The following is a 72089-nucleotide window of genomic DNA, read 5'->3' on the forward strand; positions in this document are numbered from 1 at the left end:
TCAGAGAAAGAATCTGATTACATTTAAATCGGTTCATTATTAAGAATAAAGAAACTCACTTTAAATGTATGAGAATAGATATTGCAATGAAATTGAATTGATCGAAATCAAATCCAATAATATCACAAGGTATCTCTCAGGACAGCAGAAGCCAACCTCACTGCTCAGAGATCAGTCAGCTTCTGTGATGCCTTCTGTCCCAGCCGCTGAATATATAGGGGGGCAGTGACTTTGGCTCAGCCAATGAAATCACAGTGACTTTGGCTCAGCCAATCACAGTGACTTTGGCTCAGCCAATCACAGTGACTTTGGCTCAGCCAATGAAATCATGTGCTTTTTTTTTTTTTTTTTAATTAACTGACAATTCGGGCCGGCAGTTGACGCATGCGCAGTTTGATCGGGATTTTTGCGGCATCTTCCGCGCATGCGTCAACTTCCGGGCCGATCGGGATTTTTTGCGGCATCTTCCGCGCATGCGTCAACTTCCGGGCCGATCGGGATTTTTTTTTGCGGCATCTTCCGCGCATGCGTCAACTTCCGTCCCGGAAGTTGACGCATGCGCAGTGTGATCGGAATTTTTGTGGCATTCTCGCACATTCGTCAACTTCCGGGTTGAAGGGTGTAGTGTCATATTTTGCTGCCTATCACAGGATGCTGCGGAAGTAACGTTGCCGCCAGAAATTGCGTACTGCGCATGCGCGATGCGTTCCAAACACTCGCGCCGTGCGTTCCAACATAGTTTCGGCAATACAGTTCAGCGAAACCATCACATAATGTTACGGAAGTGATGTTAAACACAACACAAACACTGGGCCGTGCGTTACAACACTAATACTTCCCTTGTTACCTAGTTTCATTATTTACCAACCATGCTGAGCTACGTGCGGTCAATGTTCAGTGTCCTCATCCCTATCCGCGAGCTTCAATGTTCAGTGTCCTCATCCCTATCCCCCTGCTTCAATGTTCAGTGTCCTCATCCTTATCCCCGTGCTTCAATGTTCAGTGTCCTCATCCCTATCCCCCTGCTTCAATGTTCAGTGTCCTCATCCTTATCCCTGTGCTTTAATGTTCAGTGTCCTCATCCCTATCCCTGTGCTTCAATGTTCAGTGTCCTCATCCTTATCCCTGTGCTTCAATGTTCAGTGCCTCATCCTTATCCCCGAGCTTCAATGTTCAGTGTCCTCATCCTTATCCCCGAGCTTCAATGTTCAGTGTCCTCATCCCTATCCCCCTGCTTCAATGTTCAGTGTCCTCATCCCTATCCCCCTGCTTCAATGTTCAGTGTCCTCATCCTTATCCCCGTGCTTCAATGTTCAGTGTCCTCATCCATATCCCCCTGCTTCAATGTTCAGTGTCCTCATCCTTATCCCCGTGCTTCACTGTTCAGTGCCTCATCCTTATCCCCGAGCTTCAATGTTCAGTGTCCTCATCCTTATCCCCGAGCTTCAATGTTCAGTGTCCTCATCCCTATCCCCAGGCTTCAATGTTCACTGTCCTCATCCTTATCCCCATGCTTCAATGTTCAGTGTCCTCATCCCTATCCCCAGGCTTCAATGTTCACTGTCCTCATCCTTATCCCCATGCTTCAATGTTCAGTGTCCTCATCCCTATCCCCAGGCTTCAATGTTCACTGTCCTCATTCTTATCCCCATGCTTCAATGTTCAGTGTCCTCATCCCTATCCGTGAGCTTCAATGTTCAGTGTCCTCATCCTTATCCCCATGCTTCAATGTTCAGTGTCCTCATCGAAGCAGGGGGATAAGGATGAGGACACTGAACATTGAAGCACAGGGATAAGGATGAGGCACTGAACATTGAAGCACGGGGATAAGGATGAGGACACTGAACATTGAAGCACGGGGATAAGGATGAGGACACTGAACATTGAAGCAGGGGGATAGGGATGAGGACACTGAACATTGAAGCTCGCGGATAGGGATGAGGACACTGAACATTGAAGCTCGGGGATAAGGATGAGGACACTGAACATTGAAGCTCGCGGATAGGGATGAGGCACTGAACATTGAAGCACGGGGATAAGGATGAGGACACTGAACATTGAAGCAGGGGGATATGGATGAGGACACTGAACATTGAAGCACGGGGATAAGGATGAGGACACTGAACATTGAAGCAGGGGGATAGGGATGAGGACACTGAACATTGAAGCTCGCGGATAGGGATGAGTACACTGAACATTGAAGCTCGGGGATAAGGATGAGGACACTGAACATTGAAGCTCGGGGATAAGGATGAGGACACTGAACATTGAAGCTCGGGGATAAGGATGAGGCACTGAACAGTGAAGCATGGGGATAAGGATGAGGACACTGAACATTGAAGCAGGGGGATATGGATGAGGACACTGAACATTGAAGCTCGGGGATAAGGATGAGGCACTGAACATTGAAGCACAGGGATAAGGATGAGGACACTGAACATTGAAGCACAGGGATAGGGATGAGGACACTGAACATTGAAGCACAGGGATAAGTATGAGGACACTGAACATTGAAGCACAGGGATAAGGATGAGGACACTGAACATTGAAGCACGGGGATAAGGATGAGGACACTGAACATTGAAGCAGGGGGATAGGGATGAGGACACTGAACATTGAAGCTCGCGGATAGGGATGAGGACACTGAACATTGAAGCTCGGGGATAAGGATGAGGACACTGAACATTGAAGCTCGGGGATAAGGATGAGGACACTGAACATTGAAGCTCGGGGATAAGGATGAGGCACTGAACAGTGAAGCACGGGGATAAGGATGAGGACACTGAACATTGAAGCAGGGGGATATGGGTGAGGACACTGAACATTGAAGCTCGGGGATAAGGATGAGGCACTGAACATTGAAGCACAGGGATAAGGATGAGGACACTGAACATTGAAGCACAGGGATAGGGATGAGGACACTGAACATTAAAGCACAGGGATAAGGATGAGGACACTGAACATTGAAGCACAGGGATAAGGATGAGGACACTGAACATTGAAGCACGGGGATAAGGATGAGGACACTGAACATTGAAGCACAGGGATAAGGATGAGGACACTGAACATTGAAGCACGGGGATAAGGATGAGGACACTGAACATTGAAGCAGGGGGATAGGGATGAGGACACTGAACATTGAAGCTCGCGGATAGGGATGAGGACACTGAACATTGTCCGCACGTAGCTCAGCATGGTTGGTAAATAATGATACTAGGTAACAAGGGAAGTATTAGTGTTGTGACGCACGGCCCAGTGTTTGTGTTGTGTTTAACATCACTTCCGTAACATTATGTGATGGTTTCGCTGAACTGTATTGCCGAAACTATGTTGGAACGCACGGCGCGAGTGTTTGGAACGCATCGCACATGCGCAGTACGCAATTTCTGGTGGCAACGTCACTTCCGCAGCATCCTGTGATAGGCAGCAAAATATGACACTACATTGGAAAGTAGAGAAGAATGCATTGGTCTTCAACAAGATGGCGGCCGCAAACATCCCAGAATAATAGCTTCTGCGAACAGCAAGTTCTTCTCATATTGCTTGTAAACTCAGCAGATCCTCAACAACATTATTTTTGCTGTGGACGTGACACATTGTGCTCCTTCCTGGCCCGGATTGTATTGGGGAAATATAATATTCTATGCGGGACCTTCAGAGGGAGTCATACCAAGTACAGCCACAAGATGGCAGCATTTTACTGTCATATAGCGTGATACCACATTTATCCACAAGGCGGCGAAAGAGTACCAGTTATATTCCGTGTATGTGTATAAAAAACAGTGTGAGCGTTACCAGGATCAGCCAACACATAGCAGCATAGTGTTTGCATGAGATACAGCGCATGCCCAGTCCGCCGCCATTATATGGGAGACAAATGTTTTGATCTTCAGGAAAATGGCGACGAGGAGGCTTTTTATGTTTAGTGTTCTTCAATGATCAGAGCAGCTGTCATTATAACGAGCTGTGTAGAGTCATATTTTGCTCCCCATCATAGAATGCTCCGGAAGTGACGTTCGGTCAGAAATTAGCACTGCGCATGCGTTCCAAACGATTTGCGACAATGCAGAACAGTGAAACCGTCAGATAATGTCAGAGAAGTGAGGGGAGGTAATCCCCTCCCTGAGCCACAGTTACCCGTTCTCTGCTCTGTCTAAAGTTAATGTCACGATTACCTCCCCTCACTCCCATGAGATTATCTGACGGTTTCACTGAACTACATTGTCGGAAATCCTCTGGAACGCATGGTGTAAGCATTTGGAACGCATCGCGCATGCGCAGTGCAAATGACACTACAGCGGAATAATATTCTGGTCTTCGGTAATATGGCCGCCGTCCCGGACATTTTCCTCTCACAGTTAGTTTTCCCTGTCAGGCTCTGCTGTTCCTTTGTAGAAGTTAGATGGAGCACCAATCACTGTGCGGTGGGCGTGGCCATGCCCGAGCGGGCGTGACCAAGTTCCGCCTAACATTCTAATTTGACAGTTATAATGTTACTTTGACTTGGAGCCGGAAATTATTTTGCTATAGAGAAAATGACCAGCATGGAGTTTACTTTCACATAATGACCCCGAAGCTACGAGAAGTGGGCTCTATAGAACGGCTAGTCCGCCATTTTATTGAGGTCCACCGCGTTCTATGTTTTCTGAAATATGAGTGAGTTTGTGTCCTTTGTTGACGCCATCTTATTGAGGATCAACGCCAGGGTATAATGAAAAATGGTGGCTCATGCATGCGCAGTACAATATACCAAGATAACATTCGTTATGCTGCCCCCTTGTGGATGGATTTGGTATGACTCTCCCTGTGTTACTATACACATAATATTACCGTCACTCTGCCCCCTTGTGGTTGGATCTGGTATGACTCCCCTGTGTTACTATACATATAATATTACCGTCACTCTGCTCCCTTGTGGTTGGATCTGGTATGACTCCCCCTGTGTTACTATACATATATTACCTTCACTCCGCCTCCTTGTGGTTGGATCTGGTATGACTCCCCGTGTTACTATACATATATTACCGTCACTCTGCCCCCTTGTGGTTGGATCTGGTATGACTCCCCTTTGTTACCAAACATATATTACCGTCACTCTGCCCCCTTGTGGTTGTATCTGGTATGACTCCCCCTGTGTTACTATACATATAATATTACCGTCACTCTGCCCCCTTGTGGTTGGATCTGGTATGACTCCCCTGTGTTACTATACATATATTACCGTCACTCTGCCCCCTTGTGGTTGGATCTGGTATGACTCCCCTGTGTTACTATACATATAGTATTACCGTCACTCTGCCCCCTTGTGGTTAGATCTGGTATGACTCCCCCTGTGTTACTATACATATATTACCATCATTCTGCCTCCTTGTGGTTGGATCTGGTATGACTCCCCTGTGTTACTATACATATAATATTACCGTCACTCTGCCCCCTTGTGGTTGGATCTGGTATGACTCCTGTGTTACTATACCTATAATATTACCGTCACTCTGCCCCCTTGTGGTTGGATCTGGTATGACTCCTGTGTTACTATACATATAATATTACCGTCACTCTGCCCCCTTGTGGTTGGATCTGGTATGACTCCCCTGTGTTACTATACATATAATATTACCGTCACTCTGCCCCCTTGTGGTTGGATCTGGTATGAATCCTCTGTTACTATACATATATTACCGTCACTCTGCCTCCTTGTGGTTGGATCTGGTATGACCCCCGTGTTACTATAGACATAATATTACCGTCACTCTGCCTCCTTGTGGTTGGATCTGGTATGACTCCCCCTGTGTTACTATACATATAATATTACCGTCACTCTGCCCCCTTGTGGTTGGATCTGGCATGACCCACCCCCCCCCGTGTTACTATACATATAATATTAACGTCACTCTGCCCCCTTGTGGTTGATCCTGGTATACTTCTCCTGTCTGTGTTACTATACATATAATATTACCGTCACTCGGCCCCCTTTTGTGGTTGTATCTGGTACGGCTACTCCTGTGTTACTATACATATATTACCGTCACTCTGCCTCCTTGTGGTTGATCCTGCTTTTATTCTCCTGTGTTCCTAAACACATATTACAGACACTGCCAGCTTGTGGTGGTATCTGGTACGACTCCTCCTTTGTTACTATACATATATTATAGACACTGCCACCTTGTGGTTGGATCTGGTATTACCCCTCCTTTGTTACTATACATATAATACCGACACTCTGTCGCCTTGTGGCTGATACTGGTTTTACTCCCCGTGTTACTATACATATATTATTGTTACTCTGCTGCCGCCTTGTGGTTGGATCTGGTATGACTCCCCCTGTGTTTCTATACACATTTTACCAATATTCTGCTTTCTACTTGTGATTAGATCTGGTATGACTCTCCCTATATTACTATACATATATTATTACCGTCAATCTGCTGCTGCCTTGTGTTTGGACCTGCTATGACTCTCCCTATGTTACTATACCTGATATTAATGACACTCTGCTGATAGCTTCTGGTTGAACCTGTATTGTGGGCAAATGTTTGAAAGGTATCACCGTTCCTTGAGACATTATAAAACAACCAATAAGAATGGGAGGGAATGGAGTCATGTAAATTTCCCACCATTGTTATTGTACATAGCAGAATTCCCCATCGAGTCTGCAGGGAGATGACTTTCCTATAATGATTGTTACTCTGTCCTTAAAGCTTTTATCTTAAAAAAAAAAAAAAAAATGGCTCCTGTTCCTTTAAAGCATGTTATATGTCATTTGGCCCCCTTTATCACCTGAAACACCTGACTGATCCTGCCTGGTTCTGCCCTCCCCCTGTAAACTGACCACAGTTTATCATGGCTGCTGAGCCCGGACACTGTGGTCAGTTTAGGTACTTCTGTTATCCGCAGCCCTGCTCTGTCCTCCTCTACCCCCTATCAGCTTGTGACAGTGCACGCCCCTCCCGATGTTGAAATTACATTTACATTTTCACACAATCCTCTGTTTAATAATGCAAGGAGCCCCCGTGTCTGTGCTTTACAAAAAAACACAGTTCTATACCTGATTTCAGAGCCCTGCTTTGCGCTCAGGTGACCAGCCACCTCTCTCCTCCCAAATTACATCAGTGGGGGATTCTCGAGCCCTTCCGGCTGTAGCTGTCAGATTGAGAGGGGGGAGGCTGGTCACGTGAGCGCTGAGGGGAAACCTGGTATAGAACATCGTTGTTGTAAAGCACACATACTGGGGCTCCTTACATTATTAACCACTCCACGCCCAGGCCAATCCTGACATTTATCTCCTACATGTAAAATTCCTATTTTTTTTTGCTAGACAATTACATAGAACCCCCAAACATTATATACATGTTTTTTAGCAAAGACCCTAGAGAATACAATGGCGCTTGTTGCAACTTTTTATCTTGCACGGTATTTGCGCAGCAATTTTTCGAACACGTTTTTTTCAGAAAAAAAAAAAACTCTCATGCTTAAAAAAAAAAAAAAAAAAAAAAAAACAGTAACGTTAGCCCAATTTTTTTTGCATAATGTGAAAGAGGAGGATACGCCGAGTAAATAGATACCCTATATGTCACACTTCAAAATTGCACACGCTCGTGGAATGGCGCCAAACTTTGGTATTTAAAAATCCCCATAGGCGACGCTTTCAATTTTTTTACTGGTTACATATTTTGGGTTACAGAGGAGGTCTAGGGCTAGAATTATTGCTCTTGCTCCAACGTTCGCGGGGATACCTCACAAGTGTGGTTTGAACACCGTTTTCATATGTGGGCGAGACTTACGTATGCGTTCGCTTCTGTGTGCGAGCTCACGGGGACAGGGGGGCTTTACATTTTTTTTTTTATTGTTAATTTAATTTTTTTAGTTTTACACTTAAAAAAAAAATTGATGACTTTTATTCCTATTACAAGGAATGTAAACATCCCTTGTAATAGGAATATGGCATGATCGGACATATTTACAGTGAGATATGGGGTCAATAAGACCCCATATCTCACCTCTAGGCTGGGAAGAATAAAAAAAAACCCAAAAAACGATCCTGGCTTCCTAGCTAGATCGGCGCCGTTAATTTGAATACCGAGGCCGGGCGTGACGTCATAACATCGTGCCCAGCCTCCGAACGATCATAGAGACTCCGGGGACGATCTAGTCCGCCGGAAATCTCTATGGTAACTTGCTGGGGCCGGCGGATCCTGTGACCGACTCACCGATGGAAACGGTGAGTGGGTAGAAACACCGGCGGGAGGCGTCCCCTCACGCCGCCCGTAAGAACGATCAAGCGGCGGAACAGCCAATATGATCATTCTTATGGTGCAGGGAATCGCCTGCTGAAAACGGCAATATCTGAATGATGTCTGTGGCCTCAAGCATCATTTAGATATAACCACTGAAAGTCCATGACGTCAATAGACGTAGTATAGGCGCCAAGTGGTTAAACACAGAGAATGCAAGGGAGCAACAAAGTGGCTTAACAACCACTTTAACTCAAATTGCCAATTCTTCTCCATTGATCCATCACACATGGTGTGTGTGTCAGAGGTTGGAGTGTCCATAGTGGAAGTTCATATCCCCCCCCCCCCCCCCCCCCACCAGACATTTGGTGTTCAGATTGATTCTGCACCACATCCCTAATAATCAATAAAATAGATGGAATGATGATCCTTGCCCTCACTTCAGCTTTGAAGTAAACTGATCGTGAAAGAAAGTATTCAAGCAGAAGATTCTGCTAGATTGTGAAGGATAAGGATGACAGCCTCCAGCACCAGTGATGGTTCCCTGATTTCTGTTCTGATGAGTTTATTGAAAACAGCATATCATTGGCTTATACATAACAATATGGATCACTGTGATCTGCCAATAGAGAAGTCCGATCATTGCACACAGGTCACCAGGACTCGTCTAGTGCCTGTAGGCTCCATGTTGTTATTAACCATTATCAGACATTACAGCAGATATGAGCCATCATTATATAGAATATTTATTGTTTACAGCACACAGATATAGTCTGTTTCCAGAACAGCTCCAGGTCCCAGGATCGGAGGGCAGCAGCAGTCATTCGAAAAATAAAATTTATTCCAAAACATTTTTTTGGCCTCAGAAGCGTTTCATTTGTCGTCTTTCTTGGCGCCTCTGGCGTTTCTCATTTTGTTCTTGTGGAGCAGTGGAGGATTCGTCTGTCGTAAACCAGGGGCCAAGAACATTGACCCAGAGCAGATACAGAGCCCGTCCAGGAGCCTGCAAGACAGAGGAGACAACATTCACATATCAGACGGAGGAATTTCTCCTCTGAGGAGATGAAATTAGATTTTTCATTTACCTGTGAAATTCTTTTCTTGGATTACAAAGCATCCTTATATTCATTACTATAGGGTTATGCTGCCACCATCTGGTAAATGGACACCGGCAAAGAACCCCCTCCCCCCACTGCACAGTTTTTGTAGAAAGCAATGAACCCCAAAAAGAAGGGCAGGATCTCTGGAGGGGTGGGATCTCTGGAGGGGCGGGATCTCTGGAGGGGCGGGATCTCTGGAGGGGCGGGATCTCTGTGTCCGGTTATGTACTTTGATAAAAGGAGTACCTTAAAGCCTATTTTATTTATCGCACATCGCAGGATATCCTTATATTAAAGTGGATGTAAACCCCATTCGTGAAATCTGAACGCATATTCTGTAGTGTTTACTTTCTCCAAAGCCCTAAGGCTCCGTTCACATCTAGGCACCCCGGATCACGGGACACCCTTGCGATTCCTGTCACGTCCAATGGCATCCCAATAGCTGTGCGATCTGGCCATGATTGTTGCCTGAGGACATTACCCCTAACCCCTAAGGGCGTCCCACATATTTGCAGTGATTTATGATTGTGGGCAAAATCGTGGCGATTCCACCCACAATCTGGGATGCCAAGATGTGCACGGAGCCCAAGTCCTGTGTCTTTCTGCTGCCCAGTTCCTTGGTTATCAGCAGGATAAATTCTGACAAGCTCTCCGACACAGGAGATAAAAGCAGCTGGAAATTTGTTTCAGGGAGGGAACAAATAAGCAGAAAGCTTGTCTATTCACAGCACAGCTCTGCATGTTTCTTCGTTCCTATGCCTCATGGGGGGGGGGGGGGGTGCCTTTCCTCCAATCAGCTCACACACAGTGTATGTCCAGACTCCCCTCCCACTGCTGAAACAGTAAGAAAGATTTGTAACATGATGTGCACCTTATAAAAAGTATAAAAAAAAAAGGGAAGACCGCAGATATACATGTAATACTTATATAGGGAGCTTTGTTTCATCTCTGTGTATTATCTGAGGCGGTGCACTTCACTGGGGATATACGGAGGGTTTCAATCCACTTTAATTACAAACAAGGATGTCCCAAAGCATTGGATATGAGGGGAGGGCAACAACCAACTAAACCAAACCGGTCAGAAATCACCCTAAGCAGACAGCAAATAAACGCAGACTAAAGGTGACGTCCTCAGCGGCTCTACAATCAGCTTAGCAAAGCATGAACAAAGCGTTTAACAAAACCCAAGTTACTGAAGCCAGATGTCAAACAGCCAGAGAAATACCCACACTAGACCATGAGCCAGAGAATAAGCTGACAGATTCAATGAGAAACGAAAGATATGGAAGATGCATCACCCTTTCCTGGGGCTTCCAAAAGCACAACCTAACACAAACCACATCCAGATTGTGGAAAGCCTTGTCCCCCATCACCTGCGGCTAAGGCGAGAAGACCGTACACAATGTCACAAAGAAACCACCTTAGATAAACCGGACAACCAAGGTCACAGAGCCACCTTGTCACCAGGAACAGATCTGTACAGGAAGAGCAGACAATTCCAGGACTCTGCAAGCCAAAGAAATGGTAACCAGAAAAAGTCAGAAGGACTAAAAATATCCTGCATGGGATCAAAAAAGTAAGACCTGCAATATAGAAAGTACCAGATTAAGGTCCCATGAAGTGCATTTGGCACATGGAGCCTCCGAAACCACCACTAAGCAATGCTATGTAGTGCGTAGGGCAGCCCAGTAGTACATGACCTTACAAAATACAAAAAAAAAAAAAAAACACAACCGTGAGAAAAACAAATCAAATACAACTACACTAAGATACAAAAAAATATATGACCATACAGAAAACACCCAGGGTGGGAAGGGAGATGGGGGGAGGTTATCAGCAGGAACTACTTCATGGCACTCCCCAGTAAGGATGGGCTTGGGCGTGTTCACAACCCCACATGCCTTGAGCCCGCCAGGAAGCTAACACGGCGTAGTGCTAATCACAGGCAGTGAGACATTTCCTAATCTGTGCAGCTGCAAAATTGGGAAAACGTCTCACTGCCTGTGATTAGCACTGCGCAGTGTCAGCTTCCTGGCAGGCTCAGGGCATGTGGGGTTACAAACACGCCCGAGCCTATCTTTAATCACCAGTAAACTTGCAAAATCACCAGGGAGGTCCAATCTTCACCCATCAGTAAGCTTTGCTATAAGCCTTCACAGACTCGACTCCAGAGTCAGGGATCACTGCCCTGGACTCATGTAGATCTCTACCGGTCAATCGAGCACAGGGTCTGGTTCCACAGGATCCAAAGCCAACTGGAAACTTTCCAGGAAATTCTTGTGTCACCTGCTGCAAGGTCTAGGTGCGATTTGAGAGGTGAAACTTACACAAAGAAATAAAGGGTCGATAATTTTTATCATGGGTGTATTTTATATGATAGAGACAGAATATCAACCAAAATCCAGAAAAAAACACAAATGTTATAAATGGAGTTGCAGCTCAGTGAGTAAAATAAGTATTTGATCCCCTACCAACCAACAATAATTCTGCCTCCACAGACTGGCTCCAGTAGGTGCTCATGTGGTACACAGATTAGTCCTTTCAAATGTAAGAAGGTGCTCCTAACGACAACTTGTTATGTGTATAAAAGACACCTGTCCACAGAATATTTTCCATTCAATCCTCACCATCATGGAGAAGACCAAAGAGCTGTGAGAGGACATCGGGGACAAGGCTGGAATGGGCTACAAGACCAATCAGCAAGAAGCTTGGTGAGAAGGAGACAACTGTTGAAGCGATCCTAGAGTGTAAGCTCTAATGAGCAGGGCCCTCTGATTCCCGATTTGTATTGAATTGTATTGTACCTCATGTTGTAAAGCACTGCTCAAACTGTTGGCGCTATATAAATCCTGTATAATAATAATTGTAGTCAGAGTCTTCAAGCAGGAAATGCGATACTGCTAAGAACCAAGGCCTGAGGTGTGCCTTGGCCTAACTGGTCAGTATGCCTGAAAAGAGGGCATACCCTGAATGTAAGAATAAGAACAAAATACTATGAGAATGTAAGAAAAACTGGGGAACGGGTGGGTGGGCACCCAGAAATCCCGACAACACTGGTCCTGACAGAGGAGGAGGTTTAAATAGCCCTCAGGCTCCTCCTACAAATACAGGCTGGCCTACGGCCAGCCTTTCAACTTGTGGTCAGAGTCTTCAAGCGGGAAATGCGATACTCCTAAGAACCAAGGCCTGAGGTGTGCCTTGGCCTAACTGGTCAGTATGCCTGAAAAGAAGGCAAAAAGACACAAAATTTAGGTGAAGAAGGGAAGGTAATGAACCATCACGGATAAAGGCGTGCTCCCGGACGGCAACAGTAGGTATCCAGCAAGTAACCGGAAAGTATTCGCTGTGGCAAAAGAACACACCGACTCCTGACTTGGTGATGAGAAGGAACCCCCTATCGAACCTGCGACACTACCCCGAACCCAACTGAACATCCCCTGAAAGATTGAATTGAGCCTGATGCCTGCAACACCCAGATCGAGAATGAACTGCTTGTGAAATGAGAGGATACGTGAGGGGAAAGGAACCAGGCCTGGCCCGAGGAACCCCTGCAAATGATGGCGAAATACCTCAATGAACACCAGTGAAATAGCGCAGAGACATACCCCCACCCCCCAAGAGGGTAAGTGGCAAAAAAAAAACAAACACTAGCAGGAGTGCAAAAGCTGGATACCTGATGGATGTGATGGAGTAAGCAGATAAGGCCCATGTACCATGGCAATAATATTGTCAAACATGGAAAAACCATGCCGGACACAGGACCCCGGTCCCACCGAATACGATCGAACAGCTGAGTCAGAATCCTGAACCAAGGAGGGCCAGACTACCTCCCGGGGGAATAGTCCCGTGGCATGATACAGACATACCCAAGCCCCCCTACTTGGAACAAGCTGGGGATCGGAAAAGACGACTGGACTGATGTCCCTAAGTAGAACTCCAGGCAATAAGTTAGACAAGATCAGAGCCAAGAGTTGAATCCAGAATCATTATGACATCTGCCCAACCTACCACCCAAGGACCGTCACGGGCACGTGGCTTAGCACACACCCTGAGAGAGACTATACATCCCTGGGCGGTAACCAGGGCCTCAACACAACAGGACGTCAACTGAAGAAAAATTGCGACTGCTTCTGACCCAAGGGTGATCCCAGTGGTGAAATGACATCAGCACCAATCAACTAGCCCCCAACAACAGCCGGGCTGAAAGAAGTGAGCGCAAGCATGGTTGATATCGGTATGGATGCCAAGACGGCCCAACCTGAAACAAACTAGAGAAATGACAGACAACCAGACATGAGAACAACAATACCCCCCTGCCTAACTAAGAATGAAACATGAGCAGAAAAGTCAAGACCACTGCTCGTAAAATGAACCTGACGACGGACCCCCCCCCCCCCCCCCCCCCCACATGTAAGCGGTAAGTGAGCCTGAGTAACCTGCAGCGCAGAGACAGGTAATTAACTGAAAAACTCAGGGCTAGTGTACCCACAGGCCGTGGTGGGTAGTCGTATAGATGTGGTGAATGAACATGCAACGTATGACGTATGGTATACGGGCGAAAAGATTGTGGACAACAATCAATTAACAAACGAAAACCTCAGCCCGTATGGATCTATAGACGTGACAGATCCTGACGTGTGAGCCCTAGCTACCTGACCCAGGCACAAAACATGACACAGACACGATGGGACATGACAATCAACAAAGATGAAAGACTACCAGAGTATGCCATGAGTTAACGCCCCTCTGAGAAACTCTGAGACTGAAATACTATGACAGACATGCTGGCAGCAACAAAAAGACAAACACAACACGCCATGATGAAAAACACCATGACAGAAAACGTTGAAACTTAATGCTGATGCAGAAATAAAGAGACAGAACCAGGGGCAGAAACGCAATGACAGCAACAACCAAGAGTGAAACGCTGAGGCATAAATGCAATGCCAGAAATCCTGGGGCAGAAATGCTATAACAGAAAAACTGAGACAGCGACGCAACAGCAGAATCCTGGCCAGAAATGCAATGCCCAAAAACACGCTGAGACTGAACGCTGAGACAGAAATGCAAAGACAGAAATCCTGAGGCAGAAACGCTATGACCAAAATGCTAAGACTGAATGCCGAGCCAGAACACTGAGACTGAACGCTGAGCCAGAAAAAGCTTGTGCAGAACACTATGACACTGGGGGTAGAGACGCAAAGACAGAAAAGCTTGGGCATAATGCTAGGACAGAAAAGCTGGGAAGCATGCTGGGGCGGCCCCCTGTGACAGAAATGCTGGGGCGGACTACTGTGACAGAAATGCTGGGGCGGACTACTGTGACAGAAATGCTGGGGCAGAACGCTATGACAGAAATCCAGGGGCAGAACGCTATGACAGAAATCCAGGGGCAGAGCGCTATGACAGAAATCCAGGGGCAGAGCGCTATGACAGAAATCCAGGGGCAGAGCGCTATGATAGGCATCCAGGGGCAGAAACGCTATGACAGACATGCTGGACAGAATGCTATGACAGACATGCTGGACAGAAAAACTGGACAGAACGCCGTGACGGAAATGCTGGACGGAACGCCGTGACGGAAATGCTGGACGGAACGCCGTGACGGAAATGCTGGACGGAACGCCGTGACGGAAATGCTGGACGGAACGCTATGACAGAAATGCTGAACAGAACGCCATGACGGAAAATGCTGACTGAAAACAAGTATAGATTTAATCTCTAAACACTTATACTCTGTGCGTCTAGTGTGATTATGGCGTTTATATTTCCTCTCCATACCCCTTTGGAAGGTTCCTCTCTTATGCCATGTAGTGCATGGAAACCATACCATCCAATACAGTAACATATGTAAGTATAGTAAAACCAAATATACTTAATAATAAGCTTAGATAGAACCCTCCATGGTTATCTTGCCATCCTGTTTTATTTTCTTTCTTTTGGGGGGGGGGGGGGGGCAGAGAGAGACTGAGCCCAGGAAGTAGGTGCAAGGAGGAGGATGAACACCCCGCCCCATGAGCGCCGGGCGGCTGCACACTGGCCACCCGGAGCTGAGGGGAGATCGTAAGGTGGAGGATGACCGCTCACCCCCCTCCCCCTGGTGGGAATACCGGGGGAGGGCTGCCTGCAGGAGAGCTGAGGGGAGAGTGTGGGTGGATGATGGAAGGACAGCCGTTCACCCCCCCCCTCTCACCCCCGGCGGGAATACAGAGAGATGCGGGCGGGCTGCCTGCAGGAGAGCCCAGGGGAGAGTGTGGGTGAAGGGCGGCCGATCACCCCCCTCCCCCCTCCCCCCGGCGGGAATACCGTGAGAAGCGGGCGGGCTGCCAGCATGAGAGCCGAGGGGAAGTGTGGATGAAGGACGGCCGATCCATCCCCCCTCCCCCCGGCGGGAAACCGAGAGAAGTGGGCGGGCTACAAGCAGGAGAGCTGAGGTGAAAGCGCAGGTGGAGGACGAAAAGACGGCCGATCACCCCCCTCCCCCGGCGGAAACACCGGGAGAAGCAGGGGGGCGGCCCCCCCAGATCTGCTGGCGGCGAAAGGCAGCTGACACCCCCCCCCACCGGGAACACCGGGAGAAAGCAGGCGGGCGCCCCTACGGCCAGCCATTCAACTTATTGGCAAATGGAAGAAATACAAAATAACCATCAATCATCCTTGGTCTGGAGCTCCATGCAAGAGTTCTCCACATGGGGGGAGGCTGATCATGAGAAAAGTGAGGGATCCGCCCAGAACTACACGGGAGGAGCTTGTGAAGGATCTCAAGGCAGTTGGGACCAGTCACCACACAAACCATTGGTGACACAATACTCCGTCATGGATTGAAATCCTACAGCACCCGCAAGGTCCTCCTCCTCAGCAAGACACATGTACAGGCCCATCTGAAGTCTGCCAACGAACATCTAAAATGATTCACAGAGAGATTGGGAGAAAGTTCTGTGGTCGGATGAAACCAAAATTCAGCTCTTTGGCATTAACTCGACTCGTCGTGTCTGGAGGAAGAAAAATGCTGACTATGACCCTAAGAACACCATCCCTACAGTCACACATGGAGGTGGAAACATGATGCTTTGGGGCTGTTTCTCTGATAAAGGTACAGGCCGACTTTGCTGCATTGTGGAGCCAATGAACAGGGCTATGTATTGTAAGATCTTGGATGAGAACCTTCTTCTTTTAGCCAGAACACTGAAGATGGGTCATGGATGGGTCCTCCAGCATGACAATGACCCAAAACTTACCGCCAAGGCAACAAAGGAGTGGTTCAAGAAGAACATTAAGGTCATGGAGTGGTCTAGCCAGTCTCCAGACCTTAATCCTATAGAAAATTTATGGAGGGAGCTGAAATTTCCAGTTGCCAAGTGACAGCCAAGAAACCAGGATTTAAGCAGGGTTCACATATGAGCTGAATGCGGCTCACAGCAGGTGTCCTGTGCTTCCTGATTCACCATTTCAGGTCTGAGTTCAGCCAGAATTTTGGGCTGAATTCGGACCTGAAACGGACCAAAAGACGCACCCACTGCATAGATATGTTAACCTCCAAAGAGAGCCGGTCAAAATCTCCTGCTATTGCGAATTGGATGTGGGGAACCCAGCCTGAGAGATCTGTACAGAAGATCAGGGGACACAGGAGCTCATTACATAGTGGGTTATATAGGCACCTCTGGTGATTGGACACTGGTTAACCCCAATTAAGGAGAATTCCTCCACTATATAACCCCTCCCATATGGGAGGCACCTCAGTTTTTTCGCCAGTGTCTATGGTGGTTGGTCACGTAAAACATGTGCTATGAAGAAAGCTCTGTGCGGGTCCCTGCGGGGGCCTAAGGACTACAACAAACCGAATCCATATCTCGGGCCGATATTTTGACTCCCAAGATGATATGGTACCCGGGCCTCGTCATCCGAAGAAACGAGGTTTGGCCTGTAAGTCCTCTCCTATTGGAAGACCAGACTTGGTGTACCATTTACATAGTGGCACGAAAGTTTCTGTCAGAGTCTTTTACAAGGTCCAGGTAGGAGGTTCTTCTGAGAAAGAACCCAAAAAAAACCTGAAGGTTGGCACAACTCTGCCCGCCGTGATGGGTGAAGGCTGGCATCTGTCTGTTTTCAGCAATTCCTGCGGCGAGGACAGGTAAGGGAAGTTAATCCTATATAAATTATATTATGGATTTCTTCATTGAGTAGTAGTATGTCTTACCTGGTTTCCACCACTAGAGGGAGTAAGAGCAGCCTGATGCATACTTACATGCCTTTCAGTACACACGCCCAGTGAAGCCTGGTTCTCCAGAGGTCTCACGTCTCCACTGCAATCCCTGCCACAATAAAGGTAATACAGGGGTCCCAAGCAGTCTGGGGGTCCCACGCAGCTCCAATGGGCGATTTCCTTCCCCCCCTGGATACCGGCGATCCTCGCGCACGCGCGCCGAGCACGCTCCCGGGCTAGAGGAGGAGGGGGGAGTGTGGTTGCGAGCTGTACTGCGCAAGCGCCAGGCGGCAGTTTTAAAAAGCCCAGAGCGTCAGGGGGCTGTAAGTGGAGACACTGGAGCTGTGGGCAGTAAGCATCCCAAGGGATTGGATCCAGGCAAACCTTAGACGCCTACTCAGCATAAGGTTGTGCAGTTTAAGCATATATATTTATTGTGAAACTTTAAGCACAGAATTGCACTTTGTACTAGTACCTCTGCTTGTAGCTTAGGACTATGTCTCCTCATAAGAGGGTCTCAGGGGGAGGTAACAAGGGCACTGGTAAGTCACCGCCTAGGTCTAGGGGTTCTAAAAATACCTGTAAGTTACCATCCCCCCCTGCAAGACTGGAGCCAGCCTCACAGGATGAGTCAGTGCCCCTGTCAGGTTTTGCAGCCTCTCCTAATGTCTCAGCCCCAGTATACGTCACGGAGGACTCCCTTAGGGCTACATTGGAGGGTTTTGAAGGGAGAATCATTAATTTTATTTCAGCTTCCCTGAAAGATAGCAGGAAAAGGGGTAGATCCCCTCCCTCTGCTGAGATTCCTCTTTCAGATGACACTTCTGACAATGAGGAGAGTTCCCTATCTTGGGACAGGGATCTTGAGCAGTCGGATGGATCAGAGGAAGAGGAGAGAGTCCCCTCCTCCCAGGCGCTCAGAAAACAGGTGCAGTATTATACTGAATTGATGCGTACCACATTCAGAATGCCTGCTGCTGAAGTCGCTATATCCTCTGTTTCCTCCCTGGGAGTCAGGAAAGTCCCACAGACTGCCTATTCCTTTCCAATTCATCCCTTAATGGATGAATTATTGTATAAGGATTGGGGACATCCCGATAAACTGTTTGCTCCTCCTAAAAGGTTTTCTATGCATTATCCTGTGGAGGAAAGTTTCACCAAGAAATGGGGGGTCCCATCTGTTGATGCGGCTGTTTCTTGCGTGAATAAAAACCTGACCTGTCCTTTGGATAATGCTCAGGTATTTAAAGATCCAACTGAAAAGAAGCTGGAAACATTATTAAAAGCCTCCTTTTCCATGACTGGCACTGTAGTGCAACCTACAGTCGCAGCCGTGGGGTTGTGTCAGTTCCTCAAGGAACAGGTTAAGCAGATGCTTGGCCTCCTTCCTAGGAAGTGGAGAATTATGTAGAAATACCTCAAATTCTGTGTTTCATGATTGATGCGATTTTGGATTCTGTCCAACAAGCATCTCGTTTGTCTCTCCTGTTGGTACACATGCGAAGGGCCTTATGGCTAAAGAATTGGGCGGCTGAGCTATCATGCAAGAAACATTTGATTGGGTTCCCGTTTAAAGGGGAACGTTTGTTTGGAGAAGAATTAGATAAATTCGTCCAAAAAATTTCAGTGGTTAAAATCTACTCTCCTTCCAGTCAAAAGGAGCAAACGTCCATCATTTAGGCGTTCTCTCTCTCCCGGAGCATCAAGCTCTAAGCAGTGGCGATGGCCTTCTCAACCCTCCTCTACAGGAAAGGCTCAAGGCCGGGCCCAGGGGCAGAAGAAATCCTGGGGGCGAAAGCCTGCCAAGCAAAGCCCAAAAGCTTCCTTGTGAAGGGGTGCCCCCGCTCTGCCGAGTGGGGGGAAGGCTCCTGCAGTTTGCGGAAGCCTGGCGGGAAGAGATCCAGGACAAGTGGGTGATCGCTTTGGTATCTCTGGGCTACAAGTTAGAGTTTCAGGAGATTCCACCTTCTCGCTTTCTAAGGTCAAGGATCCCCAGGGACCCAGTAAAGCAAAAACCGCTATTTCTGGCCTTAGATCACTTACTATCCCAGGGGGTGGATAGTAGAAGTGGACCCAAAAGAACAGGGTTCAGGGCTTTACTCGAATCTCTTCACCATTCCGAAGCCAAACGGAAGTGTCAGACCTATCCTGGATCTGAACCGTTTTTTACGCATCCGGTCCTTCTGAATGCAGTCAATTCGCACTGTGGTCTCCTCCCTGCAAGGGGGAGAGTTTATGGCATCAATAGACATCAAGGATGCATATCTCCATGTGCCAATTTTTCCCACACATCAAAAGTATCTAAGGTTCGCGGTAGAGCGGCGCCATTTTCAATTTTTGGCCTTGCCGTTCGGTCTCGCTACGGCCCCTCGAGTCTTCACAAAGATTCTGGACCCTCTCTTGGCAAACCTAAGAGCTCAGGGTATAGCCGTCATGGCTTATCTAGACGATTTGCTTCTCATGGAGAAGACAGTAGCGCTCCTGAACCACAGTGTTACCACAACGCTAGAACACCTGGAATGCCTAGGTTGGATTATAAACCTAGAAAAGTTGTCCCTACAGCCTGCTACCAGGTTGGAATACCTGGGTATGCTTATCGACACCGCTCAGTGCAAGGTGTTTCTTCCAAGGCCAAAAGCCTTGGCCATTGGGGATCTGGTGCGCCTAATTCTGGGCAAGAGATCTTCCCCCATTCAGTTGTGCATGAGACTGTTAGGGAAAATGGTCGCCTCCTTCGAGGCCGTTCCATTCGCCCAGTTCCACTCAAGGCCTCTGCAAAGATGCATCCTTGCGGCTTGGAACAGGAAGCCCCAGTCCTTGGATCTTCCTATGCGTCTATCCCCAGGGACACGCAAGAGTCTCGTCTGGTGGTTACAAACCGAGAATTTGCTGAAAGGCAAAACTTTTCTTCCTCTTCCATGGAAGAAGATTATCACAACAGATGCCAGCCTGACAGGCTGGAGAGCAGTGTTGGAGGAGACGTGCTCGCAGGGGAAATGGTCTGTGATCGAGAAGCTATTGCCCATAAATGTCTTGGAGATCCGGGCAGTTTATATGGCTCTCATAAACTGGTCTTACAGACTACGAGGTCTCCCTGTTCGGGTTCAGTCCGACAATGCCACAGCAGTGGCCTATATCAATCACCAGGGTGGTACCAGGAGTCTGGTTGCACAAAAAGAGGTGAATCGCATACTTGTCTGGGCAGAAAAGCATGTTCCATGCCTTTCTGCAGTCTTCATTCCAGGAGTGGAAAATTGGCAGGCGGATTTTCTGAGCCGCCAGCAGTTGTGCCCAGGAGAATGGGCTCTGCACCCCGACGTGTTTCGGAACATATGTCGCAGGTGGGGTACGCCAGACGTAGATCTGTTTGCGTCCAGGTTCAACAGAAAACTGGACAAATTCGTGTCAAGAACAACAGATGCACCTGCTCAGGGGTCAGATGCTCTGACAGTTCCCTGGGATCAGTACAATCTGATTTATGCCTTCCCCCCATGCCCACTTCTTTCGCGGTTCCTGGAAAGAGTCAAGAGGGAGACAAAGTCGGTTCTTTTGGTAGCCCCGGCTGGCCCAGGCGACTGTGGTACGCAGAGATCATGAAGTTGGCAGTAGGCAGGCCGTGGATCCTCCCTCTCCGGCCAGATCTGCTCTCACAGGGTCCAATCTACCTATACTGCTTTACACAGTCTGAATTTGACGGTTTGGCTGCTGAGACCCACATTCTGAGAGACCGTGGGCTTTCAGGGCCAGTCCTTTCTACTCTGGTCAATGCCAAAAAGCCGGCCTTCAGGCTTATTTACTACAAAATCTGGAGGGCATATGTTTCCTGGTGTGAACTCAGGGAATGGCATCCTAGAAAGTATGTCATTAGCAGGATCTTGGCCTTCCTCCAGTCAGGCCTAGAAATGAATTTGGCCATAAGCCCTATCAAGGTGCAGATTTCGACCTTGTCAGTGTTTTTTCAGAAGCCACTTGCATCGCATTCCCTGGTACGGGCTTTCATCCAGGGGGCTATGCGGATAAGGCCACCAGTCAAACCGCCGGTATGCCCATGGGATCTGAATTTGGTTCTCTCGGCTTTGCAGGGGCAACCTTTTGAACCTTTGCATCTGGCTTCGTTAGTTCTTTTGACTAAAAAATTGGTTTTCTTGGTAGCCATATCCACGGCTAGAAGAGTGTCAGAACTAGCAGCTCTCTCCAGCAAAGAGCCGTATCTAATTATTCATAAGGACCGGGTGGTCATGCGTCCCAACAGGTCCTTTTTGCCTAAGGTGGTTTCAGGATTCCATTTGAATCAAGATGTAATCCTACCATCCTTTTTTCCGGACCCACAGTCCGCAGAAGAAGAATCTTTGCACACTTTGGATGTGGTTAGGGCAATCAGTATCTATCTTCAAGCAACTGCTCAGATAAGGAAAACTGATTGCTTATTTATTTTGCCGGAAGGCCCTAGGAAGGGCCAGGCGGCATCAAAATCCACTCTCTCAAGGTGGATCAGACAGATTATTTCTCAGGCCTATAGTGTTAAAGGGAAAATCGCTTCTTTTCAGGTGAAAGCGCACTCTACTAGGGCTGTAAGTGCTTCTTGGGCAGTGGATCACCAGGCTTCCCTGGCTCAGATCTGTAAGGCTGCAACTTGGTCATCAGTCCACACATTCACCAGATTCTATCAGGTGGATGTCAGAGGGCAAGAGGATATCACCTTTGGGCGCAGTGTACTGCAGGCTGCAGTTTAGGTCCTCCGGTCCATGGCGGTCTATAATTATGATCCATGTCTCCCTCCCCTCAATCTGAGCATTGCTTTGGGACATCCCACTATGTAATGAAGCTCCTGTGTCCCGTGATGTATGATCAAGAAAATAGGATTTTTATATACAGCTTACCTGTAAAATCATTTTCTTGAGAGTACATCACGGGATACAGGGCTCCCGCCCCTCTTGGGTTTTACGTGGTTTCCTATTGCTTTGCTACAAAACTGAGGTGCCTCCCATATTGGAGGGGTTATATAGGGGAGGAATTCACCTTAATTGTGGTTAACCAGTGTCCAATCACCAGAGGTGCCTATATAACCCACTATGTAATGAGCTCCGTGTCCCGTGATGTACTCTCAAGAAAAGGATTTTACAGGTAAGCTGTATATAAAAATCATATTTTTACTCCTACAACTCTATTTATAACATTTGTATCATGTGTATTTTCTGGATTTTTGGTTGATTCTGGTCTCTATCATATAAAATACACCTATGATAATTATTGGTGGGAACTGGAGCCTCCTGTCCTTACTGCTGTTGAGGACAGAGGAGCAGCAGCGTATGGAGCCACTGAGAGCGCGACAAGCTCAGGAGCTGGGTAAGATGCGGGTCAGTCCTGCAGAGGTCTGCCAAGAACAGCCGCTCAGATCCCCATCTTATGCCACCCCCTCATGATAAAAATTATAGACCCTTCATTTGTTTTAAGTGGGCAAACTTACACAATCTGCAGGAGAACAACCCATTAGCTTCCCCTCTGTGAGGATGCTCTGTGTCCTGTGATGTACAATAAAGAAAACACTACATGAGAAACTGATGAAATACAAAGTCCTGTCCATCACATTCCACCTCTTCGAAAATACAGCCACTGATAAGTAGTCTCCATTTTACAAAGGACTACTCTACACAGCTAATGTCCCCTTGTCCTTACGATACAGTTATGGTTGTTGCAGGGTTAAGGTTTAGAATTGCCCTGATAACCCTCGGCTGGGAGACGAAAGGCCTCCCAGCCACAGAGGGAGCACTACAGCAGCTAAGCCTGTGCTATGTGCTTGGAGAATAATAGTCATGGTCACTAGAGATTCAAACTAACTTTTGAGACAAGCCTCACCCCTGGACATAAGTCACACCCACTAAGGTCCAACCATCTAATTGAAGCACCACCATTGGCTGCTGATGTGCTTTTATTAGAAATGGGTGTAGGGTAGGGAATGCAAGTGTTAAATGATTGTGACCCCCAGCAGCTTTGTAGTAATCAACAGACAGAGCCCATTCATTGAGCTACAGAGTGATGTTTAAAGGATAATTCCCCCTCTCGTTAAATAAAATTATAAAAGCACAACTTTATGCAGGTAAAAAAAAAAAAAAATGTGAATGTATTTTAATTGTATTTTAATTTTACTAGGTGCCTGTAAAGAATTGCAACCGTGATCATCAGAAAGTGGGTGCAGTCCCAGGCTCCTGCAGACTGTGTGTAGCTGTCTGCCCGTACCTTGTATGGGCAGCCAGTTACTGAATAGCAAGAATATTAAAATGAACTACCAAGCGCTCATCAGCACCTTGGCAATTCATTGAGAACTACAAGCCGTCAGCCACAATGACTGGGGGGGGGGGTTGGCTGCTACTTTAGTAATGTGTTACACCCTAAATATGGGTGTAACATCCAACATGTTTCTAAAAGTGAATTTATCCTCTACATCCCGGAAACAGAACCTAACAATAGCTCATCTATATTGGCTCAAAAAATGTTTTGTTTTTTTATTGTCCACTGAGGGACAAAAGACTTTTGAGAATTCATAGACTCTGAGGTTATACTGCCCCCTACAAGAGAACACACACGGACAACAAACAAAGCTGTTGGCCTGCACAGAAGAAGCCCACCTACAACCAGCTATCCTCAGTTTGTAGCTAAATAGTACCAAACACAAAAATATATCTAGAGAGACTGGTCTTGTTACCCTCAATGGACGCCATAGAGTACAAAAATCCTATTTTCTTTATCATGTATTGCGGGACACCAAAATTCTGAAAAATTTTAGACCGTCAGGATGGCCAGAAGCAGGTCACCACAAGGGTAGACAACATGGAGACAATAGGTTAACAAGCCCAAAAAAGGCAACAGGAACCGGGGATTGCCTTCAGCCCAAACAGTCACCTCAAGGATCTTACATCCAAACCTGACATCATATGAGGCCTGAACATCCACCTGAATAAACATACAGAAGACCATTGTGTCTCAGCAGAGTGATCTTCAGCTTTGCTCTTCTCTTCCCTTGAGAGACTTTTCTGCTATCTACAGCTTTTAGTAGATTAATTGCAGATAAATTAAATCCTGGAAGTTTCCCCAGACGGAAAATAGTGCTTGTAATTTCATGCCAGATAGAACAGATTGTAGACACCCCACACTGCTGGTAGACTCAAGTCTCCCCACTCAAAGAGCACAGTTTTTTTCCCCCAATGATCCCTCTGTGAATGACCTAGAGTCAATGACATCCCATCTGTGTTCCAGTTACAGGACTATTTAGGTAAGGCCAGTACTGTCGGGACTCCTTGCAGAGTATCGGAACCAGAGCAGGGACAGTTCATAGGATGCCATCTTTGCAGTCTCCACGTTATACATTCTTCTCAGTTTGTATGCCAGCTCAAGGAAGATTTCCTCTTACTTTTATCAAGTTTTTCTTGTAGAAGCTGCTTTGCCCACTGGGTATTGTGCACAGGAAATATATTTTCATATTTTTTTTTTCCTCATCTGCACCTGCTTTTTAAAGTTTACAGAGGCTGGGTATCATGTTTTATCTCCATGTTACTGATGGCAAGTTAAACTGTGTTCCTTTGATTTTTATTGTTAATCTAGGAAAATACTTTGCTATTCTTCTATGAGAGTATTAGCGCCATTTCTGTTCTTTTATGCCCAAAATAGCCAGACAATGTAATGCCTACAACTGCCATTTTGTAACGGTCACCATTTGCATGTGGGCTGGGCCTGGATCATGTACTGTGATATTCCAGAGCAATCATGCACCAGTTTGCTCCCGACTGTCACTTAATTACATTGTGCTGGTATGCCAATAGCTTCTCTGTATGCTTTGTCCTCATGTCAGTTGTCATGCGTGGGCACCCTGGTTAAGGTAACAGGCTGAAGAATTCTTGTATCAGAAGTGTCTGTTCTGCATTATCTTCAAGGGACAATGCTCACTGTGGAACTCCTGTTGAGGAAGCGGTAAGTGCCAGCTTCTGTTGGGCAACCTGGCCTTGACTCTTCAGAAGTTGCAGCAATTCAGGTGGATCCTGAACCTTTAGAATTGGTCGCTGGAAAACAACTCATTGTTTGGTGTATCACAGATTAATCCTGCACAAGGTTCCACAGGAGAAACCTCAGACTTTCTGGTCTGAGATTTGAACTTAGGATTTTAGGAGTGGCCCCTTTTGAACAAGAGGCCTTGGCCTGATGGTAGCCTCCTATAGACAGTTGCATTTGCCCAGTTCCTGTAAATTTAAATACTAAAACAGCTCTCAAAATAACATATAGTCCAAAGTAAAAACCATATAATATGTAATGTATATACAAGTCTTTTTTGTGCAGTATAGGAGGTGATCGTGGTTCGATCAGTTTTGAAGGGTGATAATGGTGATTATTCCAAGTGTTGTTACAATACCATCCACCAGAGTTCACAGGATTTCACCACGTGTAACACATCCCCTTAGGGGGGTTAAACTCACCAGACAAAGCTGATAAAAACGCCTTTAAGGAGGCATTCCCTCAATAGGTTAGCGTATTTCCATCATCATCCACTAGGGTCCAGCTGTCATATGTGCTCCATAAACATCCTTCAAGCCATAAGATTCAGTACTAAAGAAGCATCACCATGCTAGATCCCACACCACTTTCTGGGGTCTCTATTCTAGGGAGTTTTCATAATCAGTACCATCAAGCCCACGCAAGAAAACATGCACGTCTCTCTTAGGCCCCTTTCACACTGGGGCGGTTTTCAGGCGTTACAGCGCTAAAAATAGCGCCTGTGTAGCGCCTGAAAAAACCGGCCCCTTTCACTCCAGTGTGAAAGCCAGAGGGCTTTCACACTGGAGCGGTGCGCTGGCAGGACAGTGAAAAAAGTCCTGCTAGCCGCATATTTGGAGCGGTGAATTCACCGCTCCTACCCATTGAAATCAATGGGACAGCGCGGCAATACCGCCGGCAAAGCGCCGCTGCAGCGGCGCTTTGCGGGCGGTTTTAACCCTTTTTCGGCCGCTAGCGGGGGTTAAAACCACCCCGCTAGTGCCCGCAGACCGCCGCTAAAACGACGCTAAAAATAGCGGCGCTTTACCGCCGACACCCGCACCGCCCCAGTGTGAAAGGGGCCTTACAGCTACAGCTACTGCACCCCCTCGTTCTGCCTCCACCTTGTTTCAGCAGTAAGCATCAGATAAGAGGACAGAACTCCTCTGCGAAACCTGTGCTTCTCCTTGCAGCCCCATGAGTTTTGTCTCCTCCCTCTCGTCTCAGCAGTCAGTCTCCAGGATCTTCTATCTGAAGGACACAGTCACTGCATGTAACCGCATAGCTGTTGAAGCCCAGGTTTTAAGAGGCAGGGGAATCTCTGAATTTGTGTTTGCTATAATGTTAGTAAGGTCTATAATTGGACAAAGAAAGCATACCCCACTCAATGGAGTCTCAGGGATTTCACCCTAGGAGTTTCCTTGTGGGACAAATCCTTTTTGCTGCAGAGGAGGCTTCTGTTCAACCTTTTTTGTGCCAAATATCATTCGTCTTCTACTTTTGGGATTTAGACCTTTGTACAGGTATTCTCCCATGTAGCTTCCCCTGTTAAATACGCTAAGATTCAGTGAGATCTGAAACTGGTTACCCATTAGACTTTCCTCTCTCTACTCAAAGTAACGCTCAAAGTTGCATTTTTTGTAGTCTTGGAGTCGAGTGTCTGAACTAGCAGCCCAATTATGCAAGTTTCCCTATCTTAAGCACCGGGCAGTGTTGAGGCCTAAGGCTTCCCTCTTGGCAAAGGTATTTTGTATCTTTCACTTCAACCAGGATGTGGTTCTTTCATTAATCTGTGCGGTTCCAGTTCACTAAAGGTAACATTCCCCTCACCGTCTGCATGTGGTTCAGGCTGTGTGAGTCTGTCCGAGTCTTCCTCAGCCAAAGCTTCTTCTGTATGGGTGCTCCAGCTTCTCTATCCACCACCTTTAGGGGGACTCAAGTTGGCCTTCCTTCAAACATGTGTTTCTTTCCCTAATAGACTCACTCCTCTAGATTTGCACTAGTGCTTCTTGCTTTTTTCCACATCATGCATCTTTTACTGTTTGCAAGGTTGCCTTCTGGTCTTTTTACGTTACTAAAGTGGATGTAAAACCGATTCATCAAATATGAGCTGGGCACATATATCTGTAGTGTTTTCTTATCTCTCTTCAAAGCACTACGTCTCCTGGCTTTCTCCTGCTCTGTTCTTCTGTCATGAGCATGATAACTTCTGACAGGAGATAAAATCTGGCTGAAATTTGTGTCTTGCAGAGGTTGCTATAAATAGATTAGCAGACAGCTAAACTATTCACAGAACAGCTCAGAGTCTCCGCCTATGTGGAGAGGGAGTGTGTGCCTTTCCTCCAATCAGCTGTCTTGGCTGTGTGCTCAGACTTCACACTCAGTGCTGAACAGGAAGAGAAAATCTCCTAACAAAGATGAAGACAGCAGATATACATGTAAAACTTATGTAGGAGGATTTGTTTCATCCCCATGTATCATCTCAAGACTGTTCACTTCACTGGGTATAGGAGAGGGTTTACATTTTATCAGGTGGATATTCAGGCCTCATCTGATGTCAGCCTTGGGTGGTAGAACCCTTAGGCAGCTCTTCAAGCATTTCTATTTTTTGTTGTATTTGTTGGACTGTTTTTGGATGTCTTGGCAGGCTAAGATTTCTTAGAACTCCGGTGTCCCTCAATGAACAAGAAAATAGGATTCTTGTACTTACTGTAAAATCTTTCTCTTGAGGTTCAATGAGGAACACGGATCCCTCCCCTCTGTTCATTCCATGTTCTTGGTACTTCTTTCCTCCAAAACTGAGGCATGCTGTTTGTGGGTGGGATTATCCTGTGCTTGCCAACATTTGCCATTTCTCCTGTAAGGGGCAGTATAACCTGACAGTTTAACAATTTTAAGAATTCCTACGTCCCTCAACTCCAAGAAAAACATTTTGCAGAAAGTACAAGAATCCTATTTTTTAGTAGGGGAAGGCTAGAATCCCTGTCAGATTTGTATTTCTCTCTCTCAGATTTTTTTCTAGTTCCCTGTTTTGCTGACAACAAATTTACTCAAAAGAAAGAGAGGAAAAATATGAAACATGGACACAGATTTCTCTAATAGAGCTCCAGATATCAGCAATTACCCGGAACGGGAACCCTATCCAGGTAAAATACCCCATTCAAAACGTTGAAAACAGGGCGATAGATTCCATCTGACCATTAATATTAGGGGGAGCTATAGCGCCACCTGCAGACATGACCCATAGGCTCCCATTGCCATAGCTGTTGTCTGTACTCCCTCCTCTCTCCTGCAGAAGCCACACACTGACAAAGGGGACCCTGAGTTATGGGATCGCGTGACTAGATCAGAGCGGATTACAAATAGGTAAGTAAACAAATCTATTTTATCAAAGTTACAGACAAGGTGCAAACAATACTCACCAGTAGCCAGAAGTACCAGACGTAGAGAGAGAAACAGCTCAGAACCTGCACAATGGCCGTCAGCAGCACCACATCCTTCAGGTGTCTGAAATAAGTATATAAGTAATAAGTATATTGAACCAATAAAGCACCATTTTGCTTTAAAAGTCCCTGACCCTTTCAGATGTGAACGTGTCCCATAGGAAATCATGTAAATGAACTGTAGTGCATTTCTGCAAAAAGCACCAATAAACACATAGATGTAAACCAGGTCTAAGACATTTAGTAACATAATGAGGTTAATAAAACTAAAATTAGCCCTTTATAGTACAAAAAAAGCAGATAATCACTACTGCAAGGAGTTCACTTTTTTACTGTAGAACAGTGAAAGTAATATTCACAGCAGCGATTATTTGCTCTTCTTGTACTATAAAGGGCTCATTTTTTTTTTTTTAACCCCATTATGTTACTGGTCGATTAATCGATTATGAAAATAATAATCGATTAATTTCATAATCGATTAGTTGTCGATTCATCGATTACTTGTTTCTGCCCTACAATTTTGCGTATTTTCTTCTAATGGCAGGTTATGCAACCCATGTAGTTACAGAGAGGAGCTGTGTCAGTCGGTGAATATAATGCCGCGTACACACGATCAAACAATCCGGTGGAAAAGTCCTGCAAACTCAAGTCCGCCAAACAATCCCCCCCGTGTGTAGCCTCCGGCATACTTTTTTGACCCGAAAGTACGGCGGACTTAGAATGCCGTGTTGCACACCAATCTATCCGTCGGACTCGCATTTCGGCGAACAATCCGGCCGTGTGTGTGCCAGTCCGCCATAATTTTGAAATGAGCAGACTTTTCCCGCCCGGAGAAAAGTCCGCTAATTTCGAGCGGGTCTCCAGGTAGGCGGGGCCTGCGAAGGAGACGTCGCTGGCCCCGCCGCCTGGTATGGACTTAAAGGGGAACCCCAACGCCGAAAAAAATCGGCGTGGGGGTCCCACCCAAGTCCACAACAGACCCTTGTCCGAGCACGCTACCCGACCGGCCAGGAAAGGGGGGCGAGCGAGCGCCCCCCCTCCTGAGCCGTACCAGGCCGCGTGCCCTCAACATGGGGGGTGCCTTGGGGAAGGGGGGGCCGCGCGGCCCCCCCCCACCCCAAAGCACCTTGTCCCCATGTTGATGAGGACAAGGGCCTCTTCCCGACAACCCTGGCCGTTGGTTGTCGGGGTCTGCGGTCGGGGGGGCTTATCAGAATCCGGGAGCCCCCTTTAATAAGGGGGCCCCCGGATACCGGCCCCCCACCCTATGTGAATGAGTATGGGGTACAATGTACCCCTACCCATTCACCTGTAAAATAAAAGTACAAAAAAAAACACAACACGAGATAAAATACTTTATTGCACAGCTCCGGGGGTCTTCCGTCTTCGGGGGTCTTCTCGCCGGACTCCTCCGCTATCTTCTTGTAGCTCTTTTGCTAGCGGAGGAGTCCGGCTTTCTTCCTCGCCGCCGGCCTCTTCTTCCGACTTCGGGGGTCTTGTCCCCCTCTTCGGTTCTTCTGCCGGGCCACCGCGCCTTCTTATAGCTCTTTTACAGGCGGTGGCCCGGTCTTCTGTCGCCGCCGTCATCGCCACCGCCTTCCGTTCTTCTTCTTCTTCTTCTCCAGGAGATGTTGCCTCGACGATCCGCAATGCCAGGGAAGCGCTGCGCTGCCACTTATATAGGGACAAGGGGCGGTGTCACATGGCTTTATGTCACATGGGGACTGTGACATCGTAAGGGGGTGGGGTCACCATGTGACACCAACCTATGTGACATAAAGCCATGTGACACCGCCCCTTGTCCCTATATAACTGGCCGCGCAGCGTGTCGCTGGCATTGCGGCCGGAGAGATCGTCGAGTCAACATCTCCTGGAGGAGGGAGGAGGAGGAGGAGGAGGAGGAGGAGAAGGAGAAGGAGAAGGAGAAGGAGAAGGAGAAGGAGGAGGAGGAGAAGGAGAAGGAGGAGGAGAAGGAGAAGGAGAAGTAGGAGAAGAAGAACAACAACAACAACAACAACGGAAGGCGGCGGCGACAGAAAACCGGGCCACCGCCTGTAAAAGAGCTATAAGAAGGGGCGGTGGCCCGGCAGAAGAACCGAAGAGGGGGACAAGACCCCCGAAGTCGGAAGAAGAGGCCGGCGGCGAGGAAGAAAGCCGGACTCCTCCGCTAGCAAAAGAGCTACAAGAAGATAGCGGAGGAGTCCGCCGAGAAGACCCCCGAAGACGGAAGACCCCCGGAGCTGTGCAATAAAGTATTTTATCTCGTGTGTTGCGTTTTTTTTTTGTACTTTTATTTTACAGGTGAATGGGTAGGGGTACATTGTACCCCATACTCATTCACATAGGGTGGGAGGCCGGTATCCGGGGGCCCCCTTATTAAAGGGGGCTCCCGGATTCCGATAAGCCCCCCGCCCGCAGACCCCGACAACCAACGGCCAGGGAAGAGGCCCTTTTCCTCATCAACATGGGGACAAGGTGCTTTGGGGTGGGGGGGCCGCGCGGTCCCCCCTTCCCCAAGGCACCCCCCATGTTGAGGGCACGCGGCCTGGTACGGCTCAGGAGGGGGGGGGCGCTCGCTCACCCCCCTTTCCTGGCCGGCCGGGTAGCGTGCTCGGACAAGGGTCTGTTGTGGACTTGGGGGGGACCCCCACGCCGATTTTTTTCGGCGTTGGTGTTCCCCTTTAAGTCCATACCAGGTGGCGGGGCCGGCGACGTCTCCTTCGCGGGCCCCGCCTACCTGGAGACGCGCTCGAAATGAGCGGACTTTCCTCCGCGTGTGTGGGCGAGTCCGTTCATTTCGAAAGTACGGCGGACTTAGTACGCCGTATTAGTCCACTGAAAAAGTGCCGTGTGTGGGCAAGTAGCCCGTTCGGAAATTCCGAAGGACAGTCTGGCGGAAGTCCGCCAGACTAAGTACGTCGGACAGACGGCTACGTGTGTACGCGGCTTAAGAGAAACAGCCTTTTGAAGCTTTACGTGAAATTCCCTTGCTTCTGGTTGCCATTTCCTCTGCTAGAAGAGTATCAGAACTAGGGGCTCTGTCTTGTAAAAAGCCATATTTGATCATACATAAGGATAAGGTGGTGTTACGTCCTCATCCTGAATTCCTACCAAAGTTGGCGACAGGTTTTCACTTAAACCAAGATATTGTTCTTCCTTCTTTCTTCCCAAAGCCCCAATCTAGGGAAGAAAAGGCACTACATGCCCTTGATGCAGCGAGAGCGGTCAGAGTGTATTGAAAAGGTGACCGCTCAGGTTCGTAAAACAGATGTTTTATTCGTACTGCCAGATGGTCCAAAGAGGACAGGCAGCGTCAAGATCTACTATTTCCAAATGGATTTGTCAGGTCATCATTCAGGCTTATGGTTTAAAGAAGAAAATTCCTTATTTTCATGTTAAAGCACTCTCAACCAGGGCGATGAGTGCCTCTTGGGCGGTGCATCATCAGGCCTCTATGGCTCAGATTTGTAAGGCTGCCACTTGGTCTTCAGTTCATACATTTACCAAATTTTTTAAAGAGGGATTTCACTGAAAAAAAAATTATTAAAAGCCAGCAGCTATAAATACTACAGCTGCTGACTTTTAATAAATGGACACTCACTTGTCCCAGGGTCCAGCGATGTCGACAGCTGAGGCCGATCGATCGATCGGCTCTTGGCTGCTGCCGCCGCCATTGCGAGTCGCGCAGCGCACTAGGAATGGTCTCTGGGACCCGTGTGTGTCCCAGCAGACAGCGCGGCGGGACAGGAAGAGGCATAGACTCCCGTGGGAGTCTATGCCTGGAAGTGGGTGCAAATACCTGTCAGACAGGTATCTGCACCCCCCTCCCCCCTGAAAGGTGCCAAATGTGACACCGCAGGGGGGAGGGTTCCGATGAGCAGAAGTTCCACTTTAGGGTGGAATCCCGCTTTAAAGGTCATGAGGCTATTGCTTTTGGGCGCAGTGTGCTGCAAGCTGAAGTAGGAGTCCTCTGGCTTCCTTTCTTTTTGTTGTGTCTCCCCCCCCCCCTTCAATTGCCATTGCTATGGGACATCCCACAAAGTAATTACTACGGCTCTGTGTCCCCTGATGTATGAAAAGAAAAATAGGATTTTTAAAACAGCTTACCTGTAAAATCCTTTTCCTTCGTGTACATCAGGGGACACAGAGGTCCCTCCCTTCTTCTTATACACTTGTATTGCTTGGCTACAAAACTGAGGACTCCCAGTAGTGGGAGGGGTTATATGGAGAGTACACGCCTTGTGATGCCAGTGTCCATCACCTGTCGGTCCGATATAACCCACATAGTAATTACTATGGCTCTGTGTCCCCTGATGTACATAAAAGAAAAGGATTTTACAGGTAAGCGGTTATAAAAATCATATTTTTTCTTCCAGGGCTTCGGAAAGCACCAAAGAAACCTAGAAGAGTGTCTGCAGAGATCTCAGGGGCCACACGGTGACGAGCTCGGGGCCACAGGAGCCCAATCGGGGTCTATGCTGTTCATTTTTAGAGTGAATATCTAATTGATAATTATCATTTCAAGCAAGAGGAAATTTACTCACTCAGCCATTCCTTGCTCCATGTTCAGGTCGATTCCCCCATCCAGCAAACTTCCATCCTCTGAGAAGGATGCGTGCGCCATCCCCCGCATGGAGCGATATGCTGCACCGTACACCGCGCAACTGAACACCAGAGAGGTCTGCATGGGGAGAGGGAGGGGGATATCCTGATCTACCAGAGAAATAACATCCAACCCTGTGTGACACCACCCCCCCCCCCCAATATACCAGAGAGATAACATGCGACCCCCTCACAATATACCAGAGAGATCACATCTGACCCTGTGTGACCCCCCCAAATATACCAGACAGATAAAATCCAACCCTGTGTGAACTCCCCAATATACCAGAGAGATCACATCCGACCCTGTGTGACACCCCCCCCCTCCAATATACCAGAGAGATAACATCCGACCCTGTGCGATTATCACTCACCCAGCTCCAGAAGGTGGATGAAGTGTAGAAGATCCCCAGACTGACGGCTCCATACAAAACCTGTGTGTGATAACAGAGCATCTTACAATCCAGTCACTATAAAATCCACCCCCTCCCCCAATCACCATTGTCTACATCCCCATCATAACTATGAATGAAGATTTATCACGGGGTACAGCAAATATACATGAAATCAGTTACTACACCACACGCACACATCACAGGAACACAAGTGACAGGGCAAACCATACACGTCACAGGAACACAGGGCACACCATACACGTCACAGGAACACAGGTCACATGGCACATAATATAGGTCACAAAGCACACTATACACCTCACAGGGCACATCATACACCATACACGTCACAGGGCACATCATATAGGTCACAGAGCACACCATACACCTCACAAGGCACATCATTAGGGCTGCAACTAACGATTATTTTCATAATCGATTAGTTGGCCGATTATTGTTTCGATTAATCTGTTAATAACCGTAAAAAAAAGGTGTGGTGTATAATTTAGTTAATATGTAAAGTTTAAAAAAAAGGCAATTTATTCTTAAATATCTCTATATGCAGTGGTAAATATAAATAACCAACTATATGGTTAGGGAGCAAAATATCTAATCCACTCTGAAAATAACAGACAGAAGAAATATACTGTATATATTAGAGGGGAGATATACTGTATATACTATTAGAGGAGAGATATACTGTATATACTATTAGAAAAGATATACTGTATATACTATTAGGGGGATATATACTGCATATACTATTAGAGGAGATATACTGTATATAACATTAGAGGAGAGAAATACTGTATATACCATTAGAGGAGAGATATACTATTAGAGTAGATATACTGTATATACTATTAGAGGAGAGATACTGTATATTCCATTAGAAGAGATATACTGTATATTCCATTAGAGGCTATATACACTATTAGAGGAGAGATATACTGTATATACTATTAGAGGGGATATACTGCATATAATATTAGAGAAGATATACTATATATACACCATTAGAGGAGAGATCTACTATTAAATGGTCAATCTGGTAAATATCATCAGACTTATTAACTTTAACCCCATTTTGTTACTGGCCGATTAATCGATTATGAAAATAGTAATCGATTAGTTGTTTCAGCCCTAAACATCATACAGGTCACAGAGCACACCATACACATCACAAGAATACAGGTCACAGAGCACACTATACACGTCACAGGGCACACAGTTCACACCATACACGTCACAGGGCACACCCGATACACGTCACAGGGTACACACGATACACGTCACAGGGTACACACGATACACGTCACAGGGTACACACGATACACGTCACAGGGTACACATCACAAGGCACATCATGCACGTCACAAGGCACATCATGAATGTCACAGGGCACACCATACATGTCAAAGAACACACAGGTCACAGAGAATACCATACACGTCACAGGGCACACATTACACATCACAGGCCACATCATACCTTCTCAAATACTACGGTCACCCTCTGACTCTATCCTATAGTCTTTAACTCCCCCCTCTCTACTGGCATCTTCCCCAACCTTCTGAAACATGCGCTAGTCACTCCCATAGCAAAAAAGGCCTCACTGGACCCGACCAATCTTAACCTAAGATCCATCTCCTTACTCCCTTTTCCCTCCAAACTCCTTGAACGTTTAGTCTACAACCGACTGAGCGACCATCCCATTGAGAATGACCTTCCTGATGCCCTTCAGTCTGGATTTCATCCTCAACACTCCACAGAAACTGCTGTCATAAAACTCACAAACGACTTACTAACAGCTAAATCCAACGGTCGTTATTCCGTACTCTAAAGCCCTACACACACTACCAGATTTTCTGCTGATTTTTTTCCTTCAGATTTACTAAAAAAACATAATATATGAGGTCAAACCTTTAGGAATTTCAATTTGTATGCAATCAGGCAGGCCCTTCACTACATGGTTTTGGTAAATCTGAATAAAAAAATCTGCAGAAAATCTGATAGTGTGTGGAGGCTTTACTCTTGGACCTCTCCGCTGCCTTTGATACAGTTGATCATCCACTCCTCAAAAAACTCAATTTGCTTGGTCTCCCTGGCTGCCCTCTCTGTTGGTTTGAATCTTACCTATCTCACCGCACCTTCAGTGTCACAATTCTACTTCCTCCTCTCCAACTCCTCTTTCCGTTCGGGTCCCCCAAGGTTCTGTCCTTGGACCTCTACTATTCTCGATCTACACCTCCTCCCTGGGTCAGCTGATTGCCTAGCATGGCTTCCACAACCATTTATATGCCCATGACACCCAAATCTATCTCTCTGCCCTCAGCTCACCCCATCAGTCTCCTCGCATATCACTGATCTAACAGACACATCAGCCTGGATGTTATTTCACTTCCTCAAACTGAATCTATCTAAAACTGAGCTCTTAATATTTCCTCCCCCACGTGCCCCTTCCATCAACTTCTCTGTCAAGATCAATGGCACATCTATCACTCCGTCCCCACATGTCAGGGTGCCAGGGGTAACCTTAGACTCTGAACTGCCCTTTCAGGCCTACATACAATCCCTGTCCAAACCATGCCGCCTCAACCTCCGCAACATCTCCAGAATACACCCCTTCTTTAACCAATGACACCATCAAGCTTCTAATTCACTCCCTGGTCATCTCTCTCCTCGACTACTGCAACTCCCTTCTCATTGGATTACATTTACATAGGCTCCTCCCCCCTTCAATCCATCATGAATGCCGCTGCCAGACTCATCCACCTTACCAACCATTCAGTGTCCTCCACCCCTCTCTGCCAATCCCTCCACTGGTCTCCATTCAGTGTCCTCCCCCCCTCTCTGCCAATCCCTCCACTGGTCTCCATTCAGTGTCCTCCACCCCTCTCTACCAATCCCTCCACTGGCCTCCATCCGGTGTCCTCCACCCCTCTCTGCCAATCCCTCCACTGGCCTCCATCCGGTGTCCTCCACCCCTCTCTGCCAATCCCTCCACTGGTCTCCATTCAGTGTCCTCCACCCCTCTCTGCCAATCCCTCCACTGGCCTCCATCCGGTGTCCTCCACCCCTCTCTGCCAATCCCTCCACTGGTCTCCATTCCGTGTCCTCCAACCCTCTCTGCCAATCCCTCCACTGGTCTCCATTCAGTGTCCTCCACCCCTCTCTGCCAATCCCTCCACTGGCCTCCATCCGGTGTCCTCCACCCCTCTCTGCCAATCCCTCCACTGGTCTCCATTCAGTGTCCTCCACCCCTCTCTGACAATCCCTCCACTGGTCTCCATTCAGTGTCCTCCACTGCCTTCCACTCACCCAACGCATAAAATTGTAAGTACTAACAATAATGTACAAAACCATCTGTACAGCTACATCACTAACTTAGTCTCAAAATACCAACCAAGCCGCTCTCTTTGGTCCTCCCAAGACCTCCTGCTCTCTAGCTCCCTTGTCACCTCCTCCCATGATCGCCTCCAGGATTTCTCCAGAGCTTACCCCATCCTTTGGAACTCCCTACCCCAATCTGTCCGACTGTCCCCTAATCTATCCATCTTTAGACGATCCATGAAAACCCTTCTCTTCAAAGAAGCCTATCCTGCTTCTAACTAACACCATTTTACTTCCTCCATCAGCTCATCCCCCACAGCTATTACCTTTTGTATCAATTGACCCTCCCTCCTAGATTGTAAGCTCTCAGGATCAGGGTCCTCTGATTCCTCTTCTGTCAAATTTTAATGTAACTAATGTCTGCCCTTATTTTGTAAAGCGCTGCGCAAACCGTTGGCACTATATAAATTCTGTATAATGATAATAATAATCATACATGTCACAGGGCACATCATACACGACCCAGGGCACATCATACATATCACAGCACACGTCGCATCATACATGGCCCAGGGCACATCATACATATCACAGCACACGTCGCATCATACATGGCCCAGGTCACATCAAATCAAACAAAGAAAGGTTTCTGGCTCCATCTGATCTCATCCTATCAGAGACCAAACAGAAAATGCTGAGAGCGGATTGGAGGTGTGGGGCCCCAGAACACTCACAGTGGCCCCCAGAATGATTCGCAGATAAAAGCTCAGCGTCTCCTTGTTCTCCTCATAGATCTGCTTCTTTCCCTTCGTGCCAACTTTTCCTTTAGGCTGGAAAGAGAAATGACAGCGACATATTTCAGGTTCTGGAATCTGCCATGTGACGGGTCAGGGAAAACAGCAAAACCGCCCGCCAACCAATCTGCAGCAAATTCCACCCAATCCACACCTCCCCATACCACCCGACCCCTCCCAATCCACACCTCCCCATACCACCCGACCCCTCCCAATCCACACCTCCCCATACCACCAGACCCCTCCCAATCCACACCTCCCCATACCACCTGACCCCTCTACATACCACCCCTCCCGATACCACCTGAGCCCTCCCCATACCACCTGACCCCTCCCAATCCTCACCTTCCCATACCACCTGACCCCTCCCAATCCACACCTCCTGATACCACCTGACGCCTCTACATACCACCCCTCCCGATACCACCTGAGCCCTCCCCATACCACCTGACCCCTCCCAATCCTCACCTTCCCATACCACCTGACCCCTCTCCATACCACCTGACCCCTCCCAATCCACACCTCCTGATACCACCTGACCCCTCCCCATACAACCCAACCCCTCCAAATCCACACCTCCCGATACTACCTGACCCCTCCCCATACCACCCGACCCCTCCCAATCCACACCTCCCGATACTACCTGACCCCTCCCAATCCTCACCTCCCCATACCACCTGACCCCTCCCATGCCACACCTCCCGATACCACCCAACCCCTCCCAATCCACACCTCCCCATACCACCCAACCCCTCCCAATCCACACCTCCCCATACCACCCGACCCCTCCCAATCCACACCACCCCATACCACCTGACCCCTCCCAATCCACACCACCCCATACCACCTGACCCCTCCCAATCCACCTCTCCCGATACCACCCAACCCCTCCCAATCCACACCTCCCCATACCACCTGACCCCTCTCCATAACACCCGACCCCTCCCAATCCACAACTCCGGATACCATCTGACCCCTCCCCATGCCACCCGACCCCTCCCAATCTACACCCCCCCATACCACCCAATCCACACCTCCCAATACCACCTGACTCCTCCCCATCCCCAATCCACACCTCCCCATACCGCCTGACCCCTCCCCATACCACCCGACCTCTCCCCACCCCCCAATCCAAATCTCCACATGCCACCTGACCCCCTCCCCATACCGCCTGACCTTTCGCCACCCCCCCAATCCACACCTCCTCATACCCCCCAACCTCTCCCCTCCCACCAATCCACACCTCCCTATTACGCCTGATCCCTCCCAATCTACACCTCCACATACCACCTGACCCCTCCCCACACCCCCTGACCTCTCCCCATACCACCTGACCCCTCCCAATCCACAACTCCCCATACCCCCCTGACCTCTTCCCACCTCCCCTTACCGCCTGATCAGTGAGGTGTACAGTAGTTTTTAAATAGGAGGGGTTAGTAGGGAGGAGAAGACGGTGGTTAGTAAGGAGGAGGAGGAGTCAGTGGTGAGTAAGGAGGAGGAGACGGTGGTAAGGAGGAGGAGTCGGGGGGGTTAGTAAGGAGGAGGAGTCGGTGGTTAGTGAGGAGGAGGAGTCGGTGGTGAGTGAGGAGGAGGAGTTAGTGGTTAGTGAGGAGACAGTGGTTAGTAAGGAGGAGACAGTGGTTAGTAAGCATGAGGAGGAGTCGGTGGTGAGTGAGGAGGAGGAGAAGGTGGTGAGTGAGGAGGAGGAGAAGGTGGTGAGTGAGGAGGAGGAGTCGGTGGTGAGTGAGGAGGAGGAGGAGTCGGTGGTGAGTGAGGAGGAGGAGGAGGAGTCGGTGGTGAGTGAGGAGGAGGAGGAGTCGGTGGTTAGTGAGGAGACAGTGGTTAGTAAGGAGGAGGAGTCGGTGGTTAGTAAGAAGGAGGAGTCAGTGGTTAGTAAGGAGGAGGAGTCAGTGGTTAGTAAGGAGGAGGAGTCAGTGGTTAGTAAGGAGGAGGAGTCAGTGGTTAGTAAGGAGGAGGAGTCAGTGGTTAGTAAGGAGGAGGAGTCAGTGCAGTAAAGAGCATCAGTTAATAAGGTTAGTGCTCAGCTCAGGCTGCCCGTAGTAAAGATGGCGCTATGGCTTTCCCCTTTACTATCTTCTCAGTGTCAATCCTCATTCATCTCACCGCCATTGCCGCAGCTCATCTCCAGCTCAGCACATGTGGTATATCCGGCGCGCAATCAGGACGTCATCGTATGGCACGGTAGGATCACTTCCGCTGTAGTGTCATATTTTGCTGCCTATCACAGAATGCTGCGGAAGTGACGTTGCCGCCAGAAGTTGCGTACTGCGCATGCGCAAAGAGTTCCAAACAAACACTCGCGCCGTGCGTTCCAACATAGTTTCGGCAATACAGTTCAGCGAAACCATCACATAATGTTACGGAAGCTCGGGGATAAGGATGAGGACACTGAACATTGAAGCTCAGGAATAGGGATGAGGACACTGAACATTGAAGCCCAGGGATAGGTATGAGGACACTGAACATTGAAGCACAGGGATAAGGATGAGGACACTGAACATTGAAGCACGGGGATAAGGATGAGGACACTGAACATTGAAGCACAGGGATAAGGATGAGGACACTGAACATTGAAGCACAGGGATAAGGATGAGGACACTGAACATTGAAGCCCAGGGATAGGGATGAGGACACTGAACATTGAAGCACAGGGATAAGGATGAGGACACTGAACATTGAAGCATGGGGATAAGGATGAGGACACTGAACATTGAAGCACGGGGATAAGGATGAGGACACTGAACATTGAAGCACAGGGATAAGGATGAGGACACTGAACATTGAAGCTCGGGGATAAGGATGAGGACACTGAAGTATGTAGCTCAGGATAGGCACTACAAGTCCCAGCAATGCAAAACCTAACACGGCACGTAGCTCAGCATGGTTGGTAAAAAATGATACTAGGTAACAAGGGAAGTATTAGTGTTGTGACGCACGGCCCAGTGTTTTTGTTGTCTGTAACATCACTTCCGTAACGCTGAACTGTATTGCCGAAACTATGTTGGAACGCACGGCGCGAGTGTTTGGAACGCTTTGCGCATGTGCAGTACGCAATTTCTGGCGGCAACGTCACTTCCGCAGCATTCTGTGATAGGCAGCAAAATATATGACACTACACCGCCCTTGTTTCGATGACGCACTTCCGGCTGACCGCTTATTCGGAATATGTAACGGAAGTGACTTAACGTCGCCGCCATATTTCTACACCCTGCACCCTTCCACAGTAAAAAATAGATTGAGAAGGGGGGGCAAGCGGACACATTGTTACACCCACCGGAGTTTTGCATTTTACATTTATTTATAACAGTAAAGTGAGTTTATATAGTGAAATTCAGTATGTAGAACTCCATCTGACTGTTTAGCTGTTGAATTTTAAAAGCAGCGGCAAGTAAGGTTGCCACCTTTTCTTCAAGCCAAACTCAAACACTTTAGCGGCCTGAGACACCCCAAGGAGAGCAGTAATGTGGTGCGCATAGCGTACCGCAGCGAACAGTGGGTGTGGCCAAATTGTTCTTGCTGACATCATCGCCCTCCCCCCAGGGTGACGAACCTGCCCCCAGACAACTGGCTGCAGCTCCCAGATGGAAACAAATTTGTGTGTGACTATCGTATATTTGCCAACTGTCCCGAATTTCCCAGTACATTCCCCGGATTAGGACCCTTTTCTCGATTTAATAGTTTCCCGGGACATTTGGTTATTCACGATTTTCACCACCGGCCACTAGAGATCCACGGCAATGTCTCTGCCGGCTGCCATTTTCAAGAAGACCAAAAGTAGAATGGCGGATGGCACCCCCGCAGCCAGTCTGTGTGACCAGTAATGGAAAGGGGCGGGGGGTGGGCAGCGCCGCAGCTCAGTCTGGATGTCAGGGGGGTGTCACCAGATGTAAGGAGGAATAATGGGGACACCAGATGTTAGAAGGACTGATGGTGACACCAGATGTTAGAAGGACCGATGGGGACACCAGATGTAAGGAGCACAGATGGGGACACCAGATGTTAGGAGGACTGATGGGGACACCAGATGTAAGGAGGACCGATGGGGACAACAGATGTAAGGAGCACAGATGGGGACACCAGATGTAAGGAGGACTGATGGGGACACCAGATGTTAGAAGGACCGATGGGGACACCAGATGTATGGAGCACAGATGGGGACACCAGATGTAAGGAGGACTGATGGGGACACCAGATGTTAGAAGGACCGATGGGGACACCAGATGTTAGAAGGACCGATGGGGACACCAGATGTAAGGAGCACAGATGGGGACACCAGATGTAAGGAGGACTGATGGGGACACCAGATGTAAGGAGGACCGATGGGGACAACAGATGTAAGGAGCACAGATGGGGACACCAGATGTAAGGAGGACTGATGGGGACACCAGATGTTAGGAGGACTGATGGGGACACCAGATGTTAGGAGGACCGATGGGGACACCAGATGTAAGGAGGATTGAGGGGGACACCAGATGTTAGGAGGACTGATGGGGACACCAGATGTTAGGAGGACCGATGGGGACACCAGATGTTAGGAGGACTGATGGGGACACAAGATGTTAGGAGAACTGATGGGGACACCAGAACTAAGGAGGACTGATGGGGACACCAGATGTTAGGAGGACTGATGGGGACACCAGATGTTAGGAGGACTGATGGGGACACAAGATGTTAGGAGGACCGATGGGGACACCAGATGTTAGGAGGACTGACGGGGACACCAGATGTTAGGAGATGTTTTTTACAATGTTGGCAACTATGCTATCTTAGTCACTTGGGGAGCCACAGCCCTGTCTGTACATTGTGTCCAAAACCTGAACTGCCCGGGTGAATCCTGGACACATGGCAAGTCTGCTCATCTCACAGCTTTGCTCATCTGACAGAAGAGCGCTACTTTTAAAACCGCCACCACAGAAGAGGAGAATTGATCTGTGATGTCACCGGACTGGCCAGAACACTGCAAAGGTTTTTTTTTTTTTAAATAGGTGGGGGGGGGGAGGGTAAAAAATGTTGGAGAGGGGCTTTAACTACAAGCAAAGCTCCAAACACCATATACCTTACGGTTTTATCTGCCAAAGGATTTTTAATTCTGTGCAGCCATCCTTGTAATTTGCTCACAAGGTATGGGCAGTAGGTTGACCACGTTTCAAAACTGCCCTTCAGGGACACACCCCTTCTCAAAAAAAGATGAGAGGGGGCAATATAGTCTCGGGGTTGACGGGGAATTCAGCGGCAGAATGATTTGTCGGGCTAATGGCTGGCATCCAGACATCATGCTAGATATGATGTCAGGACAGTCAAATCACATTATTTCTATTACTACCTTGTAATATATCATGAAATAGTTCTCACCAGAACCACCCGTAGACTGCCACCAGATGCAATGTGCCACTTGCCACCCGTAGCCTGCTACCAGATTCAGTGTGCCACTTGCCACCCGTAGCCTGCTACCAGATGCAGTGTGCCACTTGCCACCCGTAGCCTGCTACCAGATGCAGTGTGCCACTTGCCACCCATAGCCTGCCATCAGATGCAGTGTGCCACTTGCCACCCGTAGCCTGCTACCAGATTCAGTGTGCCACTTGCCACCCGTAGCCTGCTACCAGATGCAGTGTGCCACTTGCCACCCATAGCCTGCCACCAGATGCAGTGTGCCACTTGCCACCCATAGCCTGCCACCAGATGCAGTGTGCCACTTGCCACCCATAGCCTGCCACCAGATGCAGTGTGCCACTTGCCATTTGTAGCCTGCCACCAGATGCAGTGTGCCACTTGCCACCCGTAGCCTGCCACCAGATGCAGTGTGCCACTTGCCACCCGTAGCCTGCTACCAGATGCAGTGTGCCACTTTCCACCCGTAGCCTGCCACCAGATGCAGTGTGCCACTTTGCCACCCGTAGCCTGCCACCAGATGCAGTGTGCCACTTGCCACCTGTAGCCTGCCACCAGATGCAGTGTGCCAAATGCTACCCATAGCTTGCCACCAGATGCAGGAGAAGTCGAGCACTCGGGCAGCCATCGATCTGATCCAGCAGCAGCATACAGAACAGACATCAGATGACCAGTCTCTGCTGCTGTCACTCCCTCTGCAAGCCGCCGGCCGCTGGGTACCGAGGATGTAGGTGGGTGGAGAGGAGACACTGCCTGAAAAGTGAATATAATGCCAGTCCCTGCTGGGTGCCGGAGAAGGAGGAGGTGCCGATGTGGGTGGAGACAGCAGTGCAGCACTAAGACCCCTTTCACACTGAGCCACCACCGGCATCAGCGGTAAAGCGGCACTATTTTTAGCCCAGTTTTAGCGGCGCTGGAGGGTTGGTTTTAACCCCCCCGCGCTAACAGCCGAAAGTTAAGGTTAAATCTGCCCACAAAACGCCACTGGAGCGGCGTTTTGCTGACAGTATCGCAGCGCTGCCCCATTGATTTCAGTGGGGAGCAGCAGTGGAGGAGTGGTGAGTTCACTGCTCCAAAGAAGCTGCTGGCGGGACTTTTTGTGACACCCTGCCAGCGCACCGCTCCAGTGTGAAAGGGGTCTTAGCGTGGGCCTCGCCCCTGGTCTCATTGAGATTGTGATGTCACTGGTTGCTAGACATCAGGCAGGCCGGTCCTAGCAATCAGTTCCGGAAGTGTAGGGTAATTGAATTACTAGTTCGTAGGTGGTGGCAGTGACCTCAATTTCATTCTGGGACACTGTATTGTCCCAGAATGAAGGTGCCCGGGACCAGGGACAGAGATGGCAATTGCAGGACAGTCCCGGGCAATCCGGGACACGTGGGCACCCTAATGGCCAGGCAGGAGACATTCATCTTCCTGATTCAGCAAAGAAAGCTTCCTGTTTTTCCTCTCTGCATTCCTTATTGGATAATGAATCAACATCATCACCTCTGTCCAATGAGCAAAGAGGTGATCCATGATGCAGTTATACTGAACAGAGAAGTAGCAGAATGGTCTTCCTGGCTGTACTCTGTGGCAGAAGTTCGTAAATTAAAGGCTTGGCCAAAACAGATTTGCCACAGTCTTTTGGCAGGCAGAACAGTGACCATATTCCACCTGTATGTAGTCGTTTCCCACTGATTCCGCACAGTCAGAGCAAGGCTCCGGCCGATCCCGCACGGTCAAAGCGAGGCTCCCGCTGATCCCGCACGGTGAGAGAGAGGCTCCCGGCCTCCCGCTGATCCCGCGCGATCAGAGCAAGGCTCCCGGCCTCCCGCTGATCCCGCGCGATCAGAGCGATGCTCCCGCTGATCCCGCACGGTCAAAGCGAGGCTCCCCCTGATCCCGCACGGTCAAAGCGAGGCTCCCGCTGATCCCGCACGGTCAAAGCGAGGCTCCCGCTGATCCCGCACGGTCAAAGCGAGGCTCCCGCTGATCCCGCACGGTCAAAGCGAGGCTCCCGCTGATTCCGCACGGTCAGAGCGAGGCTCCCGCTGATCCCGCAAGGTCAGAGCGAGGCTCCTGCTGATCCTGCAAGGTCAGAGCGAGGCTCCCGCTGATCCCGCAAGGTCAGAGCGAGGCTCCCGCTGATCCCGCAAGGTCAGAGCGAGGCTCCCGCTGATCCCGCAAGGTCAGAGCGAGGCTCCCGCTGATCCCGCACGATCAGAGCGAGGCTCCTGCTGATCCCGCACGGTCAAAACGAGGCTCCCGCTGATCCCGCACGGTCAGAGCGAGGCTCCCGCTGATCCCGCGCGGTCAGAGCGAGGCTCCCGCTGATCCCGCGCGGTCAGAGCGAGGCTCCCGCTGATCCCGCACGGTCAGAGCGAGGCTCCCGCTGATCCCGCACGGTCAGAGCGAGGCTCCCGCTGATCCCACATTGCAGCACCTACCTATGCAATGCACCACCACATATGCATTGCAGCACCTCCTATGCCTTGTAGCACCTACCTACGCAATGCACCACCTCCTACACATTGCAGCACCTCCTACATATTGCAGCACCTCCTACGCCTTGCAGCACCTTCCTACACAATGCACCCCCACCTACGCACCTCCTACGCGTTGCAGCACCCTCCTACGCGTTGCAGCACCCTCCTACGCCTTGCAGCACCTACCTACACATTGCAGCACCCTCCTATGCCTTGCAGCACTCTCCTATGCCTTGCAGCACCCTCCTACGCCTTGCAGCACCTACCTACACATTGCAGCACCCTCCTATGCCTTGCAGCACTCTCCTCTGCCTTGCAGCACCCTCCTATACCTTGCAGCATCTACCTACACATTGCAGCACCCTCCTATGCATTGCAGATTATTGTAGGATGAGCTATTCTCCCTGTGTTGATGTATGTTGCAAAAAAACAAACTGGGCTGCGTGACCCAGCGTCCCGGAATACACGGTAATGTGCGTGCTGCAAGACATTGTGCTCCGGTCTGAATGAGTCCTGAGGCTCAAGTTTTGGAAAAGTTAAGCCCCGTACACACGGTTGGACATTCCGGCAACCAAATCCGTCGGATTTTGTCCGAAACTGTTGCATACACACGGTCGGACAAAGTTGTCAGAAAATCAGATCGTTCATAACATGATGACGTAATTTCGTTAGGACGGGACTACGTTCAGGCTAGTAGCCAATAGCTTTGGTGTAGGAATTTGATCTGAGCATGCGTGGCACTTTGTCCGATCGGAATTCTCTACACATGATCGGACAAGGTCCGATCGGATCATGTTGTCGGAAAATTTTATAGCCAAGCTGGAAAACTTGGTCCGTCAGATATTACGACAGAAACAGTCCGATGGAGCCCACACACGGTCGGATTATCCGACAACATGGTCCGATTGGACATTTTCCGTCGGAATGTCCGTCCGTGTGTACAAGGGATAAGTGTTTGTACAGAGGATTAATTCCCACATATGGGAGCGGATCCTCCCCGCGTGCAGAGCAGATTGTACGAGAGCCAAACACGCCGAATATCACCGCTCTCTGCATGAGGAAGGAAGGAAGGCTGGGCTCATATCCTTGTCTTCTTATCCCAGATAAGCAGCTGACATTTCCCCACAGATATGAGTTGTATATTGGCACCATATTCCCAATAGTATTGGGACGCCTGCCTTTACGCACACTATATTCCCAAAAGTATTGGGACGCCTGCCTTTACGCACACTATATTCCCAAAAGTATTGGGACGCCTGCCTTTACGCATACTATATTCCTCAAAGTATTGGGACGCCTGCCTTTACTCACACTATATTCCCAATAGTATTGGGACGCCTGCCTTTACGCACACTATATTCCCAATAGTATTGGGACGCCTGCCTTTACGCACACTATATTCCCAATAGTATTGGGACGCCTGCCTTTACGCACACTATATTCCCAAAAGTATTGGGACACCTGCCTTTACGCACACTATATTCCCAAAAGTATTGGGACGCCTGCCTTTACGCACACTATATTCCCAAAAGTATTGGGACGCCTGCCTTACGAACACTATATTCCCAAAAGTATTGGGACACCTTCCTTTACGCACACTATATTCCCAAAAGTATTGGGACGCCTGCCTTTACACACACTATATTCCCAATAGTATTGGGACGCCTGCCTTTACGCACACTATATTCCCAAAAGTATTGGGACGCCTGCCTTTACGCACACTATATTCCCAAAAGTATTGGGACGCCTGCCTTTACGCATACTATATTCCTCAAAGTATTGGGACGCCTGCCTTTACACACACTATATTCCTCAAAGTATTGGGACGCCTGCCTTTACTCACACTATATTCCCAATAGTATTGGGACGCCTGCCTTTACGCACACTATATTCCCAATAGTATTGGGACGCCTGCCTTTACGCACACTATATTCCCAATAGTATTGGGACGCCTGCCTTTACGCACACTATATTCCCAATAGTATTGGGACGCCTGCCTTTACGCACACTATATTCCCAAAAGTATTGGGACGCCTGCCTTTACGCACACTATATTCCCAAAAGTATTGGGACACCTGCCTTTACGCACACTATATTCCCAAAAGTATTGGGACACCTGCTTTTACACACACTATCTTCCCAAAAGTATTGGGACACCTGCTTTTACACGCACATGAACTTTAATGACACTCCAGTCTTAATTCGGAGGGTTGAATATTGAGTTGGCCCACCCTTTGCAGCAATAACAGCTTCACCTCTTCTGGGAAGGCCGTCCACAAGACTTAGGAGTGTGTCTATGGGAATGTTTGACCATTCTTCCAGAAGAGCATTTGTGAGGTTGGGCACTGATGTTGGATGAGAAGACTTGGCTCGCAGTCTCCGCTCTAATTCATCCCAAAGGTGTTCTATGGGGTTGAGGTCAGGACTCTGTGCAGACCAGTTAAGTTCCTCCACACCAAACTCACTCATCCATGTCTCTACCTGCAAGAAAAAAACGCACATTGCTGCTGTCTGTGTTTGTTTACCTACACAGGGCTCTTCAGGAATGTTTGGAGTCAGGGCAATGCCGGCACCCACTGATTGGTTCGTGCTGCAGCACAGCTAGGGCAGCACACAGTATGTATATAATTAGGCACACCTTTTAACCCTTTGATTGTCCCTGATTTTCACCCCTGCCCAGCCAGTGTCATTAGTACAGTGACAGTGCATATTTTTTTAGCACTGATCACAGTATTGGTGTCACTGGTTCCCACAAAGTGTCAGTTAGTGTCCAATTTGTCTGTCACAATATTGCAGTCCTGCTATAAGTCGCTGATCGCTGTCATTACTAGTATTAAAAAATAAATTTCATTGTATACTCCATAGTTTGTAGACGCTAACGTTTCTGGGCAAACCAATCAATATACACTTATTGGGATTTTTTTTTATCTTTAGCAGAATACATTTTTGAATGAATTGATGTAGAAATTAGATTTTTTTTGTTAAAAAATTGTATTGGATATGTGTTATAACAAAACATAACACATATTGTTTTTATTTTTAAAATTACGGTCTTTTTTGTTGTTAATAGAGCAAAAAATAAGGTGATCAAATAGCACCAAAAGAAAGTTCTATTTGTGGGGAAAAAAGGACATACATTTTTTTTGGGTACAGCGCAATTGTCAGTTAAAGTAGCGCATTGCCGTATCGCAAAAAATGGACTGGTCATGAAGGGTGTAAAGGCAGGTGTCCCAATACTTTTGGAAAAACAGTGTATGTGTCTGTGGAATATGTATCCTGACAAAGCTACATCCAGGAACTGGAAAGAATCGCCCTTTTATTGTATTTATGTATCAATATACCAATACAGCTTTTCACCAATTCAGGACAAATCGACCCAACCATCCCACCCAGTGATTTCTGTCAAATCCTATAGCTCCATATACAGAATGTCTCCCTATATATCTCCAAATATATCACCCTTCCCTATATACCTCCCTGTATCTCACTACCCTATATATCTCCCTATAGATCTGCCTATATCTCACTACCCTGTATATCTCCCCACCCTATATATCTCCCTGTAGATCTAATTATATCTCCCTACCCTATATATCCTCCTATATCACCCTACCCTATATACCTTGCTGTATCTCACTACCCTATATATCTCCCTATAGATCTGCCTATATCTCACTACCCTGTATATCTCCCTATAAATCTCCCTACCCTGTATATCTCCATATAGATCTGCCTATATCTCCCTACCCTGTATATCTCCCTACCCTATATATACCCCTATATCTCCCTACCCTATATATACCCCTATATCTCCCTACCCTATATATCTCCTTACCCTATATACCTCCCTATAGATCTGCCTATATCTCCCTACCCTATATATCTCCTTACCCTATATACCTCCCTATAGATCTGCCTATATCTCCCTACCCTATATATCTCCATATATCTCCCTAATCTATATTTCTCCCTATATCACAATCAATAAAAATCACCAGCCAGCTGCCCTAATAATAGATTTACAGATCCCGCTATCTGATCTGGGAAAAACACTGAAAATAAATTTTATGTTTCACATTTATGAAATGCAAGCCGCTGTGCGCTGTCTGCAGAGTTTTCTCTTCATGACACTGCAAAGAAGGTTCTGTGATAGGCGAGGAGGCACCAGGATGATCAGGGATAGGCGAGGAGGTTCCAGGATGATCAGGGATAAGCGAGGGGGTGCCAGGATCGTGAGGGATAGGCAAGGAGGTTTCAGGATGATCAGGGATAGGCAAGGGGGTGCCAGGATGGTCAAGGATAGCCAAGGAGGTTTCAGGATGGTCAGGGATAGCCAAGGAGGTTTCAGGATGGTCAGGGATAGCCAAGGAGGTTTCAGGATGGTCAGGGATAGGGAAGGAGGTGCCAGGATTACCAGGGATAGGCAAGGGGGTGCCAGGATGGTCAGGGATAGCCAAGGAGGTTTCAGGATGGTCATGGATAGGGAAGGAGGTGCCAGGATTATCAGGGATAGGCAAGGAGGTTTCAGGAAGCCAATAGGATATTCCTAGTCTTGTGTCCACAAGGTTTTGCTCTCTTCTTTTTCCAATCAAGCTTGTAGGAATGCAAAGCGGGTCAGAAAAAGATCAACTGCAGCTCAAATGCACCTGTTAATAAATTCTGAATGATCTTAGAAGAAAATCAGATTGATGGCAAATCTACACAAACACAAAGCTCGCTGACACAGACCCTAAGAAAGGGAAAAAGTTGAGTATAGTTTGTTGTCATGGGCAATGCAGATGTTTTTCAGTCCCTTTTGTACATTGATCCTGCAAAGTAGTTTGCTGAAAGCAGAAGGGGAAATTGTCCCCCCCCCTGGTACATTTGGATTTGTGGGGGTGGGGCGGGGTACTTGGTTTTGACAGGTAACTGCTCCCACTTGTGGTTGGATAGCCACAGTGGATCCACCAGAACATTCTCGGACGAGTGACAGGTCTCAGAGGGCTGCTGGACCATTTACAATGCTCAGCGTGTGTCCAGTGGGGAGGGGGCCATGAAGCTGCAAGGAGCTAGCTGCCCACAGTTAACATGCCGGTGCCAGAGACCCCAAAGGCTGGTCAAGAGCCGGTGTTCTGCCTAATAGAGTCCGCCCATCAAATGGTGTCAGCTCCGTACTGCGCATGCGCAGTGCGGAGCAGACGAAGGTTCGGAAAATCTCCGAAGCTGAACGGCGCCTGCGCCGTGAGTGGAGGTGGTAGCCCCACCATCCAAGCGGACATAGGGTTGTGAATTTTAGAGGGCCCCTCGCGGGCAAGCTTCGCTCGCCACGCTTCGGGCTCGGCCTCGCTGCGCTCGGCTCTTTTTTATTCTAACTCTATGTCCACTTGGTTAGTGGGGATAGAACCTGGACTCACGGCGCAGGCGCCGTTCATCCTCGGCAATTTTCGGAATCTGTGTTCCTGTGTACTGCGCATGCGCAGTACGCAGGGGACACCATCTGATGGAGGACACTATTTGACAAGACACCGGTGTCCTACCGAGAAAGGTCCCCCATTGGATAGTGTCCGCCCTGTACTGCGTAGGTGCAGAGCTTGCGCACTACAGAGGACAAAGGAGACGCCGGAAGTCTCCGAACATGAACAGCTGTTCATCAGCTGTACACGGCGCCTGCGCAATTAGCACTACATTGTGCCACATGCCCCCGCACGCTCCTGATGCTTGTGCAACTCTGCAAGGGGCGGGTGTAGGGGTGGATGCATACAGAAGAGGCCGCATGATGACCAGAGCTCATATGATGGGGCTGGATTTCTCAAAGGGGCAGAAGTATTATTGAGAAGCCTGTAAGGGGCGGATACATCATGCGGGCTCTTCTGTATGCATCCGCTCCTACACCCACCCCTTGCAGAGTTGCACAAGCATCGGGAGCGTGTGGCACAATGTAGTGTTAATTGCGCAGGCGCTGTGTAAGCTGTTCATGTTCGGAAACTTTCGGTGTCTCCTTTGTCCTGTGTACTGCACAAGCGCAGCGCCTGCGCAGTACAGGATAGACACTATCCGACGGGGAACACCGGCCCGGTTGAGGTCAGTGGTTGACCCCTGGACAGGGAAGTGTCTGCTTATTACAAGTCAGCAGCTCCTGGATTTGTAGATTTTGTAGTTGCTGACTTTTTAATTTTTGCAGAATTGACTGAAGCTCCTCTTCAACAATAAACATTTTTCCCCTCCTATGTTCCCTGAGCAATCTTCTTCTTTCCATCAGCATGGGTAATTAGGATGTGGCATCCATTCCCAGAATACGGGTCATTAAGACGGGCAGCCGGGAAAGATGTTGGCAGTCCTCAGATTAATTGTGAAGTATTGTGGGAAGTGATGAGGTCATTGCTGGTGCAATTAACATTTTACAGTGAGGTCAGCCAGTCGGGGGAGATCTCATCTCCAAGCATCATACAATAACAATGGACCCCTCCACACCTACAAACAGCTAAAGAGTTTATCAGTTCCACTGTTCTGGGAGAATGAATGGAGATTCGTTGTCACTAAACAATCTGCCAAAAAAACTTTTTTATTTTCTGTAGCATCATCATTTCCTGTGCTGGGGGTCATCATTTCTTGTGCCGGGGGTCATCATTTCCTGTGCCGGGGGTCATTTCATGTACCGGGGTCATCGTTGCCTGTGCCGGGGGTCATCATTTCCTGTGCCAGGGTCATCATTTCCTGTGCTGGGAGCCATCATTTCCTGTATGGGGGGGCCATCATTTCCTGTACCGGGGCTATCATTGTGCCGGGGGCCATCATTTCCTGTGCCAGGGGTCATCATTTCCTGTGCCAGGGGTTATCATTTTTTATGTCGGGGTCATCATTTCTTGTGCTGGGAGCCATAATTTCCTGAATGGGGGCCACCAATTCCTGTGCCAGGGGCTATCATTGTGCCGGGGTCCATCATTTCCTGTACCAGGGGCTATCATTGTGCTGGGGGCCATCATTTCCTGTGCCGGGGGCCATCATTACCTGTACCAGGAGCTATCATTGTGCCGGGGGCCATCATTTCCTGTGCCGGGGGCCATGCCCGTCAAGGCGAAAAATTAGCATGGTTTGTGCAAAATAGTGGGTGTGGCTTAAATTGGCGTGGCTCATAGGGGTGTGGTTAGAGTCTGCGATGAATGCGGGATGGAGAGGAAAAAGGGGGGGAGAGGGATGGAGGGACAGCAGCCCCAGATCCTACACCACAATAGCAATATGTGTTTTCCAGAGTTTGATAATCAGCAGATAAAGATACTCCAAATAACTGATGTTAGTGCTTCAATCATCCTGGCGCCAGGATTGTTATAGTGTCAGGATGATTGAAGCAGATTATTTCTATTATTACATTGTAATATAAAATGAAATCATTCAACTCACCATAATGCAGAATCAGTGGGAGCCATGAGCGTGTCACTAGCCACATTACCTGCCACAAGATGCCATCAGGTGCCCCCAGCAGAGTCTCTCCTTACATCAGATGCCCCATCAGAGGAGCCTTCCTCACATCTGTTTCCCCAGCAGTGGAGCCCCTCCATACATCTGGTGCCCCCATCAGTCCTCCTAACATCTGGTGTCCCCATCAGTCCTCCTTATGCCGCGTACACACTGGCGGACTGTATGGCGTAATTAGTCTGGCGAAACACATTTCAGCGGACAGCCCGCTCGTGTGTGGGCTTCAGCGGACTTTTTCAGCGTGCAGTCTGGCGTACTAAGTATTTCGGATTTTTCGAAATTCTGTCCGTCGTACTTTGGTTTCAGCGGACAATCCGCTCGTCAGTAGGCTAGTTCGACGGACTAAGAATGGCGCATGCCCAGAAAGGATTTACACGGCGGAAGGGTGCTTTGCTGTGTATTGGATTTCCTATTTCTAGTCCCGTCGTACGTGCTGTACACGTCATCGCGCAAGCTTTCGACGGACTGTTTGGGTATCCGTGTGTGGTCAAGTCCGTTCAGTCGAAAGTATGGCGGACTGTCCGTTGGATTGTACGACGGACTAAGTACGCCATACAGTCCGCCCGTGTGTACGCGGCATTACATATAATGTCCCCGTCAGTCCTCCTAACATCTGGTGTGCCCATCAGTCTTCCTATCTTCTGGTGTCCCCGTCAGTCCCCCTAACATCTGGTGTCCCCATCAGTCCTCCTAACATCTGGTGTCCCCATCAGTCCTCCTAATGTTATGGTTTGTTTAATACTTTGATTAAATGACTATTTTCTATTATGTCAAGATATATGCTGAATCTCCTTACTCAAAATGCCTCACCTAGAGACCCCCCCTCCCATCGGAGTGAGTCCAGGAGTCCACAAGCCATCAGCAGAAAACCTGGATGAAACTGGCCAGGACCCCTTAGATAAGGGTCCTCCAATCTCTGCTTGACAGCACAGAATACACCTAAGATGATGCTTTGTAAACAATGAGTCATCTTCTACTTAAAAGGGGGCTATATGCCCAGAGCAATAAAGGAAGCTTTTTCACTGAACAGTGTGTGTCAGCGTATTCCTTCTAAACATGCATGCATGGACATTTGAATTAGACCAGGTGCAGATAACTCGGCCAGAGATTTGTCTGGGATCCAAAACACTAACATCTGGTGTCCCCATCGGTCCTCCTTAGATCTGGTGTCCCCATCGGTCCTAGTAACATCTGGTGTGCCCATCAGTCCTCCTATCATCTGGTGTCCCCATCGGTCCTCCTAACATCTGGTGCCCCCATCGGTCCTCCTAAAATCTGGTGTCCTCATCGGTCCTCCTTACATCTGGTGTCCCCATCAGTCCTCCTAACATCTGGTGTCCCCATTGGTCCTCCTTACATCTGGTGTCCCCATAAGTCCTCCTAACACCTGGTGTCCCCATCAGTCCTCCTTACATCTGGTGTCCCCATCGGTCCTCGTAACATCTGGTGTAGTCCTCCTTACATCTGGTGTACCCATCGGTCCTCCTAACATCTGGTGTCCCCATCGCTCCTCCTAACATCTGGTGTCCCCATCGGTCCTCCTTACATATAACGTCCCCGTCAGTCCTCCTAACATCTGGTGTCCCCATCGGTCCTCCTAACATCTGGTGTCCCCATCGGTCCTCCTAACATCTGGTGTCCCCATCGGTCCTCCTAACATCTGGTGTCCCCATCAGTCCTCCTAACATCTGGTGTGCCCATCAGTCCTCCTATCTTCTGGTGTCCCTATCAGTCCCCCTAACATCTGGTGTCCCCATCAGTCCTCCTAACATCTGGTGTCCCCATCAGTCCTCCTAACATCTGGTGTCCCCATCGGTCCTCCTTAGATCTGGTGTCCCCATCGGTCCTAGTAACATCTGGTGTCCCCATCAGTCCTCCTTAGATCTAGTGTCCCCATCGGTCCTCCTAACATATGGTGTCCCCATCGGTCCTCCTTACATCTGGTGTCCCCATCAGTCCTCCTTACACCTGGTGTCCCCATCAGTCCTCCTTACACCTGGTGTCCCCATCAGTCCTCCTAACATCTGGTGTCCCCATCGGTCCTCCTAACATCTGGTGTCCCCATCAGTCCTCCTAACATCTGGTGTGCCCATCAGTCCTCCTATCTTCTGGTGTCCCCATCAGTCCCCCTAACATCTGGTGTCCCCATCAGTCCCCCTAACATCTGGTGTCCCCATCAGTCCTCCTAACATCTGGTGTCCCCATCAGTCCTCCTAACATCTGGTGTCCCCATCGGTCCTCCTTAGATCTGGTGTCCCCATCGGTCCTAGTAACATCTGGTGTCCCCATCAGTCCTCCTTAGATCTGGTGTCACCATCGCTCCTCCTAACATCTGGTGTCCACATCGGTCCTCGTAACATCTGGTGTAGTCCTCCTTACATCTGCTGTACCCATCAGTCCTCCTTACATCTGGTGTCCCTCAGTCCTCCTAACATCTGGTGTCCCCATCGGTCCTCCTAACATCTGGTGTCCCCATCAGTCCTCCTTAAATCTGGTGTCCCCATTGGTCCTCCTAACATCTGGTGCCCCCATCAGTCCTCCTGATATCTGGTGCCCCCATCAGTCCTCCTGACATCTGGTGTACCCATCGGTCCTCCTTACATCTGGTGTCCCCATCAGTCCTCCTAACATCTGGTGTCCCCATCAGTTCTCCTAACATCTGGTGTCCCCATCGGTCCTCCTAACATCTGGTGCCATCAGTCCTCCTAACATCTGGTGTCCCCATCGGTCCTCCTAACATCTGGTGTCCCCATCAGTCCTCCTTAAATCTGGTGTCCCCATTGGTCCTCCTAACATCTGGTGTCCCCATTGGTCCTCCTAACATCTGGTGCCCCCATCGGTCCTCCTAACATCTGGTGTCCCCATCGGTCCTCCTTACATCTGGTGCCCGCATCGGTCCTCCTTACATCGGGTGTCTCCATCGGTCCTCCTTAGATCTGGTGTCCCCATCGCTCCTCCTAACATCTGGTGTCCCCATCAGTCCTCCTAACATCTGGTGTCCCCATCAGTCCTCCTAACATCTGGTGTCCCCATCAGTCCTCCTAACATCTGGTGTCCCCATCGGTCCTCCTTAGATCTGGTGTCCCCATCGGTCCTAGTAACATCTGGTGTCCCCATCAGTCCTCCTTAGATCTGGTGTCCCCATCGCTCCTCCTAACATCTGGTGTCCCCATCGGTCCTCCTTACACCTGGTGTCCCCATCAGTCCTCCTTACACCTGGTGTCCCCATCAGTCCTCCTTACATCTGGTGTCCACATCAGTCCTCGTAACATCTGGTGTAGTCCTCCTTACATCTGGTGTACCCATCAGTCCTCCTTACATCTGGTGTCCCTCAGTCCTCCTAACATCTGGTGTCCCCATCGGTCCTCCTAACATCTGGTGTCCCCATCAGTCCTCCTTAAATCTGGTGTCCCCATTGGTCCTCCTAACATCTGGTGCCCCCATCAGTCCTCCTGATATCTGGTGCCCCCATCAGTCCTCCTGACATCTGGTGTACCCATCGGTCCTCCTTACATCTGGTGTCCCCATCAGTCCTCCTAACATCTGGTGTCCCCATCAGTTCTCCTAACATCTGGTGTCCCCATCGGTCCTCCTAACATCTGGTGCCATCAGTCCTCCTAACATCTGGTGTCCCCATCGGTCCTCCTAACATCTGGTGTCCCCATCAGTCCTCCTTAAATCTGGTGTCCCCATTGGTCCTCCTAACATCTGGTGTCCCCATTGGTCCTCCTAACATCTGGTGCCCCCATCGGTCCTCCTAACATCTGGTGTCCCCATCGGTCCTCCTTACATCTGGTGCCCGCATCGGTCCTCCTTACATCGGGTGTCTCCATCGGTCCTCCTTAGATCTGGTGTCCCCATCGCTCCTCCTAACATCTGGTGTCCCCATCAGTCCTCCTAACATCTGGTGTCCCCATTGGTCCTCCTTACATCTGGTGACCCCATCATTCCTCCTAACATCTGGTGTCCCCATCGGTCCTCCTTACATCTGGTGCCCCCATCAGTCCTCCTTACATCTGGTGCCCCCATCAGTCCTCCTAACATCTGTTGCCCCATCAGTCCTCCTTACATCTGGTGCCCCATCAGTCCTCTTTACATCTGGTGTCCCCATGGGTCCTCCTAACATCTGGTGTCCCCCTCTGAAATCCAGACTGCGGACATTGTCTCCGCCGTACATGGACCTCTAGTGGCCAGTGGCGAAAATTGTGAATAACCAAATTTCCCGGGACATTTCACGGGGCCATAATTTTCTGTACTAGGGGGCCATCATTTCCTGTACCGGGGGCCATCATTTCCTGTGCTGGGGGCCATCATTTCCTGTGCCGGGGTCCAACATTTCCTGTACTAGGAGCCATCATTGTGCCGGGGCCATCATTTCCTGTACCAGGGGCCATCATTGTGCCTGGGCCATCATTTCCTGTACCAGGGGCCATCATTGTGCCGGGGGCCATCATTTTCTGTACCCGGGGCCATCATGTTCTGTACCAGGGGCCATCATTTCCTGTGCCAGGGGATATTATTTATTTTTCTGACAATGTTAGTTTCCTGGCAGACCCAGAACAAAATGATAACTGGTGGCTGCTGTACCAAGTTAGCCACAAAAGAATGGCGGCCTTTGAGGACTTGTGATTTAAAGGCAAACCCTTTTTACATTATTTTGAACACAGTGGGGGTTGGGGGTGGTAGCTTTCCCTGTATTTCTGTTCTGATGACAACTTATCATTTTGGATTTTCCCAAAACATTAACTCCCAGTGAGAAAAAGAGGAAGTGGATCCCTCTCCGGAGGACACAGGCGTCAATATAAAGCTTATAGAGTTTTAGATAAACTTCTCTGGAAGCTTCCTTACCTTTGTAAGGGGCGGGGTGGCAGATTGTGCACTGGGGTCCACTTCCTTCAATCATTTTGAATGGGGTGGCAGCCTCAAGGGATGAAAAGAAGTGCACTAAGATGCAGGTGCGTTTGTATTTGTGCATTGCAGTGCCATATATTCTACAAGGCTGCACAATGATATAGCATGGTGCTGGCTAACTTTGCCTGTGTCATGGTGGGACATTCTGTAACCCCAGCTGCAGTGAGCCTGTTTCCCTCTAGTGCTCATCAGCCTGGACACTGTGTCATCTCCTGAATGTGCAGCAAGCAGGGACCATGGGATATGTGGACCCTTCATGGACTTTAGCTGAGAGCAGGGACCCGGCTGCTCCAGGGGATGCAAGCAGGTGATGTGGCCTAGACGGCGTGGAGAGTCTCCAGCAAACAGAGCCACCATTTTCAGTTCCCTGTCGCTCTTATCATCCCAGCAGAATCCCAGAGTTGCCGGGTACATGGCCATGGTGACCCTCCTGCAGACTGGGTTGGAGAGGGAATATGGTGGTCCTCCTGCAGACTGGGATGGAGAGGGGATATGTTGGTCCTCCTGCAGACTGGGATGGAGAGGGAATATGGTGGCCCTCCTGCACACTGGGTTGGAGGGGGAATACGGTGGCCCTCCTGCACACTGGGATGGAGAGGGAATACAGTGGCCCTCCTGCACACTGGGATGGAGAGGGAATACGGTGGCCCTTCTGCACACTAGGTTGGAGAGGGGATATGGTGGCCCTCCTGCACACTGGCGTGGAGAGGTAATACGGGGGTCCTCCTGCAGACTGGGATGGAGAGGGAATATGGTGGTCCTCCTGCAGACTGGGTGGAAGAGGGAATATGGTGGCCCTCCTGCAGACCGGGATGGAGAGGTGATATGGTGGTCCTCCCGCAGACTGGGATGGAGAGGGAATATGGTGGTCCACCTGCAGACCGGGATGGAGAAGGGGATATGGTGGTCCACCTGCAGACCGGGATGGAGAGGGGGATATGGTGGTCCTCCTGCAGACCGTGATGGAGAGGGGACATGGTGGTCCTCCTGCAGACTAGGATGGAGAGGGGATATGGTGGTCCTCCTGCAGACTGGGATGGAGAGGGGATATGGTGGTCCTCCTGCAGACTGGGATGGAGAGGGGATATGGTGGTCCTCCTGCAGACTGGGATGGAGAGGGGATATGGTGGTCCTCCTGCAGACTGGGATGGAGAGGGGATATGGTGGTCCTCCTGCAGACTGGGATGGAGAGGGGATATGGTGGTCCTCCTGCAGACTGGGATGGAGAGGTTCCTTCACTTGGGACACAAATATTTATCAACAATAATACTCAAGAAATCTATGAAATAATTCCACTTTTTGAGACTACTGGAACATTGTATGAGTTTTGTCTTATGATGACTTGTCTAGTGGACAGATTACTCCAGTGAAAGCTGGTTAATGAGACTTGGACAGCCCTGGGTCTTCTTTCTGGGGAACTGGTGCCAAACTATGTGGACACTGCCCTAAGTCACCTAGGCTTGTCTAGTCGTTAATTAGCTTACTGTTAATTACATCACTGTAAGGCTTCGAGTACACGGGACGTGTTTACAACCTCCCCTGAATGATTTAACTTGACAGACAGTAACCAACGATTAAAACGTCTGGTTAGCAGTAGGAGAGCACATGAGGCCTTAGCTGTCATTTCCTAGCCGTGGATTTGTTTACTGTTTATGTTGTGCTGTTCATTAGATGTTATGATATTACTGTTTACAGTTTGCATTGTTTAGGATAATGTGATGAAGCTCTTATCTGATTTTGTGTGGTATATATTTTGTACGACTGTACAGTAAAGTTAGTTCCAATTCACAATCAAGCAGTTCACATTCTTTATCAAGGAACATACATTCCACATTAATAATATGCTACCAAAATGAGTGTGTGTGCTGTATATTGCATCCAGTATTTCTCCTGATTCTTGTTGCTAAATCCCAGAGCCCCTGAGCAGAAGTAAATACTTAGGCTGTCAGCAGATTGGCCTCTACAAATTCAGCAGAGTGCCTACAAATAGAGAGCAACTGAGCATGTGCAGAGCAGGGTGAAACAGTGTCTTACTGGATTTTAAACAGTATGAGCTTTTATTTGTATTGTATTACATAGCTATACCTGCAAAAGGGGCCGACCTGAAGTGAACTAGCAGGATTTAAAATGTGTTTGTGAAAAAAAAAAAAGAGATCCAGTTCCCTTAAAACAGATTATGGTGCTTGTGCTCTCCAATTTGCCCCTCTCTAAACTGTACAAACCTGGCTGATCACTTCCTGTGCCCCTCTCTGTGGACTAACCACGATTATCAGGGCTGCTGAGGCCTGACTACAGTGGTCAGTGTACTCCGCAGCTCTCCCCTCCCCCGTTCCTCCCACTGTTTTAGAGCCGGTGTCCTATCATATAGAGTCCCCCATCGGATAGTGTCCGCAGTACACAGCACACACAGATTCCAAAAATAGCCGAAGATGAATGGTGCCTGCGCTGTGAGTCCAGGTTCTATCCCCACCATCCAAGTGGAAATAGAGTTGGAATAAAAAGAGCCGAGCGCAGTGAGGCCGAGCCTGAAGCGTGTTCGCTTGGATGGTGGGGCTACCACCTCGACTCACGGCGCAGGCACCGTTCATCTTCTGAGATTTTCCGAAGCTTCTTCTGCCGCGGACACTATATGCCAGAACACCGGCCACGTGACTCTTCACCTTTGATCCTGAGCTTCTGTGGGAGGGGCTGAGTGGCCATGTGACTTCCCCGGCTGACGTCAGAGGAAGATCTCGAGGTGAGTCACGTGACCAGCCTGAAGATCGCTCTAGAATAGTATACAGTGTGACAGGACCGGTGTCTTGTCAAATAGCGTCCTCCATCTGATAGTGTCCGCTGCGTACTGCGCACGCGCAGTACACAGGAACACAGATTCCGAAAATTGCAGAGGATGAACGGCGCCTGCGCCGTGAGTCCAGGTTCTATCCCCACTATCCAAGTGGACATAGAGTTAGAATAAAAAAGAGCCGAGCGCAGCGAGGCCGAGCCCAAAGCGAGCGAAGCTCGCCCGCGAGGGGCCCTCTAAAATTCACAACCCTATGTCCGCTCGGATGGTGGGGCACCACCTCCACTCACGGCGCAGGCGCCGTTCAGCTTCGGTGATTTTCTGAAGCTTCGTCTGCTCCGTACTGCGCATGCGCAGTACGGAGCGGACACTATTTGATGGCCGGAATCTATTAGGCAGAACATCGGTCGGGGTCACAAAACCACTTGAATTTTCCGACTGAAAAGATGAAATTCCCCGAAGGAATAATTCAATAACGACGGATGGATTCCATCAGAAGATCGCTACCCCTGAAGGAGCCGCTGGTTGATTTGGGTTCTGCCCCTCTGACGCGCCCGGGGCAATGCCCCCCCCCCCCTTGCCTTATGGAGAAGGGAATGGAGACAAATAATGAACTTCAGAACTCCTCATCCAGAGAGAGGGGGCGGGGTTATGTGTAGCGGAACACGCCCCCTGTCATCCCCGGGCGGCCTGCAGATGTCACTGTGCCACGTGTGTGCCTGAGACAGGGGCGTGTCCGGGGCGGGGCCCCGGCAGGAAGTGTCCCCTGTACGGCTCTCGGTGTCACCATGGCGGTGTGGAGTCGCGCTTCTCGCTCGGGATTGGTGGAGCTCCTCCTGCAGGATCATTGGGTCCGGGTCCAGGCCGATCTGTCCGGGGAGAGTCTCCGGCTGACTTCGGAGGAAGAACCGGCGGCGGTGAACGGGCTGAGTAACGGCCCCGATCCGAACACCCCCCGGAGAGGAACCCCGGGCCGCTCCTCCACCACCGACTCCGAGTCCGGCCTGGGCAGTCCTGGCCCCCGCCTCCCTCCGGACAGCCCGGAGCCGGTGCGTAGGGTTCGGGTGGTGAAGGAGTCGGGCGGCGGGTTGGGGATCAGTATAAAGGGCGGACAGGAGAACAGAATGCCGGTCCTCATCTCCAAGATCTTCCCGGGACTCGCCGCCGACCACAGCCGAGCCCTCCGGGTCGGAGATTCCATCCTCTCCGTCAACGGGACCGACCTCCGCAGCGCCACCCATGACCAGGCGGTGCAAGTGCTGAAGAAGGCGGGGCGAGAGGTGACCCTAGAAGGTGAGACCCCGCCCTATGCTCTGCCCCCAACCCCACCCATGACCAGACAGGGCGAGAGATGACCCTGGAAGGTGAGACCCCGCCGCTACCTCCCTATGCCCTGCCCCTAACTCCACCCATGACCAGAGAGGGCGAGAGATGACCCTGGAAGGTGAGACCCCGCCGCTACCTCCCTATGCCCCGCCCCTAATGCCACCCATGACCAGGCGGTGCAAGTGCAGAAGAAGGCAGGGTGAGAGGTGACCCTAGAAGGTGAGACCCTGCCCCTACCACCCTATGCCCTGCCCCCAACCCCACCCATGACCAGACAGGGCGAGAGATGACCCTGGAAGGTGAGACCCCGCCGCTACCTCCCTATGCCCCGCCCCTAACTCCACCCATGACCAGACAGGGCGAGAGATGACCCTGGAAGGTGAGACCCCACCCCTACCTCCCTATGCCCCGCCCCTAACTCCACCCATGACTAGGCGGTGCAAGTGCAGAAGAATGCGGGGCGAGAGGTGACCCTAGAAGGTGAGACCCTGCCCCTACCACCCTATGCCCTGCCCCCAACCCCACCCATGACCAGGCGGTTCAAGTGATGAAGCAGGTGGGGCGAGAGTTGAGACCCCGCCCCTACCTCCCTATGCCCTGCCCCCAACCCCACCCATGACCAGTCAGGGCGAGAGATGACCATGGAAGGTGAGACCCCGCCCCTACCTCCCTATGCCCCACCCCCAACCGCACCCATGACCAGGCGGTGCAAGTGCTGAAGAAGGTGGGGTGAGAGGTGACCCTGGAAGGTGGGACCCGCCCCTACCTCCCAATGCCCCACTCCCAACCCCACCCATGACCAAGCGGTGCAAGTACTGAAGAAGGCGGGGCGAGAGGTGACCCTGGAAGGCGAGACTCGCCCCTACCTCCCTATGCCCCGTCCCTACCCCTAACCCCACCCATGACCAGGTGGTACAAGTGCTGAAGAAGGCGGTGCGAGAGGTGACCCTGGAAGGTGAGACCCCGCCTCTACCTCCCTATGCCCCGCCCCCAACCCCACCCATGACCAGACAAGGCGAGAGATGACCCTGGAAGGTGAGACAACCCCCCACCTCCCTATGCCCCGCCCTCAACCCCACCATGACCAGGCTGTGGAAGTGCTGAGGAAGGCGGCGAGAGGTGACCTTGGAAGGTGAGACCCCGCCCCTACCTCCCTATGCCCTGCCCCTAACCCCACCCATGACCAGGCGGTTCAAGTGATGAAGAAGGCAGGACGGGAGTTGAGACCCGGAAGTTGAGACCTGCCCCTGGAAGTTGAAACCCCGCCCCTACCTCCCTATGCCCCGCTCCCAACCCCACCCATGAGCAGGTGGGCGAGAGGTGTCCCTGGAAGGTGAGACCCCGACCCTACCTCCCTATGCCCCACTCCCAACCCCACCCATGAGCAGCCGGACAAGAGGTGACCCTGGAAGGTGAGACCCCATCCCTATCTCCCTATGCCCCAACCCCACCCATGACCAGGCAGTGCAAGTGCTGAAGAAGGCGGGGCGAGAGGTGACCCTGGAAGGTGAGACTCGCCCCTACCAACTCTCCCACCTACATATGCCCCACCCCTTGCCTCTAACCCCACCCCTTTTATGCAGCACAACCCATGAAAAGGTGGTGCAAGTGCTGAAGAAGGTGGGGCGAGAGGTGACCATGGCAGGTGAGACCCCAACCATCTACCTATGCTCTGCCCTCGACATCTAACCCCACCCCTCTTCTGCAGCACCACCCATGACCAGGCAGTGCAAGTCCTGAAAAGGGCAGTGCAATGGGTGACCCTGAAAGGTGAGACCCTGCCCACTACATACCTCCAAACCTTCTCCCCTCCTCCGCAGCGCCGTCCATGACCAGGCAGGGCAAGAAGTGACCCTGGAAGGTAAGATTCCGCCCCCACCTCGCTCTAGACTAGATCAGTGTTAGTGCTGGGGGGGAGTTGGGATGAGTGGCAGTTCTGGGGGAGGGGACTTGGGATGAGTGGCAGTGCTGGGGGGGGGTTGGGATGAGTGGCAGTGCTGGGTGGCGGTTGGGATGAGTGGCAGTGCTGGGGGGGGGGTTCTGATCAGCAATGGGGACTTTTAATGGCGACTATAATCACAGGTAGTGTGTAGAGCTGCACAATTAATCGTTAAGAATCGATATTGTGATCTTTGACTAAAGTGTTTCCCGATTATTTCTATGCAAATAATTCTCTCGGCTCTTCTGAAGCCCTCAAAAGAAAGGAAGAGAAAAACCTCCAAGAATCACAACATTCTTTATCAGTTGAACTTCAGTATAAACATTGTAACAATTTGTCACTGGAATAGACTTTGCGTGTAAATGAAAAAATGTAGGCATTTAAAAATTAAACCTTTTTCTGGCATTTGTCATTGTTTAGGTTAAAATCATTTTTTTGCTAGGAAATTACTTAGAACCCCCAAACATTATATATGTAATTTTAGTAGAGACCCTAGAGAATAAAATGGTGATTGCTGCAATATTTTATGTCACGCTGTATTTGTGCAGCGGTCTTTCAAATGCAATTTTTTTGAAAAGATTACTTTAATGAACTAAAAAAAAAAAGTTGTCCTTTTTTTTTTTTTTTTTTTTTTTTTTTTGTGTTTGAAAGATTTTACGTCACAAGAATCTCTCTCTAGTAGTGTTACTCACTGGGGGTTATTTACTAAAGGAAAATCAACTTTTCACTGCAAGTGCACTTGGAAGTAGTCTCTGTAGATCTGAGGGGGACATGCAAGGGAAATAGAAAACAGCATTTTAGCTTGCACATGATTGGATTATAAAATCAGTAGAGCTTCCACTCATTTCAGATCTACCCCTCAGATTTAGAGTGACTGCACTTTCAGTGCAAAGTGTATTTGCCTTTTGTAAATAACCCAGACTGTGTCTCCGGCTTTGTGGTGTCTGCAGTAGTGACGCCTATGCCGAAATCAGCAGATCGGATCTCCCCCAGCCCCTCCCAGTTGACATTCCTCACCAGTCAGCTGACCTCTAGGGGGACCCATGGGGGGTTGGTCCGTAGTGTGGGGGGAAGTTGGTCCATATTGTGGCGGCCTCCAGGAGCAAGGTGGGGGGTGGCAGCCTCCAGGCACGGAGCGGGGGGGGATGGTGAACCCCCCCCCCCCAGCACTGCCACTCATCCCAACCCCCCCCCAGCACTGCCACTCATCCCAACCCCCCTCCCCCAGGACTACCACTGGAGGGGAGATGGTTTGGAGGTAGGGGGCCGCCGCATTGTGGGATATTAGTGTAAAGTGCAGTATCTCCGCCACACTTACTTGATTACTGCGGGGAGATTAGTGCCGCCCTCCATGCAGAGCCGCGGGCCGATTCCCATAGAAACGGGATGCACACACAGCGCCGGCACAGTCGCTTGTTATAGTTGAAATGCGATGAAATTGTCATGCGATTTGTGTCCATGCTGGTGCTGCATCGCCTTATATAGGCCTCTTGCACACGGCACCGAGGTGGACGCACACGGCATCGGTCAGCGGCACAAATCTGCTGGCTGAACGATCACATATCCGATAATGGTGTAAGGGGAATACATGAATGGCAGCGCCTAGAGGTGTCTGAGCCGTTACCGCCCATTAGCCAGCTCCACCCCCCCCCCCCCCCCTCTTATCCCCACATTTCATACCTGCGGGTGGGAACTGATTTTATTTTGTGACTTCATCAGACTTTTTGCAGGGGCAGTCGCTAGGATTTGAGTTCCTACAACCCCAGAACTGCATCTCCCAAGAGCCCTTTCTGTACACAGCGGTGGGCAGCAGCAGCACTAGTTTGCGGGGATATAAATCAATGTGAGCGCACAGAGAGGGGGAGGGGGGAGTGTGTGTATGGGAGAGGGGGTAGGTCTGATGGCCAGCAGGCAGGAATGACAACTCTGGTTAAGATTTTTGTGCAGCACAGCGGTGATGGTGTCAGAGGAAACAGGCCTAGAAATTCAAACCGAGAAAAATGGGGATATTTGTGAACAGAATTATCATCCAGATGGCCAATTGAAACCGCCATGAATACCAATTTCTGATGTGCGTTTCGGTGTCCCTCGGGGGTCCATTCACAGAAAATCAATAGAAAAACATAATTTGTGAAGCAAATGGTGAACTCCAGAAATGTTCCAGTCTTCAGCCGGCTCTCCAGGCGTTGGCTGCGGCTCGGGGGATTAGCTGGGGCCCCTCGTTAATGACTGATCACCTCTTATTGGATTACAGTAAAGCCACCCAGGGGTCCGATCTGCTTCCATCAGCACTCTTCTCTCATGGCTGCACCTGATAATCCTGTCACAAGATAGTGTGCAGCCTGCGGAGGCCCCCCTTCCCTGCGCCCCGTCCCTGCCCCCCTCCACTTCTTATGCCGTTCTTCTACCTTATATGGACTCTGGTCTCCTTATTCTGCAGCAACAATCTAATCTCTGGTTAGATCCCGGCTCCACACACATTAACCCCCGGACTTCCAGCCTGGAATGGGAGGTTCCGTGTACACTGACAGCTCCTACGTTTGTAGTCGGAGGTTTTACGCAGAGTTTAGGATCTGCTGTGATTAGGTAAACCTCCCTCTCCTGAATGTCCATTCTGCATAGGAACGTTTTGACCGCCAGCTGGGTGAAAATGCATTTTTCTGGTTTCCTGCAGTCAGGGTAGGCTGGTGTACATGTAGCCTAAGGCGTCATTTGTGGCCTCCACATGCCGGTGCTGAAGCCGCTGATTTGGCTGCCTAAAGAGGACCTGTGGCTTTTTTACACACATGGAAAAGTTCTGCTAAGTGTCAGTAAATCTGGTGCTTAATTTTCTAGCACTGCCTTAACCCTCTTGGGCATGGAGGTCACCAGAGCGTCACAGGTTGTCATTGGAGTCCTCTTCCCCTCCCCCGTGATGACATCACAGAGCTGGTGGGTGTTGGAGACCTTGTGCTCCTCCACCTTCCATTTGAGGATGTCCCACAGATGATCAATAGGGTTTAGGTCTGGAGACATGCTTGGCCAGTCCATCACCTTTACCCTCAGCTTCTTTAGCAAGGCAGTGGTGGTGTTGGAGGTGTGTTTGGGGTGGTTATCATGTTGGAATACTGCCCTGCGGCCCAGTCTCTGAAGGGAGGGGATCATGCTATGCTTCAGTATGTCACAGTACATGTTGGCATTCATGGTCCCCTCAATGATCTGTAGCCCCCCAGTGCCAGCAGCACTCATGCAGCCCCAGACCATGACACTCCCACCACCATGCCTGACTGTAGACAAGACACACTTTTCTTTGTCCTCCTCACCTGGTTGCCCCCACACACGCTTGTGACCATCTGACACCAAATACCTTCATCTTGGTCTCATCAGACCACAGGACATGGTTCCAGTAATCCATCTCCTTAGTCTGCTTGTCTTCAGCAAACTTTTTGTGGTCTTTCTTGTGCATCATCTTTAGAAGAGGCTTCCTTCTGGGATGACAGCCATGCAGACCAATTTGATGCAGTGTGCGGCATATGGTCTGAGCACTGACAGGCTGACCCCCCACCCCTACAACCTCTGCAGCAATGCTGGCAGCACTCATACATCTATTTCCCAAAGACAACCTCTGGATATGACGCTGAGCACGTGACCTCAACTTCTTTGGTGGACCATGGCGAGGCCTGTTCTGAGTGGAACATGTCCTGTTATACCCCTGTATGGTCTTGGCCACCGTTCTGCAGCTCAGTTTCAGGGTCTTGGCAATCTTCTTATAGCCTAGGCCATCTTCATGTAGAGCAACAATTCTTATCTTCAGATCCTCAGAGAGTTCTTTGCCATGAGGTGCCATGTTAAACTTCCAGTGATCAGTATGAGAGAGTGAGAGCGACAACATCAAATTTAACACACCTGCTCCCCATTCACACCTGAGACCTTGTAACACTAACGAGTCACATGACATCGTGGAGGGAAAATGTCTAATTGGGCCAAATGTGGAGATTTTCACTTAGGGGTGTACTGACTTTTGTTGCCAGCAGTTTAGACATTAATGGCTGTGTGTTGAGTTATTTTGAGGGGACAGGAAATTTACACTGTTATACAAGCTGTACACTCACTACTTTACATTGTAGACAAGTGTCATTTCTTCAGTGTTGTCACATGAAAAGATACAAGAAAAGATTCACAAAAATGTGAGGGGTGATCTATTCTCGGGTTGTTCACATGTTGCTTGTCATTCATGTGATGATTTTTTTTTCTTTTTTCTTTTCTTTTTTTTTTTTTTATGCGTCAGCTTTAAAATAAATGAATGCTGGGAAGCATGGAGGCCGCCATTGCTGACCTCCACCTCGGAGTATAATAGTGTCCTGCCTGTCATACTGAGCCAATGGCTTCAGTACTCTCTGACCCACAACATGGTTGTAAGTTGGGAACTTTGACTTTACTGATTTGCTTGCTTTTCCTTAGTCAGTGTCTCAGGAAATGCTGAAGCTAGGCAACCTGCATTTTCAGAAGATGGTCTCTGTGACGGGAGTCACTTTGGGTGGGGGCTTTTGGAGCCCAGCTTTCCTTGGATATCACTAGAAGCTCCTTCTCGTGGTCCAGCTCCCCTGGCCCCTCCTATGTGTAAATCATCCTGTGTCTGTTAGGAGCACAGGGTGACCAAGAACCCCACTAGGATCTGTGCTAGTCAGAAGTCAGACTTGCTGTACAACCACACTGGAATATTGTGTATTGTTCTCATGCTGTTGGATTCTTTGCTGGGTTGTTTGGGGTGTGGTTGTGTCCCATTGTTCTGTTGTGTCTGTCTGCCTTAGGAGAAGTGAATTATGGGATGGATGTTTGTATTTGTGTTCCCAGCATGTAAAGGGGGGTATTCCTCTAACAGCCCTCCCTGCTGATAAGGAGGTCTATTGTTTGAATGCCTGTGTGTTCCTGATTGCTGATTGAACAATTTACCCCGCCCTGAATCTCTAAGGGGGCATTGTCCCCGAGTGGATATCTGTAAAGCTGGCCATACACCTATAGATTATCTGCAGATTTTCTATGGTTAGATGAAAAAAGTGCAACAGATTTCTCCATGTTCGCTAAACTGTGTGGATGTAGGAATCTCCCACTTTTTCCATTTAACCATAGAAAATCTGCAGATAATCTATAGGTGTATGGCCAGCTTTACATGTGTTTTGAATAAACAGTCTTGTTTTAATGAGTTATGGCTAGTGACTGGGTGGGCTAAGGGGTCTTGGATCGGGCTAGTACCAGACAAAGGAAGCATTTATGGTGGACATAATCCTGTTGAGGAGGTCCATGAGAGTCACCAATGGCAGCCTCCCTATTCCTCATTTTTTCATTAGGCCTTATGCACACAGGGCGTAAACGAGCTGCGAAGCCACTACCGACGCCAGGAAAAAGCATCTGTAAAGATGTGCTTTTAGTAGCTTTTAATTAGCGTTAATGTGCATTTAGCTGCATATGCTTTTAGCGGCATTTGTCTGCCTCTATTCAAAATCGATTACTCCCTATGAGAGCCTTCTACTGATTCGACATTCAGCCCATTTGATTTGAATAGAAGTCGGATCATCAAGATCAGACTTGTGACTTGTGCTCAGAGGATCTTGAAAGGGAACCCCAAAATTAGAGAAATGGTCTGGTATGGATTTTAAGGGGAGGCCCCATAGTAAAAAAAAGGCTTGGGATCCCCTCCCAAAATCCATATTAGACCCTTTATCTGAGCATGCAGCCTGGCAGGCCCCCTACGCCCGGACCATACTAGGCCCTCAACATGGGTTGGGTGCTTTGGGGCAGGGGGGTTTTGCATCCCCCAAACCCCAAAGAACCTTCTTCCCATGTTGATGGGAACAAAGGCCTCTTCCCGACAACCCTGGGCAGCGGTTGTGGGGGTCTGCGGACAGGGGGCTTATCGGAATCTGGAAGCCACCTTTAACAAAGGGGGGGCCCCCATCTGAGTATGAGGTACATTGTACCCCTACCCATTCACCCCCAAAAAAGGCAGTGTACTCTTATTAAAGTCCTTTTTATTAAAATCTTCAATGTGACTTCTCCCTCCGGTCTTCTCCACTGCTGCTATCTTCTCTGCCGCCGACCCAGTCCTCCTTTAACGCTGACTCCTGTTGTTATGCCAGCTCCGTTCTCTGCCAGTTCTCATATAATCATGGGGTGTGGCTATCCGGTGACCTCACGAGACCCCGCCCTTGTCCCCCTCAAAATCCAGACTGAAGTTAGCAGCGTCGGATGTTTTTACAGCTGTAATGCTGGTGTTCTGACGAGAAATGTCCCCCCCCCCCGTCGGATAGTGTCCGCCCTATACTGTGCAGGTGCAGCGCATGCACAGTACGGTGGACAAAGGAGACGCAGAAAGTCTCCGAAGATGAATGGCGCCTGCGCGCTTAATAGTACCTTCCTTTCACATGCTCCTGATGTTGTAAAACAGCAGTTTGTAACAGGGCCCCTCGATTCGCTCGCCACGCTTTGGTCGGCATATTTTTATTCTAACTCTTTGTCTACTTGGCTGGTGGGGCTTGAACCTGGACTCAGGGTAGAAGATACTATTAAGTGCGCAGGCGCCATTTATCTTCAGAGACTTTCAGCAACCTCCTTTGTCCTCCGTGCTGTGCAGGAGCAGTATAGGGCAGACACTATGTGATGGGGGACAGTATTCGACAAGACACCAGTCCTCAGAACACGCCAGCCCTGCGTGGTTTTTATATTTTTGTTTTGCAGCTTGAAAACTCTTCTGCCACTTACAGCTCCTAAAAGCCTGTGTGTGAATGGACACATAGAATAACACGGAGAGGCGTTTTTAAGCTGAAAAAAAAGTCTGCTACTGGTAAAAGTAACTGTAAAAACGCCTCGTGTGCATAAGGTTTTATCCTTGAATATCCTGAGGGCCGGTGTTCTGCCGTATAGTGTCTGGCCATCAAATAGTGTCCGAAGCTTCGGAAAATCTTTGAAGCTGAACAGCGGCTGCGCCATGAGTGGAGGTGGTAGCCCCACCATCCAAGCGGACATAGGTTTGTGAATATTAGAGGGCCCGTCGCGGGAGAGCTTCGCTCGCCACACTTCGGGCTCGGCCTCGCTGCGCTCGGCTCTTTTTTTATTCCTACTCTATGTCCACTTGGATGGTGGGGATAGAACCTGGACTCACGGCGCAGGCGCCGTTCATCCTCGGCAATTTTCGGAATCTGTGTTGCTGTGTACTGCGCATGAGTGGAGGTGGTAGCCCCACCATCCAAGCGGACATAGGTTTGTGAATACTAGAGGGCCCCTCGTGGGCGAGCTTCGCTCGCCACGCTTCGGGCTCGGCCTCGCTGCGCTCTGCTCTTTTTTTATTCCTACTCGATGTCCACTTGGATGGTGGGGATAGAACCTGGACTCATGGAGCAGGCGCCGTTCATCCTCGGCAATTTTCGGAATCTGTGTTGCTGTGTACTGCGCATGCGCAGTACGCAGCGGACACTATCGGATGGAGGACGTTATATGACAAGACACCGGAATGAAGGTGTGATTGATTCATGCATTGTCCTGTCACAGAATGGATGCAAACCTGAACCAATCAGATGACGGTGTCTTCAGGTCTATTGCAGGCTCAATCATAATTGGCCGATTCACTGAAAGTGGGGATGAGTTACACCTGCAGACCCCCAATGCGGTCTCTTATTTTGATAAACCGGAATTGGACA

General features: G+C 49.3%; 2 protein-coding genes across 4 annotated transcripts in view; one reads left to right on the top strand and one right to left on the bottom strand.

The window, feature by feature from the left end:
- Window positions 1-8779: 8779 nt before the first annotated feature.
- On the bottom strand, window positions 8780-40385 carry TMEM208 (transmembrane protein 208). Of its 2 annotated transcripts, XM_077484828.1 has the most exons (7): window positions 40248-40385; window positions 38064-38159; window positions 33976-34035; window positions 33544-33680; window positions 28979-29063; window positions 23002-23056; window positions 8780-9234 (listed from the first exon to the last, which is right to left on the bottom strand). In XM_077484828.1, the coding sequence occupies exons 1-7, from the start codon at window positions 40251-40253 to the stop codon at window positions 9140-9142; spliced, it is 534 nt and encodes a 177-aa protein (XP_077340954.1). In that variant the 5' UTR covers window positions 40254-40385; the 3' UTR covers window positions 8780-9139. The 2 variants fall into 2 exon arrangements, with proteins under 2 accessions (XP_077340954.1, XP_077340955.1); XM_077484829.1 differs by lacking the exon at window positions 23002-23056.
- Window positions 40386-61881: 21496 nt separating this feature from the next.
- The window catches only part of SNTB2 (syntrophin beta 2), a 24003-nt gene continuing 13795 nt past the window's right edge, over window positions 61882-72089 (top strand). The window contains exon 1 of one of the 2 annotated variants that reach the window (XM_077484831.1): window positions 61882-62444. In XM_077484831.1, coding sequence (XP_077340957.1) covers window positions 61940-62444 — 505 coding nt within the window. In that variant the 5' untranslated portion in view covers window positions 61882-61939. The remainder of the gene's footprint in view (window positions 62445-72089) is intronic. The other variant, XM_077484830.1, reaches the window with a different exon arrangement.

Source organism: Lithobates pipiens, unplaced genomic scaffold (assembly GCF_037356315.1).
Source record: "Lithobates pipiens isolate NorthernLeopardFrog02 unplaced genomic scaffold, aLitPip1_a1.2 Scaffold_164, whole genome shotgun sequence".
NCBI lineage: Eukaryota > Metazoa > Chordata > Amphibia > Anura > Ranidae > Lithobates > Lithobates pipiens.

Bases quoted from the DNA above. Each gene is read 5' to 3' on its own strand.
- TMEM208 (XM_077484828.1), bottom strand. The intron at 34,036-38,063 runs GTGAGTGTTCTG...TATCACACACAG, and splicing joins GAATCATTCTGGGGGCCACT to GTTTTGTATGGAGCCGTCAG. The intron at 29,064-33,543 runs GTGAGTAAATTT...TACTTATTTCAG, and splicing joins ATGGAGCAAGGAATGGCTGA to ACACCTGAAGGATGTGGTGC.